The 72,089-nt window shown below is 38.1% G+C and overlaps 1 protein-coding gene across 1 annotated transcript; it reads left to right on the forward strand.

Annotated features, from left to right (window-relative positions):
- The first annotated feature begins 5,297 nt into the window (after nucleotides 1-5,297).
- Slc5a7 (solute carrier family 5 member 7) lies at nucleotides 5,298-31,763 on the forward strand. Its single transcript, XM_047523031.1, has 8 exons — nucleotides 5,298-5,488; nucleotides 8,429-8,542; nucleotides 9,311-9,466; nucleotides 15,804-15,952; nucleotides 20,684-20,827; nucleotides 23,904-24,057; nucleotides 26,459-26,676; nucleotides 28,145-31,763. Exons 1-8 carry the CDS (start codon nucleotides 5,311-5,313, stop codon nucleotides 28,772-28,774), a joined length of 1,743 nt encoding a protein of 580 aa, XP_047378987.1. The 5' UTR covers nucleotides 5,298-5,310; the 3' UTR covers nucleotides 28,775-31,763.
- Nucleotides 31,764-72,089: the final 40,326 nt, after the last annotated feature.

The following is a 72,089-nucleotide window of genomic DNA, read 5'->3' on the forward strand; positions in this document are numbered from 1 at the left end:
AGACCACAGCAACAATTGCTTACCATGTACTATTGAACACCACTAGGAAAACACCCATTGCACTTGGTGTTTTAAAATAGTGCACTTCTTGACTTATAATGGGGTTACATCCTATGAAATCCATTGTAAGTTGAAAATGACATATCAAAATTTTCAAAATCGCATGTAGTACACTCAGCATGCTAAACATCATAGCTTAGCTTAACCTAATTTAAATGTCTCAAAACACTTATAGTAGCTAACACTTGGGCAAAATCACCTAACATGAAGCCTATTTTATGATGAAGTGTTGAATGTCTCATGTAATTTATTGAATATTGTACAGAACACTATAGAACATAGGCTGTTTAACCTCATGGTCGGGTGAACTGATCTGAAAGCTGTGTCTCCCTGGCATTGTCCATATCTAGAGAGTGTACTGCATCAAATTTCACTAGCCTAGAGAAAGATCCAAAGAAAAGTAGAGTTTCAAAGTGGATGTCTATCACTTTCATACCCTTGTAAACTTTACAAATCACAGATCAAACCATTGTCAATCTGGGACCACCTATATACAACTTTAATTAATCCATACATTACCATGAGATCAACAATAAACTTGTACATTTTTTATTTCCACTTTACAGATAAGGAAATTATAGCTTAAAGAAGACAGAATAGTTTGGTGAAGATTCCATAACTAATCAGTATGAGCTAAAATTGTCTGCTTTGACTTGAAAGTTCTTTCTACTCCAAAATGCAGTAGAGTCTCCCCAAATCAGCTGATCCTCAGGATCATTGGGAAAGTTTTGAAAGACAACCAGATTCCCCAACCTTTGCTTGAGATTAATCAGAATTCTGTAAACTTCTGTAGGGCCTCAAGAACTGCAATTTTTAAAGCATGGTATAATCCCAATGATCTCCTCAATTTGAAAATGACCAACCAATTATAACCGAAGGAGAACATAATTGATTCAAAATTACGAAAGTTGCAAATTAAAATCGTATGGGGAAACTGGGACGCTATGAAGGGTAAATGACTTAAGGAGAAGTGGAGCCTCAAAATTCACTTTGTATTTTGATTTATATTTGAGTTATTTTCAAAATGTTTACACAGTTATGACCTTCTTAAAGTTAGGATTAATGTTTGGGAAGAAAATTGTTGCTGATGCTGCAACAGATCATATGTATGTAGCAAGATCGTAGACTCTAAGCTCATTAAGGACAGGAATTTTTTGTTTCATTATGTGTATATATACCCAATACCTATCATGATTCTTGACGCATAGTCGGTCCTCCCATGTGTTTGTTGAATGAGCAAATGTTTCCCTCTCCAGGAAGAATAACTCAGTTTAACTAAGACCTTTTGTCTCTGCTTCCCCTAAAATCTGTGTATACACATACACAAAGCATTTATAATAGTATATTAAAGTAAAGGTTTTGCTTATTCTTTCTTTTCAAGGATGATAAGTTGCTAAGGGCAAGGGTGATATATCACTTTCTACATGCATTCTCAGTACTTAGATCAGTGCTTGGAACATAAAAGGCACCTAGGAAATGAGTGTTAAATAAATGATTTGTAAATACAAAACCTGCTTTTTATCCTCTAAAGCTAGAATTGATTTCCCACTGACTTGTATTTCCCTAACTAAAATCATGATGACACATCCTCAGGAGAGTAGCAGAGGAAGAGGTGCACATAGAAGACAAGAGAGACCTGTGTCTGGGAGGGAACACAAGAATGCACATGCAGGATCATCTGTAGATCAGACACAGGAGCTCACAGGACTGGCCAGATGAGGAAATGTCTCCCCAGAACTAGACTCAATACATCAGAAGTTGTCATTTTCAACTGGCGCTTTTCATCATGAAGGACAACGGCTCTGCCAGGCCAGATTTTTTTTGGCCATGTTCAAGGTCGTTGTCCCTCCTCAGATCTGGCACTGAGTCTAGAGTCTGGCATGCCCCACTTTTCAAAGTGGATTAGGTCCCCCGTTCCCTCCCTTCCCTAGAGCGTGAGCTCTGGCTGCACTCCGGATTCTCATACCTAAATGCCTGGTGATGTTCTCTGAGGACAGGCACCTCTTCAGTCCCTCTTTGCACCTGAGTCATACTCCCTGACCTTAGCTCTCTGCTCTATTTCAAGATGTGCAATTGCACAAGCGTATCCTGCTACAACCGTAAGCTTTGTGTCATCACCATCTTTCAGTACATTCTGGAAGGAACAATGTAAATGAACATGTGGCTAAAGTCCAGAATCAGAAATTGATTATAACTGCTAAAAACAAAACAGTGAATAAATGACTCTCTTTTAAAATACATGAGTAATTATATGATATTCCATCTCTGTCTTCCCTTGGTCAGTTCTTTAAAATTGTTCACTTTTTTTGACCTTCCTGTATACAAATGGGGTTGGTTCCCTTGAAAGGCTAAGTCTTCCAGAAAAGCATTTAGCTAATTACAAAAGCCAGTTGACATAACTGTCCATGCTGGCCTTCTGCCTTGTCTTAAATTCTCTTAACTCAAAGAAGGCTGCTAGATACAGCGATCATTTATATGGAAAACAAAGAAAAGAGATAATTACATAAATTTGAAAAATACTTTCTGAATCCAGCATAAAACAATGGGAGATAGTCTGAAATTTAGCCTAGAGGGAGGTGACAGTAGCTAAGATTCTATCAGTTATTTAATGTGAACATTTCACTGTTTAATAAACTGTCATAGTGGAATATGGAAAGAAGTGAGAAATTGAGCCCAGGGCTTGTACCTTTGTGGCTTGTGGCTCTTTTATACTATTCTCTCTTTCATACCCTTTTTCCTTAAAACCCACATGCATATATACATATACATATACATAAATATGTATATGTAAATATATTTACACACATACCTAGACATAAAAAGATATCTATAGATATGTATTTATATTCATGAATATGTAAATAATCTGGGTAAAAAATACACATATGTAGGTATATAGATAGATATATTGTAAAGTAATACAGCAAATTTTTTGCAAACTATAACAGGATGTCTAAGCAGACAAGCAACTTAGCGGGCTCAGTAAGGAGAGATATCCTGTCTTGCTTGTGTGTTAATTTCCTATTTCTGGATAACTCCTAGAGTCTTTCATTGTAACCTTATTTTCAAGAGAAGGGGTATGAATGCTTTTAAAAAAGGATAGCTTCCCAAATCTTCCTGAAGTGTCTCCTTAGGGATTCCATCTGAAAGGATGCTGAGATCAGCCTCCACAGAGGCCCACCAGAGACAGGGTTGTGTGTGGGGGTGGGGACGTGGGGGGATTGGTCCTCATAGAGAAGATTCAGGAAACTGGCTACTGGGAGTCTGGGAAGCCAAGAATGTGAGCCTCCTCTCTGGTCCTCTCTCTGGTCCTCTCTCAGGGTCTCAGTGCTTTGCCTCCTATCACTTGTAGGGAAGTTAGATTAGGATTGAGTTTAGGGAATTACACTCTTCTTTCTTGGGGAATGGCAGTGACTTGCCGGGAAGTGGGGAGACCAGCCAGCCCTGGTGGCCGGGAGTCCAGGCTCGGTCCCCGCCCCTGGGACCCTAGTCCCCTTCGCACCCACAACCTGCGCGAGGGCACAGTCCCCAGCACACGCCCCAGCACCACTTCCCTCTGACGTCCGCCTCTGAGATCTGAGATCGCCCCCGCCTGCCGCTCTTATAAAGGGAACTTTTCCCAATACTTGAATTGATCACCACCTCGCCCCGCAGCACGCCCTCCACCGGCGCCCGCACCTGTCAACTCTGTGCGCTTCCAGGATCCTGGCGACGCGGGGTGAGGAGCAGCCTCCACCCGCTGACCCGGGTCGCCTGGCCCTGCCCCCTGACCGGTCCCCACCGGTCCTCACTGCACCGCGCACAGTGCTGGGGCGGCGGCTGGAGAGCAGCGGCGGCGGCGGAGCGCTCCCAGGCGCCACGACCATTCCAGGTAGGAACACAGGCGGCATCCCTCCCCGGAGCCGCTGGGCTGCTCCCTCCGGGACGCTGTGAGCGCGGGCACCCGCTGTTTTAGAGGGAAGGGAGGTGGCTCTTTGGACTCTCGGTGGGGATGCTAGGGCGGCTCAGCTCGCAGGCACTTGTGGCTCTCCAGGTGCGAGCGGCTAATGAGTCTGGGTGCAAGATAACGGCAGAGGGGCCCAGAAAACACCCCAGGGGCCGGGGGAACCCTCGGACCCGGAGCAGGAGAAAAGAACTTGCCCACCGGGTTGCTCACCGTGGCGCAGCCCACCCAGACTGCCGCGCTTCTCTTGCCTCCTGTGCATTCCTGGGGGGTTAGTAGTTTTGCCCAGTGTCTCATCACCCACCTGCCACTTGTGTGCACAAATATCTGAGTTTCCACCGGAAACTTCTCTGTGTGAATCGGGGTGCATGTTATAGCCCTGGCCATGAGGCTAATAAAATAAAAGAGAACAAGAATTACAGAGCGCTAAGACTTTAGACCTTGACATCTGTCTTTTAAGAGTTTTGCGTTTTAATACCTTTGACCCTCTGCTATGTTTTCAGGCAACACCTTTTCAAAATCATTTTCTTATAGATACCACTAATGGGAGTGTGTGAAATGAAGGAAGAACAATGGAAGAACGAGAGGCAGAACCCTTTAAACCACAAGAATATATTTAGTTGTCGCAATAACTTGAACCATACAGGAACTTGTTGAAAATGTGGAGTTGATGCATTTTTAAATAGATTCTCCCACAGTTTGCTTTCTCCCTCCAGATACTTTCAGGTTAGATACTTTTTGGAGCCATTTCCTGAAATCCTGTAAAAGAATGAAAGAATGAACACATTTTTAAAAATTCTTGGTATATTTCTTGATGATACACCAATGATACTGAATAATTCTAGAGTAGTAACAGTTTTAAAAGGCAAATACAATCACACACTTTGGAAATAATTTCTTGACAGAATTACTGAGTTAAGATTCAAGACAAGGTTAATGTGAAATTGAAAAAGAAAATTAGGAAACACCAAGCGTTCATGGTCCTATTTGTTAAGCAGCTCCCTCTGCCTTTTTTTTTTTTTTTTTTTTTTTTTTTTCTGTTTCTTGAAAAGTCAGGACATTATTAAACTGTTAAATAGGGGTAGGAGAATATAGTGGACACTTGTTGGCCATGACCAAATTCACATGTGACTTCAGTGCACTCTTTTCTTTAAGTGGCACCGGATCTCTCAGGAGCCAGCTGGCTTATCCTGGCTGCCTGTGTAGGCACAGTGCAAGGCCTGCTATTTTATAATAGCTTGCTGTCTTTTCTCCAGAAGTCTTAATGAAGTAGCCAGCTGCGGAGGAATCTGGACCCTTAGTTAAAAATGGCTTTCCACGTGGAAGGACTGATAGCTATCATCGTATTTTACCTTCTCATATTGCTGGTTGGAATTTGGGCTGCATGGAGAACCAAAAACAGTGGCAGCGCAGAAGAACGCAGTGAAGCCATAATAGTTGGTGGACGAGACATTGGCTTGTTAGTTGGTGGATTTACCATGACAGGTAGGTGCTGGTGCTGCCTGCTTGGTGCAATACCTGCTTGCTTGGCTTCTCTGAATATTCAGCATGTGGTTTCAGAGTGTCATCACAAACATTACTCTTTGTCCTTAGGGATTCTTTAGGCTAGCTGGTTATATATTTTTTAAAATAATGAATATTTGTTTGAAAACAAAATGGTTTCAACTCAGTTGTACTTGAACAAAACGATTTTGTAACAAATCACTGGGCCAAATACCAATGGAAAATAGTCTGGGCTCTCTGTTCTATTTAGTGGGTGGAAACAGTAAAGACAAAGAGGTGGAGGAATGAAAACATGCCCTAGTCTTACAAGTCATGCATTTGTTAATTAATATGATAGTGTTTCAGTGTGTCCAGTAATACATGCATGAAGTTGTGACTTCAAGTTATCTTAATGACAAATGTCATTGAATACTAACTAGCGATGGGTTTTAGCCTGAATAACTCAATTCTGGGGCAATAGAATTGCAAACTGATTGATGCTTTGCTGGGAAACCTAATTTTCCCATTTAGTAACTAATTTCCTTACAGGAAGACAATTACATATTATGACTCTACAACAATGAAAAAGATATTTCCAGGAAACTTGCTATAAAAGGGAAATGCCAGGGTGTGTTCTCTCTGGAATCCCCTGGCCACCATCTGCAGCTCTCTCCCTTTCAAACCTCCTTTGTTTTAGGAGGGGCTGGTGTTCTGTCTTACTTTGCCTTTGCCCAGAGGTGGTTTTGTATGTGGGACGATTTCTTTCCTTTTTATATTCATCTTAGTCATTGAAAATAATTTTGAAAAACAACTTAAGATTATACTTTCACTGATAGGACCTCTTATGAGTCTTAGTGAGCATTTAAACATTAGCAGTATAATCCAGACTAACAGGAACTCTGGGTTCTCATTAGAAAAATATCCTATTGAAAATTTACAGAAGTACTCTGAAGACAGCATCCCTGTTCTGAAAGTCTGGACTTTGTCTATCTGTAACCTACAATGTTCTATACACACAAAGATTTTACCTTCCAGGCATTTACAGTCTCTGTGTTTAATTCTTTGCCAACTATAGATGGTTCATTTGTTCTTTGTAATAGCACTGTGAGAGGGCTCTGGGGTTAAGTGAAGATCCTGGTTACACGGTTAACCAGGATAAAACCCAGGTCTTCTGGTGGCCACACCCCTGGCCCTTAGGTACTGTACCACATGAGCCCACTAACTGGCCTCACTCTATTTCTTTACAAAGCTGTTTAGTTTGCAAATGGGTTTTAGGAATAAACGAACTGCTGTATATCAAAGTATTTCATTTATTACATACTGTTATTTGCAATAATAATAATATTGTCCTATTACTCTAGTTTAATATTCTATTTAAAATGGTCATAAAAACATTTCAGAATTTGTTCCTTTACCATCTAGAATGATTTTTTTCAACCTAATTATTAAACTATATAGGAAGTATTCGAATGACAGTATTTCTTATAAAGTGTCATGGTCTAGCTTGGTTTGTGAAGTTTCTCTCTCCTCTCTCTCTCTCTCTCTCTCTCTCTCTCTCTTTGTGTCAGAAGATCCTTGATTAATATTATTATTCATTTAAAATCTGAACCATGTGATTTAAGCCTTGTCAGATTCATTCACTTACATGTATTTCAGAAAAAAAATTGTTTGAAAATGTTGATTCTTTAAAAATACATACAGTTTTTAAATGTTCAAGTCCTCACTCATGAATTAAGCATAAAATAGACAAACATGGACCACAAATTCTGGCATAGAAAGAACTAGATTTATAAAAGAAAAATGAAGGGAATTAGTTTAATCATAGTGAGTAATGGAGTCTTTACTTCTATAGTATAAAAGGCACAATTGTTCAAGTGCCAAGTTTTTTTTTTTTTTTAACAAAGGACAAGAGAGCTACATAGTGAAAAATGATCATTAATAAGCTCTGTGCTTGTAAGCCCATGCGACCTTTAACTTTATGCAGCAAAATAGTGCTGGTGTGTTAGCAGCTCCAGGTACCTAGCTGGAAGACCAAGTCTCAGGTTCTGTGTCTTCTTCTGTCCTTTTTCCTTACCCAGTGGGTGTGTGTATCAGGTGCGGGACACTTTCTACAGCTTCAGTAGGATTTCGATTGAGAAAAACAAATGATGGTGTTTGTTACTTATTAACACCAGATTTAAAAGCCACTCTGAAGATGGGAGTGTTTGCTAAATACGAATCTTGTCCATATCAAGATTTTGTGTATAGATTTTCCTTCAAATGTACTTAAAATTACTATGCAGGAAAGTCTTTTCATATTAACCTTTTAAAAAGTAATATTAACTCCAAGACACAATCGCTTCTTTGCTTTGTGTTAGATCAAAAGCTAGATAAATTCTGGTGTGTAAGCAACAGAAGCATTTATCTATCAATTACTTACATATTAAATGCGTGTGATTATTTTACTTATACTCTAAGAGAATTTAGAGAATTTCTTAGAGTCAAATTTTACTTTTTATAGGATGATTCAGCCTAAAATTTAGTGTCATATCTGATAAGTTTTTTATAAACCTTTAATGCTCAGAATCTTATGTACATTGTACATGAATAGCATTTTGATTATATTCTTGAAGAATATAAGCTGCAGAGATGTAAAGTCCTCTAACCTCAGTTTTTCATCAAGGATAAAATACTTTATTATCTTTTTAAAGAAAGCAATACTTTGTAGATCATGCTTGGCCCAAAAACTTGCTCTCTTCAGTTCCTTGACCTCCCTCTTTCAGCTATTATTCTACAGAAATTTCATATATCTGAAGAAGACATACGTCACAGAACGTCCCAGTTTGGAGTAGCCACATTGAATGACCACATGGGACCCGTGGCCTGGTATTGGACAGTCAGACCTAGAGTATGACATGTAAGACAACGTCATGTGTCCTGACCTCTCTTTTCATTCTATTTCAGCCACGTGGGTTGGAGGAGGGTATATCAATGGGACAGCTGAAGCAGTCTATGTACCAGATTATGGCCTAGCGTGGGCTCAGGCACCAATTGGATATTCACTTAGTCTGGTGTTAGGTAAGTGGAAGGTTAAATCTCATTGACTCATTCGGTAAAGCATAAAGAATAAAAGTCTAAATAATAAGTGGGATAGCAAGTCAAACAATGTGAATAATTATTGTGGAAATATGTCACCAGAAATTTCTAAGTAGGTGTTACAAGAAATTGGTATGCAGCAGAACACTAAGGCTTAGGTAATATGATCTTTTGATTATAGAATATGTAGAAAAAAACCTTTTGATCTTATAACTATTAAAACAGTGAATTTCGTAGCATAATCATTTTATTTCTTTCAAAGATACTATGGACATATCATTAAAAATGAATCCACTTTATTGCACCTGACATTTTTTCGTAAATTAAACTTACAAAAGGCCAAGAATATTATGTAAAAGAGTTCCTCTTTTGTTTTCTTTCTTTACACTCACATTGCTTCTGTTGGATCTTGGGCTTATTCAAATGTCTAAACATACTGAGTGATACAAATGCATCAAGCCATCTCAGTGAACACTGTCCTCTACTCCATATTCTTAAATTTCATATGCCTCAGTCATACCATCTTGTTATCCATTGGACACATTCATTAAATGCACTAAGGAATTTATATTAGGCTGCTAAATTCTTCTTGGTAGTGCACTTGCAGTAGATTTCAGATGCGTTCCTCAATATATAGTATTTTAAAAAATTCATTTCCCTTGAGAAATTATAGCATAGTAAAAAACTGGCAAAAACTATTATATTATGAATTTTTAATGTTCTCATAAACACTCCTGTAATTTTTTTTAGGTGGTCTGTTCTTTGCAAAACCTATGCGTTCCAAGGGATATGTGACCATGCTAGACCCATTTCAGCAGATCTATGGAAAACGCATGGGCGGGCTCCTCTTCATCCCTGCGCTAATGGGAGAAATGTTCTGGGCTGCAGCAATTTTCTCTGCACTAGGTAAGCACCCATGAAACATTGTTCTAGCTTCATTTCCAGTTTCCTGAACATCAGACCAACAACCTTACTTTCTTCAGTCTTGCCCTCTTAGAAATTATTAAAACCATATCCTAAGTCTTATTCATATTTACAAACACTTAATTGAAATTCTACATAAACTTGCAATATTGTTGTAAGGATTAAGTCCAATCTCAAGTGCATTTGTTTTTAACTTGAGTCACGTAATTAGAGCAATAATCATGAGTCATTTTATAGGGTTCCAGGGCTGCTTTTATCAGATGTGTATGATTTTGAACAAAGCATCATTAATTAAGCATAACTAAAGGGTGCAATTTAGGGCTGAGGGTGAAGACCAGTTGGGAAGTGCTTGCATCGCCTGTGTGAGACTCTGAGTTCGAATCCTAGCACCACCAAAAACAAAAGTGCAGTTTATTTAAAAGAATTTTTGCTGGGCTCAGTGTTGCATGCCTATTCTCCCAGGGACTTGGGAGGCTGAGACAGGTGGATCACAAGTTCAAAGCCAACCTCAGCGATTTATCAAGGCCCTAATTAATTTAGTGAGATCCTGTCTCCAAATTTAAATATATATATATATATATATATATATATATATATATATATATACACACATACATATATATATGACTGGGAATATGTCTCAGTGATTAAATGCTCCTGATACTAAAAAAAAATAATAAAAATAAAAATAAATAAACTATTGTCCATGAGCCAGTTAGGGAGAATACTCGTGATGAATAAATTTAAATCAGTGAGTCCACTTTCATTTCTTCTAGTAGAAGTCTTCTTTATATGAACTGTGAACTTTTTTATCTTTCCTGTTTTTTCTTCTAATAACTGCCTTGTTAATTGATAGGCATAGGCAAGACTATCTAAATTCATCATTTTTAAAGCATTAATATTTCTAGAGATGTTGACTGTTTACATAAAATACATCTAATCAAAAGTAAATATAAAACCAGTGTGAGTCCCAACTGTACATAACACTCCCAAAGAAATATCACCCACCTTCTCCTGATGCAATAGGCAAATAATGTAAGCACAATCATCTAATGTGTGATATTTCAATAAAATGGCATTTCTAAAAAGCACAATGCTATGGTTTATTAGTAGAAAAATGTAAGCATAGGAGGATGTAACTTGGATTTCCCTGCCAAGTTAAATGTCTTCTTGATGATTAACAAAAAACTTCCCCGCCCCTGAGCTCCTGCTTCACCTCCAATCTGATCTTAGAGACAGAGACTTAGAGGTGAACCTGCTGTGGTCAGATGATTATGACTGAGCAGACTGAGGCTGCTGAAGCAGCTGGGAGACGTGGCACCCCTTGTTCAGGTGCACAGCTTCCCCTGCTGCAGACCTACCTTCATCCTTCAGGGTGCTCACCTCAGCTCTAAGACCCATCCTTAACGGCTCCACTCCTACCTGGCTCCTCCATCAACCACGCTCCACCCCACCCGCACCTCCATCCACCTCTGCCTCTTCCCTGCCACAAACCAGGCCACGCCCAGCCTCCCTCACCTTATTAATTTGACCATCTCCCTGTTTGCGGGTCTGCCCTCCTACTGTGAGCTCCACAAGGCAGCCAGACTCATCCTTCCATATTCTAATCACATCATGTCCCTCTGCTTAAAACCAAACTTTTATTTATTTATTATTTTTAATACCTTCAACTTTTTGTTTATTTTTATGTGGTGCTGAGGATCGAACCCAGTGCCTCACATATGCAAGGTAAGCCACAACCCCAGCCTCAAAGCCAAAACCCCTAAGTATGACCTGGGTCTTCTCTCCTCTGATCATCCCCTGCACCCCACCTGCCCCCTTCCTTCTTTCTGAGCCATGGTCCTCTCTTGCTTCTTCCTGACACTTTCAAGCACAGGTGTCCCTGATCTGGAATCATTTCTTCTCTTTTTTTCCTCTCTCACCATTTGTCTCCCTACTCACCAAGTACCCCTTTAGGTCTTCTCAGAAGTGGCCCTTACAAAGAGCAGTGCTCCAAACTTCCTAGGAGCCTTCCCTGGGGGCTTTCTCAGGGACCTGCAATTTTTTCTTCATTGGGCTTATCATCTCCCTTTGTATGACAATTTGTTTATTTCATGCCCAAGTTTTTTACTGTACACAATGGATGATGAGTTTCTTGAGGACAGGAATTGTGTCCTGTAAATAACTATAATCCTATCACAAAGGAATGAATAAATTATTTTTAGTTATACTTTTTTGACAAAAGAAAATGAATGTTGCTTTTTTTTGTTTGTTTTCTCCCCAGTGTAATCCCATTACATCTCGAAGTAGTTGTATACACATTTAGGGAGCTAGATCCTAACCTTAGACTCAGTAGAGGCTTATGATCCAAGATCGATTTTTTGCTAAGAACTTGTACTTGGCCTTTGGATTTTCAGTTTATTTGCAAGATTTAGAAAACAAGAAATTTCAGTGGAATCATGGGAGATCTTCAGGCTCTTGATCAGGAGCAAATGTATACCATCCCACAGAGTGTTGAGGTCTTTCTTGAAAATCAGCAGAGTTGGAAGGTCTTCAGCTTTCCTCAATGAGCTGTGTCCATGTTTGCCTTCTGGATATTCATCTAGATGTAATTTTCCATCTTTTCTTACAAATGGAAATACAACCAGACTTTAAGGGGTCAGAACGAAAGGAAGAGAAGACGAATTTCCTGCTATGTTGTGTGCTCTAGAAAATAAATCCATCTTCTGGTTTTATTATTACCCTCTCAGATGGCCTTTTTCTCTCTGTTTCTCCAAAACTCCCATAACATTGTTTTCTTGGTGTCTGACCATAGAAACAAGGTGACTTGATGTGGAAAAGAAGAGAATTTGATGGTTACAATATACAGTAATAATTCATTGGAAAAAGTCATACTGAGATGGTACAAGATAATAACACTCTCCAATCATTGCTGAACTTATACCCTAATGAAATTATGTGTAAAAATATACCTCTCTTCCCACCTTGCTCTCATTAGCTGAGAAGCAAGGGGAGTTTATTTGTCATTGATTTCAATACCAGAAAATTTTGGTTTTAAGAACAAACTACCTGCTGGGTATCAAAAAAGGAGTGGGTTAAATATCTAACAGAATACAAAACGTTCACTCTAACTGAATAAAAATCGATTTATATAACAGAGTCCTGAAAGAAGAAAATAATTAATGAGCTAATGTTTCCAAAGTATTTTAGAAATAAAAAGCAAAACTTTATTACAATTAGTTTCATTTGTATGTATGTATTTCAGTATGTATATAAAACATGTCTCTTTTTCACATTAATACATGTATATCAAATAACATATAAAATCATTACTGCTCTTGCTTGAAATCTGTGCTCTGAAAGAGTGCATATTTTTAAATTATTACCCATGTTTTCTTCAAATATAATAGCTGGGATAAGTCAGAGTCACTGTTTATAAGAAATAACTTGGGATATTAAGAATAGACAAGTGAAGATTTATTACCACCTCACTGTGCATATGCATGGTTCACTGCTGAAATATAGGAGAATTTTTTAATGATTACTGCGAACATTTATTTAAAGTTATACCTCTGCAGACCAGATACTTTTTAAATTGTATGTTTCAAGTATAACCAATTACATCAAAATACTTTGAGGACAACTGTATTCACAGATGTCAACTGTGTGGTAATATCTTTGCCTTTTCTTCCCTGTCTCTGTTTTTCTTTTTCGCCCTGAGTAGCCTCTTTTGGATTTGGTTCAAGGTAGAATTTATCCTCCTCGTATTTTGTCCCTTGCTCTTGAGGCAAGGTCCAAGGTCTCATAGTCAAGTCCACTGCTCTCTTAACATGAAACACCCTGTCATCACAAAGGTTCTCAAAGCCTTCATGTGGCTTCTTTTACATCTTCATCCTGGTAAACCTTCTCATATTGATAAATCCTGCGGTTTATTGAATTGGTTTCTTGAATCCTGCAGAATTCTAGTGCCATTTGGTGGGGGTTACCATAGATTGAACTCAGGGTCACTCAGTCACTGAGCCACGTCCCCTGTCCTATTTTGTATTTTATTTAGAGACAGGGTCTCACTGAGTTGCTTAGTGTTTCAATTTTGCTGAGGCTGGCTTTGAACTCTTGATCCACCTGCTTCAGCCTCCTGAACCACTGGGAATGTAGGTGTGCGCCACCATGCCCAGTTCCTGGCCTAAGGTTGATAGGAGAGCATTCTTGCCATCTTGTCCTGAGAGCGAAGTACAGGAGAATCTTAAACTATCTGTTTGGTATAAACTATCTGTTTGGTATACACCTTTTAAATGTATACTTCTACTAATAGCTCATATTAAGAGATTTTTTTCATAACTTTACATTATATTTATTTTTGTAACTATATAAGTAGAGTATATTTCTCAGTAGAACTGGAAGTATACCTTTGTTTTACTCACTACCATTGATATAATTCTTCAGAAAATATGTTAGATAAAAAATTCAACCCAATCTTATCAGTGATAAACAGGAAGGTGACTTCTTTAAGATCACTGAGTTATAACCATATGATGGCATCTACAGGGACTACAAATCTCAGCCCAGTGATCTTTCTTCTGTAATTGAACTTCTCATATTCACAGGGTGATAACTTACACATGTTATTAAAGTGGAGCATGACACCCAAAGAAGATTGGCAAAGAGTTGCAACTAAAGTTCCACTATCAAGAATAGGATTTCAGGGGCAAAAAATAACATCTTAAATATCTATAAAGTGATAACTCAGACAGTTACTTAAAGTCACTTATAATTGACCTCTCTCCTTTGTCTTTCATCCTGTGACTCCTTAGTAGATGTTTCTTTTAATTGGTTTTTTATTCAGGAGAATAATGTTATATTATTACCATGGCCAAAACACACAAAAAATTTTATATTGGAATCTTGAGTCAAAATATTTTAATTGCTCCTTGGGATAATGGAATTTCATCCCTGGTAGGTTGTAAATACTGTTATGCCAATTAAGGGAGAGGAGAAGGAGGAGGAAGAGGAGGAGGAGATTGTGAGACAGCTGGCTACAATTGATGATATAAAAAAACCACAGATTTGTTTCATGTATGCTAGCATATCTATTATTACTACTTTGAAAAAGATGGAATATAGTTTTGAGAAAAATGGAAAAGGAACTAATGAGTTAAGAAGCAACAAGTGAGTTGTGAACTCATCAGTCCAAGAATTGCTCCAAATTTTCCATACCATTAAATTTTCAGTGGAAACATAGGTACCAACAAATACAATAAAGAAGTTATAAAGTAAAAGAAACATAAATTTGAATTCTAAGAAAGAATTTAAAATTTAATGATGAAAATTACCTAAAAATAGGATATTCAACATTAGCATTCTTCAGTATATTGGTATTTTAGGAGTGGAACTTGTATGTTCCACAAGCAAAATAAAATAAAATGATCTTTCATGACTTTGAGGGAGAAAAAGTTGATAGATAAGTTTTGACAATTATATGATTTTCTCCTACAAATTCGTTTTAATTTCGGACACCTTAGAGGATTTGTCAGCTATAACAGGCAAGCATAGGGCAAAATAGGTACCAAATAGTCAATGAATAATCATTGTAAAATTGTGGAAATGGGCGATGAGCTTCACAGAAAGGCTTCTTTTCCTTAGGGATGTGAGTAGATATATTGCATAGGACTAAGTCAGAATTTCAGATGGTGAAATGAATTCATAGAATGGAATTGAATGTCTCAGTAGTTCAGAGTGTTCAGTGACATTGAGTTTCAGGTGTCTCTCATATATCTGAATATACACAGAGAGAGATACACTGTTTGATGAGATACAAAGGTCTCAGTGTAAAAATTCACTTTACTTTTTTTTCCTGCAAGCTAAGTTCTAAAATTGTTTTCTTATATTTTCTTTGTATGACTTTTTAAATAGAAGGCTCCCCAAACAGTTTAGCTTCAACTGTTCATGATGATCTTTGAACTGGAAGTCCCAGCTTAACTAGTAACAAAATTCCTTTCAGAATTTGTGATAGAATTTATGAGTTTTCCCTTTTTATCTGATGTAGTGTCTTACATCAAATAATGTCCTAATAGTGAGACTATTTAAACTACTAGTATAAATCCTATTTGATCACAATTTATCACCTTTTAGTATATTGATAGGTTGTCTTTGCAAATGTTTTATAAATAAATGGTTCCTATACTGAAAAAAAAATCCACGTTAGCCAAGATCATCCAATATATTGTATATGACCAGGGAAACGTACCTGCTGCAACAGAACTCTCAGTACAGACTTGCCAGAAAGCAGAAGGCACCCCAGCACCACGATCAGGGTCTCACTTCTTTTTTTTCCTCCGGGTAGGAGCCACCATCAGCGTGATCATTGATGTTGACGTGCATGCCTCCGTCATCGTGTCTGCGCTCATTGCCACTCTGTACACCCTGGTGGGTGGTCTCTACTCTGTGGCCTACACAGATGTTGTTCAGCTCTTTTGCATTTTTGTAGGACTGGTAAGTGGAGCCTCCTTCAGATTTGCCTCTTGGTCCGCCTCCTCCTCTTCTTTCTCTCTCTCTCTCTCTTTTTTAACAAAAGATAATGTGGTATTCTATCTATACCACCTCAACAAAGAAAGTAGTATTTTCCATAATGAGTAATACATAGCAAGTTGCACACTATTTGAAATTTTGTATTTTTCTATGATTAGATAAAAACCCTAGTTATTTTGTTAGATGTTAAAAGACAAGTGTGTGCTATGACTAATTCTTTTTTTTTTAATTTTATTTTTTTTTATTGTAAACAAATGGGATACATGTTGTTTCTCTGTTTGTACATGGCATAAAGGCATACCATTTCTGTAATCATAAATTTACATAGGGTAATGTTGGTTGATTCATTCTGTTATTTTTTCCCTTCCCTCCCACCCCTCCCACCCCTCTTTTCCCTCTATACAGTCCTTCCTTCCTCCATTCTTGCCCTCCTCCCTAACCCTAACTCTAACCCTAACACTAACCCCTCCCACTCCCCATTATGTGTCATCATCCACTTATCAGCGATATCATTCGTCCTTTGGTTTTTTGAGATCGGCTTTTCTCACTTAGCATGATAATCTCCAATTTCATCCATTTGCCTGCAAATGCCATAATTTTATCATTCTTTATGGCTGAGTAATATTCCATTGTATATATATACCACATTTTCTTTATCCATTCATCAATTGAAGGACATCTAGGTTGGTTCCACAATCTGGCTATTGTGAACTGAGCAGCTATGAACATTGATGTGGCTGTATCTCTGTAATATGCTGATTTTAGGTACTTTGGGTATAGGCCAAGGAGTGGGATAGCTGGGTCAAATGGTGGTTCCATTCCAAGTTTTCTAAGGAGTCTCCACACTGCTTTCCAGAGTGGTTGCACTAATTTGCAGCCTCAACAGCAATGTATGAGTGTACCTTTTTCCCCACATCCTCGCCAACACCTGTTGTTGCTTGTATTCTTGATAATCGCCATTCTAATTGGGGTGAGATGGAATCTTAGGGTGGTTTTGATTTGCATTTCTCTTATTCCTAGAGATGTTGAACATTTTTCCAAATGTTTGTTGATTGCTTGTAGATCTTCTTCTGTGAAGTGTCTATTCATTTCCTTAGCCCATTTGTCGATTGGATTATTTGCATTCTTGGTGTAGAGTTTTTTGAGTTCTTTATAGATTCTGGAGATTAGTGCTCTATCTGAAGTATGATTGGCAAAGATTTTCTCCCACTCTGTAGGCTCTTTCTTCGCATTGCTGATAGTTTCCTTTGCTGAGAGAAAGCTTTTTAGTTTGAATCTATCCCAGTTATTGATTCTTGCTTGTATTTCTTGTGCTATGGGAGTCCTGTTGAGGAAGGCACCTCTGCCCACATGACTAATTCTTAAAAAGATCTAAGTCTTCATTTTCTTCATGCCTGTTTTGATGGGAACTTTTGTGTGATCCCTTTTGAGAATTGATTACATCACACTTTCTTCACAGTTAAGAAAACTAAAGCTTTGGTAGTAACCCACACAAGTTTATTGTCCCATCCTTGTGTTAGTTTAGCTATTAGACTGTTCATAGGACATGGAAATACTATTGGAAGCATATTTTATTAGAAAATATCCTATTGGAAAAACAGTAGATTTCAAATATTAATGGTTACTATCGAGGTCAAAGAAAGGGCTTAATTATATAAGGAATTATATAATCTATTCTTAAGTCATGGATTAAATTAGGTAATATAGGTTTGTTATATTAAGAAAGCGCACTGTGTAATTATGAAATTTAAATACTATTCATCTTACATTAAAAGCATCTCTTAGACACATTCTAGTCAATGTTGATTCTTTGCACTCACATCTTAAAACAGGGAGATTTTAATTATGTGTATAATAATAACCATCTCTAAGACACATCAAAAGAAGCATAAAGGAAATGGAATGTCCACTCTTCTAGAGGCCATTGCGGGTTCACATACAAGATATCGTCAACACATACATTATGTCAGGTGTAGACTCTGCAGGGACAGAGCCCTGGTCAAAGGTTACAGACAGAGCCAACCATCACTAAAGATGACTCATTTTCTGAAAGAGAGTCAAAGTACTCTTCATTCTCCTCGTTTTTCTGTATTCTTATAATAAAAAGCTTTTGACTCTGTTTTAGTTTTTACGCTAGACACTTAGAGATGAAGAATAAATCCCATACACAGTTTTTTCAATTTTCTAGCATTTGTAATAATATCCTAGAGGAAACTTTAAAAGAATTAACTAAAATTAGATTTACAGTTTAACCCTAAATTTATATACACTAGCAAATATTATATTTCCTCTTTTTCTCCTGGACATTTTATTTGCATTTCATGGAATGTAATTCAGTCATATTTTAATTGAATTTGAGAATATTTAATCTGCTTAAGGACTTCCACTATTTTATTTTTAAATTGCCAAAATCAAGTAGATGGTGCAGAAATTCTGATTTTTACTAAGTGTCATCATAAACTTCATAAAACAGAGAACACAGAAGTAAATCTTCTTTCACAAGGAAAGAAGAGAGGTTAGTTTGGCAATGGCAGCTCTCATAATGGATGCACTTGTTATTCCAAGAAACACAGCCCCAGGGGATGAATCTATTCATGGATGATATATGTGATTTCTCATTGCATTGCATGAGACCAGCACTTAAAATACACAGGTACATAAATCAAGTACGCAGGTATAAAACTGGTAGGTCAAATATATGTAGAAATATACATTAGAATGTTTTTCCATTACAAAATGTAATTAAATCGACAAGAAATGAAGATAAGAATTGACAAGAAATCATTATTGAATTATCTGAACGAGACTAAATATGCTTTATTTTCCAAACTTTAATTGCTGTACATGCCTATGCAATTAATTCATCAGTTTATAGTTTAAACCACCTTTTCTTCTCAATGTCTCTGATTTTTTGGGTTTTATGATGACCTTGGAGCTCCAAAGCTATAAATTTCAGATTTCATTTGCAGATTCCTCTGACCTCTCTGTTGACCTGCCCCTGACCTTCCTCTGTTGACTCTCTTCATTATCCTATTCAATGCCAGTATCTTTCCATTCCCAATGTCACTGCTGGACTTCAGACCTTTATCCAGGGGCCACTGAAACCACGTGTGGCCCTCCCATACTACTACCTTCTCTAAATTTATTTTTAATATGTAGAGTATTAAAATTCAGAGGAAATTTCACTGACTTTTTTTTTTTTTAACTCCAAAGAAATTCTAGCCATGAATTGTAGCATTTGCCTGTAGTCCCAGTGACCAGGGAGAGTGAGGCAGGGTAGTCGCACTCGAGGCCAGCCTCAGAAACTTGGTGAGACTCTGTTTCAAAATGAAATAAGAAAAACAAACAAACAAAACAGGGCTGGAGATGTAGCTCAGAAGTAGAGCACCTCTGGATTAATTTTTTGGGGGGAAGTGGGTACCAGGGATTGAACCTAGGGATACTCAACTACCAAGCCACATCCCCAGCCCTTTTTTTAGATATTTGATCTAGAGACAGGGTCTCACTGAGTTGCTTAGTGTCTTGCTAAATTACTGAGTCTGGCTTTGAACTCGAAATCTTCTTGCCTCAGCCTTCTGAGCTGCTGATATTACAGGTGTGTGCCACCGTGCCCAGCCCCCTGGGTTAAATTCTTGGTACCACATAAAGCACACTCCAACGTGAGCTTCCACTTGAATAAAAAACAAAATACAAATCTTTTAACTTGGAGTTCAAGGTCCTCTCCACGTATCTGTCTTTATTGCTCCCATTTCCCTAAGTCACTCCCATGCCAGCAAACTTTGTCACCCAACAGATGTGGGCATATGCACACATACATAAAACATACACTGTTAGTCTTCAACTTTCAATGACTCAACTTGGGAACTTGGGAACATTTTTGGTTTTTTTTTTTATTTTTTGTTTTTGCTTTGTTTTGTTTACTTGATTATGGTGCATAAATGAAATATGTTCAGTAGAAACCATAATTTTAATTTTGATTTTGGATCTTTTCCCTGGCTACCTATACACAATGCAATGCTCTCTCTGGTGTTGGGCAGTGGCAGTAAGTCACAGCTCCTGTCAATCACATAGTTATATGGGGAAACATGTAACTAGAGTGTACCATATTGCTAAGCTACGGTGCTTGGTAGGTTAGTTGGATTCAATGCAGCTTTGTAACATGTTCAACTTATGATGAGTTTGTTGTTATGACCCCATTGTAAGTCCAGGAGCCTACGTTCTCTTTTACTCTTTACCTGGTTTCCTCCAGACCATCTCCCCCTTTGATTCCTTTTTCTTCTCCCTATTAGTACTGGGCCCATTCTTCAACACTTGTTTCACCCACAAATTTCTCATTTGAATCTTTCTTTGTCACCTTAATGGATGGATATCTTTCCCCAATTCACAGAAAACATAAAAGTGTGTGTGTGTCTCCGTGTGTCTCCAATGTAGTATTTTCTTCTCAAAGATTTCAGGTGACTGCTTCTATAGTTTATAGGACATGGCATAATCAGGCAGAAGTAGATAATAAATTATTTCAGTTTTTCTAAATCTGTTTCATGATGTCCCACGGAGAACATTGTTTTAGGTTCTTCCCTGAATAAGGGGAACTACTGAGCCATGACACCTACATAAAAAATAAAGTAGGTTTATCAATCTTGCAATGTATTAATCAAGAATCATAGACTAATTCTCCAATGTTGCTCTTTTTTCCAGTGGATCAGTGTCCCCTTTGCCTTGTCACATCCTGCAGTCTCCGACATTGGGTTTACTGCTGTGCATGCCAAATACCAGGAGCCCTGGCTGGGGACCATTGAATCCTATGAAATCTACACATGGCTTGATAGTTTCCTGTTGTTGGTAAGTGATGCTCTGACCTGAGGAATGTAGTCTAATTGTAAATCAAAGACATTTTCAAGATTTTCATATTTATCCTTAACAATCTACCTGCTGGCTCTTGGCCTTTTCTGTATAAGCACCACACACTGATTCTGTCGCTGGAGCCCATCATGGTCATTTCTGAATTGACCACTCTCTGTTGGAAAACTGGTGCTAGGTCCTGACTGTGCAGCTGCTGGTGGCAGCATGGAGAGCAAATCCAGTCTTCAGATAACAGCATGCATGCTGTCAATGTATGGTATGTCCACATTTCTGTTGTGGTGGAATCACATAAGTTAAGGAATCCCTGACCCTCCATCAGAGACCTTCTCCAATCTGAGAGCTAAACTGTCTGAAAGTTTTAACTTGTATTTTGGATTAAGCCACTAAAGGCCTGTTTATTCCAAAATAAATCGTTCATCCCATCTTGAATGATGGAGTAAGTAAATTAGTGGCACCATAGGCCCCAAGTGCATGACCTAAATTGGGATGGGAGGTGTCTTTCAGAAAAGATACCAAAGATGCCTTTGGGAGTTGGAGCAACCTGAAAACAGGCAGAACCTTGAGGCAAAGTTATTGACAGTGAGAAGAAGCATGGAGGACACGTGGCAGATTACAGACTGAGAAAAAAGGAAAAATTTAAAAAAAAAAAAAAACAGATTTTATGATTTTACTCATTAGGTTATGTATGAAAATAGTACATTTTATTTGATTTCAACTTAAGGAGTAGGTTAGTTTTTATTTTAAAATGAAGGGAAAAGTGGTTATTTGTGTCTCTTTCTTAGGGGAGTAACGGTATCTTAAGACGTTTGGTTGATGGCACTTTTCCAAATTCTAGCATTGCCTCAACAAGGAAAAAGTGAGTGTGTCTTTCCCAGTAAAGCATTTTCTAGGAAAGAGGTAGGAAAAATTGGGGGAAACTCTAATTTCAATAGTGAATTAGATCGCTTCTCTCCCTTGGGATTGTTAAGAAATGCCTTGATCTTCATTTTTTTCTGGGATAATTAATAACTTGAATGGAAAAAAGTAAGGGATAGTGTATTATGTGTGCAATTATACCTGAATGGCAGGTATGTTTATGGCTACAGGGAGATGATGAATCTTAGAAAGGTAGGCATCCAGTACACCACTGTCTGAAGTAGGGACTAAACAAGCACTTGAAGGCCTGAGTACTTTCCCCCACACCACAGTTTTAACATTCTCAGACCACTCATTAACATAAAAGATTTTATCCAGTGACTGCTAAGTTTCTTCCAGCTCTAAGCCATATTCATGATTCCAAATGTAAGATAAATTGAAAGAAAATACTAAATGTTGAATGAAGAAATGAACAAATTATACAAGTAAGCCTTGAAATGTCTCATCAATGGTCTCTGATAGTCTAGTTGTCTTTCATAAATCCCTACATGAAAATAACTGGTTAAATCTTACTAAGATACTGGCAATCTCTCCCAGTCCCCCTGTTCCTACATAGGCATGGCATTAGACCTATAACCTCCCTCACTTGGTCTATGGTTCTAGTCTTTCTTGGTCTCCCTGCCAGCAGTCCTCCCCCTTGTCTGTCCTCCTGTCTCATTTTCTAAAATACCATCCATCTTAAGGCTTCTATGACAAATTTATTTTCACAGTTTTGGACGTCTGGGTTCAGGTTGCTAGCATCGTTGGGTTCTTGCAAGGGCCCTCTTCCAAGTTGTAGGCTGCTGACTTCTCATTGGGCTCACACATGGTGGAAAGAGGGAAAGGGAGCTTCATGGCCCTTTCTTAAAAGGGCACTAATCCAATTCATAAGGGCTCCACCCTCAAACTTTAATTATCACTCAAGAAGCTCTCTCTGAATACCATCACAGTAGGATCTTAATGCTTAGGGACTAATTCAGATGCCATTCCTGTAGGTTTTCCTGATTACTTTGCAGCTGTCCCTCCTTACCAAGCTTTCACCTCCAAATAATTCTCATTTTGGTTTCCATACAGACTTCTTAATAAGCTATGCAACCAACTGCACTACAGTTCAACGTGTCCTTTTATTTTATGTATCTGAACATTTTTTTATTATATATCCTCAATAAGAATAATAAACTCACCTCTAAAGTGCATTCATCAGTTGCTTACACATGCTGTAAGCAAGTATGTTATGTAATTTAATTAAAGCACCATATCAAACTTAGCTGTAAGGTAAAAATGAGTCTAAATGAAATTTAGATATTCTCTCTGACACCCCACTATATTCTCTATGTTCTTGAGCACTTTGCAAAACACCATAATGCATTGACTCTTCCAGAAGAAAGAAAATTCCAGAGCAAGAACCATGCCCTTTTCAACTTTGTGCTATAACAACCAGTACATATCTGGTATAGGATTAGAGTATATAAATATTTATTGGATTGTATTAATTCTGATTTCAATTCACATTTTCAGATTCTTAATCATTTTTTTGATAAAATTTATTGTGGTTCAAATTCCAGATGAGAACCAACTGAAGTCTTCTGGATAGTTTTAAGGCAACTTAAATCAGTACATTTAGGAAAAACAAGGATGGTCTTGTGTAATTTGAAAGGAAAACAAATTTAGGAAACTCTCCACAATCAAAAATATGACAATAATGTTGTCTTAGTCCCCTTGGACTGCTGTAATAAATTACCATAAAGCAGATGGCTAAGAAACAACAGAAATATATTTTTCACAGTTCTGGAGGCTGGTAATTGCAAGATCTAAGTACTGGCAGATTTGGTGTCTGGTGAAGACCAAACTCTCATAGAAAAGAACTTCTTGTTTTGTTCTCACATGGTAGAAGGGATTCATAAGGACTTTACCCTATGACCTAATTGATTCCCAGAGGTCCCTGTCTAATACCTAATTTCTTCACCTTGGAGATTAGAATTTCGGTAGACACATGGAGGATGACAAACTTCATATGACTGCAAACATAATCATAGCAGCTGAGATTTCTGGCCCTACTTCTGACTATTCTAAATGCAATTGTTATAAACCTCTTATTTAAAAATAATAATGAATGTCAATTTCCTTCAATTCACTCTGAATCCCTGGGGTTCTCATGCAGATTCTGGGTGGAATCCCATGGCAGGCGTACTTCCAGAGGGTCCTCTCTTCATCCTCAGCCACCTATGCTCAAGTGTTGTCTTTCCTGGCAGCATTTGGGTGCCTGGTGATGGCTCTGCCAGCCATACTCATTGGGGCCATTGGAGCATCAACAGGTAAATCTCTTGCAGCTTCACCATCATTGCCAGTTAATTTGCCAGTTTCCTCACTCATTGCCTTCCCTGTTTTGCTTCCCTCTTACCCTCACATAGTAAATGCTTCTTCATTTATGGTTCCATACATGCCTTTGCATAGTGTTCAACAAATTGTGTTGTAGTTCATTGATCTTCATGTTTTTTGATTGCTTACTCCATTGACAAACATGCCCAATTTTGTTATATTATCAATTGCATCTACTTATGTCCACAGCCGTTCTCAACCATGGTACACGCTGACCTTACCTTGGGAATGGAGAGGGACTTTTTACAAAACATCCACTTCTGGCCTACTCCCAGGGTATTTATTTTAATAATCAAAGATAGAGCCAGACTCCAGTGTTTTGTTGTAGCCCTCTTGGTGAACCAAAGCTAAGCCAAAGTTGAGAGCCACCAGCTTAGGAGAAATTTACATGTTCTCATCATGACTACCCACAGACCACTCTGAACTTGAGAGTCTGGCTTTATAATTTCAATAGTTTGTTCAATTATTTCTTTTTTTCTTGGAGAAATAAGTCAGTTTGTGTATGTATTAAGATAAACTGAGAAACTAAATGGTAAAAGAAAAAAGAGAGAGAAAGAGAGAGAGGAAATGTTTATTTCCCTGTTAGCCTTTATGTGAAACACTTCTAAACTCTCACCTTTAATTTGATTGAACTTAATCACTCCTGACCCTTATGTTCCTTATATGGTAGAAGAGGGAAATAAGCTCCTTTGAGCCTCTTTTATAAGCATATTGATCATATCACACAGGAGAGGAGAGCTCTACCTTCACAAACTACTCATCGCTCAAGGTCCTAATCTCAACTCTTTGAGGTTAGAATTGAAATAAACTAGGGGGACATAAACTTCAGACCATAACTAACATAATGATAGCGATGGAGATGTTCACATGTTCAACGTTTTCCATATTTTAGATTCATACTTCTGACTATTCTAAAAGTGATTATAATACAACTCTTAAGAGCATTTAATTAAAACACATCACATTAATCCAATTTAAAGGAGTTACCTAAGTAGAGATAACTAAAACAGTTTAGAAAACAGTTTGCTTTTTATCCCATTGTGTTTTTTAAAGATAACCCAGGGTGATGCTCACACAGTGACTATGACTTTCAATTCAAGAGCTATTTATTGGATTATTTAATTTTTGAAAGAGCAGTCATGGTTCATAGCATACTGTTTTCATTCTAGTTGTTGATTCATGACATAAATGAACATTCAAAAAGATAGAAAAGATCACTGATGAAAGAACTATGCAGTGTCTGCCTTCTGAAAAAAAAAAGATTTATTTCATAGGCAGAAGACAGATCTGGACATTATTTGGAGGGTGCTAGGAAAACAGACTGACCAAAACAGCATAAAGGCATTTTTTTTTTCTGCATTGGGTTTACCATGGCAGTTATTTCTGATATCATGCCATCTCTGTTAAGGCTTTAGAATTGGCATGATGTAAGTACGGCCTTTAATGCTAATCATAATGGAAAATGGGGGGAAGAAAAGGTGGCACCTTATTATCATGAAATTAAGGAAGATCAGCAAAGAAAAAAGAAACTACATCAATATGTGTTTACAGGTTCCTTGTATTCTTCAACACATCCTATAACTAAGCAGTAAAGAAGCTATATATTCTAAGACAAATGTATGCTTCAACCTTCAAAATCCTCCTGAAAAATCTCAGTTTTATGAATACAATTCTTTAATATATTTTTAGTTTTTGATGGACTTTTATTTTATTTACTGATTGCTTGATTTATGTGTGGTACTGAGAATCGAACCCAGTGCCTCACCCATGCTAGATAAGTGCCCTATCACTGAGCCACAACCCCAACTATGAATATCATTTTTATTTAAATAAAAATGGCTTTTAATCTAGCATGTCTACTGCTTCTTGTAAGTAAAATTCTACACAAGATGGAATGAAATTAGAAATATAATGCCAAGATAGCTCCTAAATCAAGCTTACATACAGGAAAACGATGGGTAACAATGGCCACGCTGCTATCTCTTGTACAGGGATAATTAGGCTCTACAAAAAAGATCAAGAGAAAATTCTGTGGTTCAGTTGAAGAGCATGTGTTTTCTTTGATTCCATATGATAAAATATCACATCGTAGAAAAGGGATATGTATCTCATTATTGTATAGTAGGCAGATTTTATGAATGAGACTGACTATATAACCAATACCTTTTAGCCAGAACATTTAGTGAGACACTTTCACAGGGCCATCACAAGGACTTTCCACCTAAGCAGGCTTTGTGATTCTAAATTGGTTTCAAAACTACCTAGTAAACATCATGACCCAGATGGATAGAGAAAATTTGCCTCTTGGTTGTTAAGCTTGTCGTTTCTACTCTACAGACTGGAACCAGACTGCATATGGGTTTCCAGATCCCAAGACGAATGAAGAAGCAGACATGATTTTACCGATTGTTCTGCAGTATCTCTGCCCCGTGTACATTTCTTTCTTTGGCCTTGGTGCTGTTTCTGCTGCTGTTATGTCTTCAGCTGATTCTTCTATCTTGTCAGCAAGTTCAATGTTTGCTCGGAACATCTACCAACTTTCCTTCAGGCAAAATGTAAGAACAGGTTTTTTTTTTTTTTTCTTTTAATTTGTAATTTATTATTGTTGTTGCTATTACCGCTGTCACTATACTTAATGTGTATGTAGAATATGTATGTTTATAGATTCCTTGAATTCAACCTGTGTAGTAAAGAAGCTATATATTCTAAGACAAACCTGTGTTTCAAGTTATCTTACCCCTCCAAGTTCAGATTGAGCATCCTTAAATCAAAATGTGAAATTTGAAATGCTCCAGAATCCAAAACTTTTTGATAACTGACATGTTGTTACAAGGGAGAAATTTCATACTGTAAAACTTTGTTTTATCCACAAAATTATCAAAAATATTGCATTTCAGCCTCTGTATAGGAGGCGTATATGAAACTTAATTTCTTTTTTAAACTTGAGTCCCATCCCAAAGATATCTCATTATGTAAGTGGATAAACATTATGGAATGTTTAATTTGTATTTGATATTAATATTAGTATTCCATATTCTTTATTAATACATAGTATTCTATGTTAATTATATCTTCCGTAATTCTATATTCCATAAAATTTGATTAAGCATACTAGTTTAGATAACATTGAGCTTATATGTGCTAAAATGCATATTACTGATACATTTTATCATTCATGTTAATACTGGAAGGAACAAGTCAATATAACTATTTCCCAAGAGATTTCATCATGTTGCCATAATTAAATTTCTTATCTTCTGACAAAAGATTACTGCATCCCAAAATATCTTAGTAAACCATCTAGTCTGATTAAGCACAGCAGGAGACGGAAAAACACTGGTGGGGAGAAGGACTCTAAGTTATTTCATGCATCTTTGTGTAAACTCTGAACCGCTCTCCATTTGAACTCCCAGGTCTAACTTGGTCATAAAATATCCTCTCAATGTAATTTTCTTTACTGAATCAAGTGGTTGCAGAATAGCATTCTTTTGTAGTCCCTGAGGAACCCAGCACACCTCTGGAGACTCTTTCTTCCCTAATGAGCTTGGCCTCTGTTTTCTAGGTCAGAGTTAACAAAACAGTCCCACTGATTTTTACCAAGGAAATGTCATGGAAAAGTCCTTTTCTATGGCACCAGAAGATGGTTAGCCTTACGGATGGTAGTGCTCCTACAAAGAGAGGAAGTAAAGATAGGCCCAGCTCTCTCAATGCCACACCAAGACTATTCCCTAATGTATACAAGCAAAATGCCCCCTTGCCTCATTGCTCCTGGGTGATAGCACGTGAGCTCATCTTACTTCTTCACTGTGCATTCAGTCACAGGACGTGGTGGTCTAGCTTCATGTATGTGATACACAGAGACCCCACCCACAAACACCTGGGAAGTCACCAAGATCATGGGCTTCAGGTATTGTAGGTTAGGTTGGGTTTGTCCTAGGAGCTTCTTTAGACAAGTTGTAAATGGTAAAAATGTGTCTCCATCTTCACCAAAGTGAGTAAACAGATTGGTGCAATTTCTTACAGGCATCAGACAAAGAAATTGTCTGGGTCATGCGAATCACGGTGTTTGTGTTCGGAGCCTCTGCAACGGCCATGGCCTTGCTGACGAAGACGGTGTACGGGCTGTGGTACCTCAGCTCAGACCTCGTCTACATCATCATCTTCCCTCAGCTGCTCTGCGTGCTCTTCGTCAAGGGAACCAACACTTACGGGGCTGTGGCAGGTTACATCTCTGGGCTTTTCCTGAGAATAACTGGAGGGGAACCATACCTGTACCTTCAGCCCTTGATCTTCTACCCCGGTTATTACTCTGATAAGAATGGTATATATAATCAGAGATTCCCTTTTAAAACACTGTCCATGGTTACCTCATTCCTAGCTAATATTGGTGTCTCTTATCTAACCAAATATCTATTTGAAAGTGGAACCTTGCCACCAAAATTAGATGTATTTGATGCTGTTGTTGCAAGGCACAGTGAAGAAAACATGGATAAGACAATTTTGGTCAAAAATGAAAATATTAAATTAGATGAACTTGCGCCTGTGAAGCCTCGGCAGAGCATAACTCTCAGCTCAACCTTCACCAATAAAGAGGCCCTTCTTGACATCGATTCCAGTCCAGAAGGGTCTGGGACTGAAGATAATTTACAGTGATCCCATCTAAATAAAATACTGCTTTTGCAAACAGGATAGTACTGGAAAGATTGTTCATGGCACATAGAATACATATTAAAAATACAAACAATGTTCAGGAGAACAAAAGCCTTGCAAAAAATATGAATATGTATTAAAGAAGGGATTCAGAGAAAGTAACGTGCAATAGGACAAATACAGACCAAACTAGAAGGAAGCAGCTATGAATTTTATTTCATTGTTATTTTATTTCTTATCCATAGTAGTTTCAATTTTAATAGTAGGTAGTTTTGTTAGGTATATAGAAATGAAAAAAACCCCAAAGAAAAGATGGCCAGAATATTTATTATTTTTATGATAAAGGAGCATGCAAATGAAAGAGCTTTAAAAAAAGGAAATTGGATGATTTTGATCCAAACTTTGTTAGCTAATGCACTGGTGAGTCAGATTAATTGTCAAGCTGAGTCTGAGAATAACTCACAGTTACTCTGATGAATGGTGTAATAAGTAAATCAGTTGATTTTTTCTCGACATGATGATTAACTCCTTCTTTCATGGTCTAAACATTTGCTGAACATGCAATCTCCACCCCGACTCCAGTGCAGGGGATCTGACCCAATGTCTAGGCAAGTTCTCTGATGCTGAGCTACATCCTCAACCCTGTAACCTGTCATTCTTTTAGTAATGGCATATATTATTCTGAGCACAGGCAAAGCAAAAACACAAAAATTATTGCATAGTGGCATTTTTTATGTGCACAATGATAGAAAAGAGAGATGATTTTGGAAAAAGAACCCTGGAATCCTTTGAGTACATCCATAACTAAGATATGCATAGATAAGATTACCTGGAGCATAGCAAAATCATTAGGCAAACTTACAGCAATAAATCAAGAAGGACATTAAATGGAAAGTGATATGAAGATTACATTTTTATCTTCAGCTCAAGTATACACAGTTTTGCTGCATGATAAAAGAAATAGTATTTTGGTTGACTATTCAAAACAGGTTTGGAAGTGAAAATGGACCATATGTAAGGAGCAGTAGCTACACAGCACCATAATGGTGGATGAGAGACACACTATTAAATTAACATGTATTTCACTGAATATTTATTACCAGAAGTTGTCAAAGCATCTCCTCACAGTAAACTGGAAAAACACATCTCACTTATTGTTTTATATTCATTAATGGGGTAACCTAGTGTTAAGGGATCTGCTCTGTGGCACTTTTTCGCACATGCCAGGTTTAGGTGCCGGATAGAAAGTTTATATTGAATTTTAAAATGTGACCAAAAGTGGAAAATAAAAATAAGTTCTAAAGGGAAGAAGCCATCAATTTTAACACTTGATGTGTACATAGTTTTCATGAGGTCAGTCATTATTATTTTACTCCTTTTCTGGAGTTAGAATACATATATATACATATATATATATAAAATGGTTTTTATCCATTATAGAATTTAAAATTCTTTACCACCAGTCACACATTATTGAAATAACTAGAGCTGTATTGACGAAATCAAAGTGCATTTATGAGCTGAATAATTTTCTGGGAATTTTATCCAATTAAAAAAAAGCCAATCTGAATTTTGAAATGGAAGCACTTTTTCTAAAAAACATACCTTTTTGTGATTCATAAACAAAATGCTAGTAATTCCATGTCTAGCATTAAGTCTATACACTGTGTTCCTGACCCTAGAATTCCTTTTTGTAGGCTTTAATTGGAATTATCTCAAAACAAATTTCTTCTTCATTATAAAACATGAATTAAGTTTCCAAGGTAATTTGTTAAATGTGAAATGAAATCATTTTACATGTTGTAATGTCCTGTATTTTCAGTGCTTTATCAAAAACTGCTGGTAAATATGACAATACGTTCAAAATCTTTTTTGAACATCATACATACCTAAATGAAGATAACTTTTTGTTCATCGGTTTCCTCAGAATTTACTCAGTACTGTGAAGTACTTGCAAGGGGCATAGTTTTGGAAACTGTGAGGACAGGAATCCAAGATAGTTAGACATGAATTGAGAGGAGAGCCAGGGAAAGGAAATTGATCAGAGGAAAAAAACAGATTAAAACATATGACATGTAAAAATATTAACTGATGGGGACTACAGTTCCTGCAAGAGTGGAATTCCACACGTACCATGTTCTCCAGCACACCGTCCAAACAGTGGCTCTGTCCACTCCACCACGGTAACATTCCCTCAGCCCACCGAGGCTCTGCGTCCACCCTCAGCCTCACGAAGCACATCATCCATCCACACTGTAGCCTACAACAGGGGAGCATATTCTCCACAGACATTGCTGTTTACAGTTTTCTTGAGCAACAGTTGCCCAAACAGGGAAATAAAAGGTTTAACCTGTCCAACTATTAAAACCAGTTAGATAATTTAATAAATAATGTACTTTCATTGAACCCATTATTTCCCATCTAGTCTCAAACTAGATGTGTGAAAAAAGCTTATCTATTTTTAAATTCATGAACAAATGTGCTAAATATTAGCAAGTGATTTTTAAAGTGCAAAAAGTCAAAGGGAATGAAACAATCTCAAGATCTTTTATCTGCACATTCAGGCGTAAGCTCCCCCTCAGTTTCCAAGGAAGATGTAGGAGCCCTGCTCTGTTTTGTCATGATGGGTAATGTAGATGGTGTTGAATTTTTCTAGCCTCATTTAATGTACCTTCAAACTCCATCCTCAATGAAAATAAAATAACCAGAACATTTCAGGCACTGACTACACTAACATTTGGAGGCAATACCTGAGGCTAAAACATTAGAGTAAAACACATTTTATTTTCATACTTCTGCAATGATTGTAACATGTTTCTTGGGTAATTTTAATGCTTTCCCCCCACCCATATTCAAAATATCAAGCTTGTTGTCAAAAAACAAGTTTTCAAATACTCAGTGTCAAAAATTCAACTTCATTGCTACACTTAAAAGTAATGAATTTTATGTGAATATCAAATGAACGTAAACTTGAAATAATTAAATTTGATGTAATGGCTATTGGCTTTTTTATTTGAGAGTAATGAATTAGCAGTATATTTTAAACATGAATTATGACTTTTTCCTTTTTAGCTTTCAAAAGAATTTACTCTGGTATAATATATAATTTATTATCAGTTTGCTATAATGTATAATTTATTATAAGTTTGCTACTAAACAGATACATATAATGGTTCTAAAACATATATTTTTGTCTGTTAAAATATTATATAAAGTTATGCTTAAAATAAGATTTGCAATTATAGATGTAAATGTTTTAAATGTAAACATATTGTATTAAATTGTGCTGGTGCAATTCAGGATATCAGGTTTGGCTTTTTGGGGCCCTCTCTTAAAATAAATATAAACGGTGCTTGAAGACAGTCATGCAATGGAATTGAAATAAGCCATTTCATTCCTGAGGATAAGCAAATGCTAAATGGAAAAACTGCACCTTGCATAAATCTTGGGCCAGTATACAATATCATATCTCCTAACAAGATGTCAATTTTCTTTCTTTGAAAAGTTGTTCTACCACTGTGTACAAGATTGCTTTGACTCAAAGAAATCAGCAGACATAATAGCCATTGTATTAACAAAAAGATGTGAATCTTACAAACCAAGGAGCTGTCTGATAGTTGTTGATATAGGGCATACAGCCAATCATTAAGTGATGAACTGATCCTAAGTATGCTATAAATATGTGTTGCATACCTCTTACCTATCGCTTTAAGGGGTCTTTAAAAACAAAATCATATATACTCTCAGGAGAACTTTGAAGTCTTATGCCTTTATCAAAAGCATTAGTATCTTGGGATGGAAGGACCCAAATGAGCTTAAGGAGGAACTAAGGAAAGAGTAAGTAATTACGGGAGGGAAACATCACACCAACTGTCATTGTAGACATTCTTCCATGTGTTCATAGTGAGCTTGCATTTTTGCCTTATCACAAATCTATGCTATAGGGGAATTATTAGGATCCAGGAAAGGGAAAGTATCAACATCAATATTGGAGAGAGTATATATTAAAATAAGATTTAAACATCATGGGAGAGAGTTTAAATTTGATCATTAACATTCTCCTAAGATAGACACTCTGGAGAGAGACCCAGTGGGCCTCAGAAAAATGATGATGATAGTTTATAGCATTTAAAATACAACCATCTGAAGCAACACTACAAAACAGTGAGAACAGTCATGCTGGATTATTTAAATTCTCTAAAATCAAGGAGTATAAGGTGATTCTGTTTCGAATTTTTGTTAGAAAACTACAGCTACCTATTTAGAAGAGGCACTGCATGATGTAATCTAAGAAGCAAATAGTGTTGACTTATCAATTTGTGATTTAGAAGCAGTTAAACACATAAACCAGTAGGATTTAGACCTAATGGTAGAGCAGTGGGTGTTCTCGAAAGGGATCATGGTGAACAGACCCCAACTGTGCTGTGAAGGCATTGGGAGCAAAAGCCAAAAGATGACCAAGGAATCACATTTGCTGGCTCTGAGCCTTAATGTGGAGGTTTCTGTGAGAATAATTGAAACACTCAGGATATCTGTTTTATCTTTAAGGCTTCTGATTTAGGCTGTCAAGGTCTCTCATATCTCTAGATTTTGATTATATTCTTATTTGGAAGCCATTCAGGGAATTGCAGCATAACTTGATAATAGTAGTCGAGAGTAGGGTTAAAAAAAAAGACACATATGACCTCCACAGTTGCATGGTCTTAACCAAGTCATATAACCTCTGTGGGCCTTAATTTCCCAGATGGGATGGCAAGTACTTGTCATTAGTAAGTTATATGAGGCACACAAGGTAATGTAATAGAAAACCCTTAGACAGTGTAGAGATGTGGAACAGTAAATACAGTTCTCCACCTGGGAAAATTGTGGAAAAACCATATGTAGCTATTAGGGAAATCACTTTGACTTTGAACCTTGTCTTTTATCCAACTACTTACCAGCCTAGATTTACATATGAGGAGGAAAATGGAGTCACTTTTTAAAGTACATTGACAGATAGATCATATTTGTTTTACTTGTTTTTTTGAGTACATAATTTAATAGAATTCTCATGCTATGTGTGCACCCAATTTGTGTTCCTTAGTGGCTTCAGCAAAGTTTACCACCTTATTTACATTGGATTTGGGAGCAATACCACCTTGCAAGAGTACTTTGGGACAAGAAGGAGAAATAGAGGAAATCCATTGGAGATTTATAAGTTTAGAAAAGTCAGTGAAAAATGTCTTTACTTTAGTTACCGTGTATATTTCTGATCATGTCCTTAAAAAAAAAAAAACGTAAAATGGTTCAAAAATTATTTAAAAACATGTAAAAATAATAGGAGATTGAAAAAGTAAGTTTCTAAATTTGAGAACTAGACAAAGTGGTCCTTTAAAGTTCATACATCTGTGTGTTCTGGGTCAGGGTAGAAAATCAGTGCTAATACCAATCAGGATTTATATGAAATTTGAAAACATGAAGGTCAAGAGACTATTGCAAACCATATTAGTCTATCTAGGTTAAAATGTTCCAGGCACTGATGGCCATCGGCATAGAATGCAAGTTATGACTTAAGTGCAGGGAACAATGTGGGCTGAACCCATGAAAAGTCATTCCAGTGCCGAACACGTTTGTTTGTGTTCACAGAGCTGGAACACACACAATGGACGTTGCATGATCTACTTTCTGAGAGTCAACATCAAGTGCAAATTTAGCCCTTAGAAAAAAATTTAACCTACATAGGCTTCTATTTTAAAACAACTTCCTTTACATTTTATTTTAGTTTAGACAGTAAAATTTCCATTAAATAAAAATGTATTTAGCAAATACTTTCCATATTTCAATTCTTTTCAGAGAAAGCCACAAAGACCTAGAAAGTAAGTTTTTAGAGGTATAAAAAACATAACTTAAAATAAAAGCACCTGATTAGGACCTGGCATATATAGGGTTCCGCCTCCTAATTTTTTATACCTCTTATGAACAGTAATGTTCTGATGGCAATTTCTTAGAAATGTGGCTAAAAAAATAGAAAAACAACACTGAAAACAATTTTAGTTCACTCTACCTTCTAACTGAAGATTAAAACAAAATTAAAAACTGTTTACAAAATGAAATCTTAAGTGAAAGCCAGTTTTCAGCATTCACACTGATGTGCCTTTACAGTACACTGTGGAGTTCTCAGGATTATTTTCATTAGGTTTAGGGAGATGCTGCCTTCAGTCCTTGTTTATCTCCTGTTTGATCTTGAGTGAGTTAATGGATGTTTGTTGGTCTCAGATCATTCTCTGTGAATTATATAAACTTTGGTAAATGATCTTTAAAGCATCTTTCTGGCTTGAAATTTAACACCTGCATTGGCTAGCATCTGCCCTCCAGTCAGCCCAGATACTTTTCAGTACTCATACTAGAACAAATTGAATTATCCCAAGGTCTCAAACTTAGTGTTCATTGCTACTTGAAGTATTCCCACCCTCATCCCATTGCCATTCCCAGGTGGTTACTCATGCCACCTCCCTTAGGTAAACATCCACTTTCTCCTAGGAAATAAAGGGGGATGTATTTTTATAATTAGACAAATAACAGTCATCCACCCATCCACATCCCACTTTCTTATTATCTGAGATGGACTATTTATGTCTATTTGTGTGTTCAGACTATCTCATGATGATAAAAACGTACAGGTAAGTCTAGCTAGAAATAAACCTTTCACATTATCTCACTACTTTGCAAAAACGCAAGGCATGGAACAACTCCAAAATACACAACAGGTGCCCCCTTGAAATTGCTGGTCTGTCCCAGGCCACTATGGAATATCTGCCTCTCAGCCTAAGTTGAGTTGTATAAAATCCATAAACCCTGGAAATATTGTGTTATATTCTATATGTGTTTCCTCCATTTGTTTATTACTCAAAAATTTTTTATTGGACTCCTGCCATATGCTGTTCTAGAAATTGAAGATACACATATAAGTAAAAAGGTCAAGGTCCTGGTTTTTTCAAGATGGCGGACTAGAGGGCGGCTGCATTTCACGTTGCTCCAGGACGCAAGATTCAAAAGAGGAGATAGTGAGAGACTTGGGACCAACTCAAAGCCACTGGGTGAGTCTCTCCCGTTGGGGAGGCGTCCTGGATGGGGCGGTAGCCCCAGAACGCAGGGAACTTTGTGAAGTAGAGTTGCTCGGCGAGATGCCCCTCCCCCCGCCGGAGCGGTAAACACGGACAACTGGGATCATCGTAGAGGAGGCTGCTCAGCACAGCGCTTGGACTCGGAGCAACCACTGGGGCTCCGGGCGGCTGCCTGAGGAGGAGCTGCGTGGTGAGCTGTTTGGACTCAGAACGACCACTTCTGAACACCGGGAGGTTGCCCGGAGGAAGAGGAGAAGCGCGGCGGGTCGCTTGGCCTAGGAGTGACTGCATCAGAGCCACAGGCGGTTGCCAGAGGAGGAGCTGCGTGGCGAGCTGTTTGAACTCAGAATGACTGCTCCTGAACACCGGTGGCCCGCCTGGAGGAGGAGCCTGGTGGGTCGCTTGGTCTAGGAGTGACTGCATCAGAGCTACAAGCAGTTGCCAGAGGAGGAGCTGCGTGGTGAGTTGTTTGAACTCAGAACGACCGCTCCTGAACACCTGGGGGGTTGCCCAGAGGAAGAGGAGAAGTGCGGCAGGTCGCTTGGTCTAGGAGTGACTGCATCAGAGCCACAGGTGGTTGCCAGAGGAGGAGGTGAGTGGTGAGTTGATTGGACTAAAAGCGACCACTTCTGAACACCGGTGGCCTGCCTGGAGGAGGAGCGCAGTGGGTCACTTGGTCTCAGAGCCACCGCTCCTGAACACCCGGGGGGGCTACCCCGAGGAGGAGGAGGAGGAACAGGGCGGGTCACTTGGACTTGGAGTGACTGCCTAGGGCTACGGGCGGTTGGGGTGAGGAGGACATGCAAAGTGAGTTTCTTGGACTCCTAGTGACTGCGTCGGAAACCGGGCGGCTGTCCAGTGGAGGAGGTGTGTGGCGGGTCTCTGGGTATTGGAGCTATTGTACGGGGCTCCAGGTGATGGCTCAGAGGAGGAGCCGCATAGCCAGGCGATTAGGTGCAGAGCCGGGTCCCAGGATCTAGGCGGCTTCTTGCTGGAAGAGCCACACAGAGACACGGCTAGGGGCGGAGAGAAGTTTCCAGGATGCGGGCAGATTCTCTGAGGAGAGGCAGCCTAAGGAGACTCGTCTGCGAAGAGTGAGGCTCCCAGGCCCAGGAGGTAGGTCCGGGCCCCTGGGAATGTTGAAGAGGAAGACAGCCCAGCCCAGGCGGTAGTTGTAGATTGAGGGGAACCTCTAGGAGGGGAACTGACCAGCGAGACCTCCCCACCAGGTGAGACTTCCCTGCCAGGTGAGGTTTTCCCACAAGGATGGTAAAACCAGAACACAGGCCCAAACAGGCCTTGCCTCAGCCCGCAGCCTAGTTCCCCGTTGGATGACCATTGGTCAACAAGTGGAGGCACCTCTGCCTACTAGCAGGGAATATACGCCACCTGAGGGTCGCCACCCCTAGAGAGGCATTCATGGAGCTCCGCATTATCAACTTCCTCCAAGACTTCAGGCTACTGAAGGATAAGAGGGGATATACTAGCAATCTTCAGGGACATTATAAGACGATAGAGGAAATCTGCAATATCTTAATGACCCACTGATTCCTGAACAATATGAGAAAACAAGGGAAGAAAATGCCCCAAACAAATCTAGATGTTACATCAATAAAATCCAATGACAGCATGGCAGAAGAAATGACAGAAAGGGAGTTCAGAATGTACATAATTAAAATGATTAGGGAAGCAAACGATGAGATGAAACAGCAAATGCAGGCATTGAATGATCGCACCAATCGACAGTTAACAGAGCAAATTCAGGAAGCAAAAGATCATTTCAATAAAGAGTTAGAGATATTGGAAAAAAACCAAACAGAAATCCTTGAAATGAAGGAAACAATAAACCAAATTAAGAACTCCATAGAAAGCATAACCAATAGGATAGAACAGCTGGAAGACAGAACTTCAGATATTGAAGACAAAATATTTAACCTTGAAAACAAAGTTGAACAGAGAAGATGGTAAGAAATCATGAACAGAATCTGCAAGAACTATGGGATATCATGAAAAGGCCAAATTTGAGAATTATTGGGATTGAGGAAGGCTTAGAGAAACAAACCAAAGGAATGAACAATCTATTCAATGAAATAATATCAGATAATTTCCCAAATCTGAAGAATGAAATGGAAAATCAAGTTCAAGAGGCTTATAGGACTCCAAATACACAAAATTACAACAGACCCACACCAAGGCACATTATAATGAAAATACCTAACATACAAAATAAAGACAGAATTTTAAAGGCTGTGAGAGAAAAGAACCAAATTACATTCAGGGGGAAACCAATACGGATATCAGCAGATTTTTCAATCCAGACCCTAAAAGCTACAAGGGCCTGGAACAACATTTTTCAAGCTCTGAAAGAAAATGGATGCCAACCAAGAATCTTATACCCAGCAAAACTTACCTTCAAATTTGACGATGAAATAAAATCATTCCATGATCAACAAAAGCTAAAAGAATTTACAAAAAGAAAGCCAGCATTACAGAACATTCTCAGCAAAATATTTCATGAGGAAGAGATAAAAAACAAAGAAGCAAATCAGCAAAGGGAGGAATTATCCTAAAGGAACTGTCAAATAAAGGAGGAACCAAGATGTGTTAAATAAATAAATAAATAAATAAATAAATAAAATTTTAAATATGAACCAAATGACCGGGAATACAAATCATATCTCAATAATAACCCTGAATGTTAATGACCTGAATTCATCAATCAAAAGACATAGACTGGCAGATTGGATTAAAAAGAAAAATCCAACAATATGTTGCCTGCTAGAGACTCACCTCATAGAAAGAGATACCCATAGACTAAAGGTGAAAGGATGGGGAAAAACATACCATGCACATGGACTCAGCAAAAAAGCTGGAGTATCCATCCTCATTTCAGATAATGTGGACTTCAAGCCAATGTTAGTCAGAAGGGATAAAGAAGGACATTTCATACTGCTTAAGGGAAGCATAAATCAGCAAGATATAACAATCATAAACATCTAAACATCTATGCCCCAAACAGTGGCTCATCCATGTATGTTAAACAAAGCCTTCTCAATTTTAGAAACCAAATAGACCATAACACAATAATAATACATGATTTTAACACGCCTCTCTCACCACTGGACAGATCTTCCAAACAAAAATCGAACAAAGAAACCATAGATCTCAATAATACAATCAATAATTTAGACTTAACAGACATTTATAGAATATACCATCCAACCAAGAGTGAATACACTTTCTTCTCAGCAGCACATGGATCCTTCTCTAAAATAGACCTTATATTATGCCACAAAGCTAATGTCAGCAAACACAAGAAGATAGAGACACTACCTTGTATTCTATCAGATCATAATGGATTGAAGTTAGAAATAAATGAAAGAGTAAAAAACAGAAACTACTCCAACACCTGGAGATTAAACAATATGCTATTATATGATGAATGGATAACAGAAGATATTAGGAAGGAAATTTAAAAATTCTTAGAGATAAATGAGAACAAAGAAACATCATATCAAAATCTCTGGGACACTATGAAAGCAGTACTTAGAGGAAAATTTATTTCATGAAGCACATTTAATAAAAGAAGTAAAACTCAACAAATAAACGACCTAACACTACAGCTCAAAGCCCTAGAAAAAGAAGAACAGACCAACACCAAAAGTAGTAGAAGAGAGGAAATAGTTAAACTCAGAGCTGAAATCAACGAAATTGAAACAAAAGAAACAATACAAAAAATTGACAAAATAAATAGTTGGTTCTTCGAAAAAAAAAACAAAATTGATAAACCTTTAGCCACACTGACAAAGAGAATACGAGAGAAAACCCAAATCACCAAAATTCAGAATGAACAAGGAAATATCACAACAGACACGACTGAAATACAAAACATAATTAGAAGCTATTTTGAAAATCTATACTCCAACAAAATAGAAAATTTCGAAGACATCAACAGGTTTTAGAGACATATGAATTGCCTAAACTGAACGAGGAGGACATACACAATTTAAATAGACCAATTTCAAGTAATGAAATAGAAGAATTCATCAAAAGCCTACCAACAAAGAAAAGTCCAGGACCAGATGGGTTCTCAGCCGAGTTCTACAAAACCTTTAAAGAAGAGCTCATTCCAATACTTCTCAAAGTATTCCATAAAATAGAAGAGGAGGGAACCCTCCCAAACTCATTCTATGAAGCCAATATTACCCTGATACCTAAACCAGACAGACACATCGAGGAAAGAAAATTCAGACCAATATCCTTAATGAACATCGACGCAAAAATTCTCAGCAAAATTTTAGCAAATCGCATACAAAAACATATTAAAAAGATAGTGCACCATGATCAAGTGGGTTTCATCCCAGGGATGCAAAATTGGTTCAACAACAGGAAATCAATAAATGTAATTCACCATATCAATAGACTTAAAGTCAAGAATCACATGATTATTTCGATAGATGCAGAGAAAGCATTTGATAAAATACAGCACCCCTTCATGCTCAAAACACTAGAAAAAATAGGGATAGTGAGAACATTCCTTAACATTGTAAAGGCCATCTATGCTAATGGCTAATATCATTCTAAATGGTGAAAAACTGAAAGCATTCCCCCTAAAAACTGGAACAAGGCAGGAATGCCCTCTTTCACCCCTTCTTTTCAATATCGTCCTTGAAACTCTAGCCAGAGCAATTACAGACCAAAGAAATTAAAGGGATACGAATAGGAAAAGAAGAACTCAAACTATCCCTATTTGCTGATGATATGATTGTATACTTAGAGGAACCAGGAAATTCCACCAGAAAACTTTTAGATCTCATAAGTGAATTCAGTAAAGTAGCTGGATATAAGATCAATGCACATAAATCTAAGGCATTTTTATACATAAGTGATGAATCTTCAGAAAAAGAAATCAGGAAAACTACCCCATTCACAATAGCTTCGAAAAAAATAAAATACTTAGGAATCAATCTCACAAAAGAGGTGAAAGACCTCTACAATGAGAACTACAGAACACTAAAGAAAGAAATTAAAGAAAACCTTAGAAGATGGAAAGATCTCCCATGTTCTTGGATAGGAAGAATTAATATTGTCAAAATGGCCATACTACCAAAAGTTCTATACAGATTCAATGCAATTCCAATTAAAATCCCAATGATGTACTTTACAGAAATAGAGCAAGCAATTATGAAATTCATCTGGAAGAATGAAAAACCCAGAATAGCTAAAGCAATCCTCAGTAGAAAGAGTGAAGCAGGGGGTATCGCAATACCAGATCTTCAACTCTACTACAAAGCAATAGTAACAAAAACGGCATGGTATTGGTACCAAAATAGAAAGGTGGATCAATGGTACAGAATAGAAGACACGGACACAAACCCAAATAAATACAATTTTCTCATACTAGACAAAGGGGCCAAAAATATGCAATGGAGAAAAGATATCCTCTTCAACAAATGGTGCTGGGAGAATTGGAAATCCATATGCAACAGAATGAAACTAAACCCATATCTCTCACCATGCACTAAACTAAACTCAAAATGGATTAAGGATCTCAGAATCAGACCAGAGAACTTGCATCTTATAGAAGAAAAAGTAGGTCCAGAGCTTCAACATGTCGACTTAGGACCAGACTTCCTCAACAGGACTCCCATAGCACAAGAAATGCAAGCAAGAATCAACAACTGGGATAGATTCAAACTAAAAAGCTTTCTCTCAGCAAAGGAAACTATCAGCAATGCGAAGAAAGAGCCTACAGAGTGGGAGAAAATCTTTGCCAATCATACTTCAGATAGAGCACTAATCTCCAGAATCTATAAAGAACTCAAAAAACTCTACACCAAGAATGCAAATAATCCAATCGACAAATGGGCTAAGGAAATGAATAGACACTTCACAGAAGAAGATCTACAAGCAATCAACAAACATATGGAAAAATGTTCAACATCTCTAGTAATAAGAGAAATGTAAATCAAAACCACCCTAAGATTCCATCTCACCCCAATTAGAATGGCGATTATCAAGAATACAAGCAACAACAGGTGTTGGCGAGGATGTGGGGAAAAAGGAACACTCATACATTGCTGTTGGGGCTGCAAATTAGTGCAGCCACTCTGGAAAGCAGTGTGGAGACTCCATAGAAAACTTGGAATGGAACCACCATTTGACCCAGCTATCCCACTCCCTGGCCTATACCCAAAGGACTTAAAATCAGCATATTACAGAGATACAGCCACATCAATGTTCATAGCTGCTCAGTACACAATAGCCAGATTGTGGAACCAACCTAGATGTCCTTCAATTGATGAATGGATAAAGAAAATGTGGTATATATATACAATGGAATATTTCTCAGCCATAAAGAATGATAAAATTATGGCATTTGCAGGCAAATGGATGAAACTAGAGAATATCATGCTAAGTGAGAAAAGCCAATCTCAAAAAACCAAAGGACGAATGATATCGCTAATAAGTGGATGATGACACATAATGGGGGGTGGGAGGGGTTAGTGTTAGGGTTAGAGTTAGGGTTAGGGAGGGGGGCAAGAATGGAGGAAGGAAGGACTGTATAGAGGGAAAAGAGGGGTGGGGGGGGGAAGGGAAAAAATAACAGAATGAATCAAACAACATTACCTTATGTAAATTTATGATTACACAAATGGTATGCCTTTATGCCATGTACAAACAGAAAAACAACATGCATCCCATTTTTTTACAATAATAAAAAAAAAAAAGGTCAAGGTCCTTACTTTTTGGAGTTTGCAGGATAGAAGCAGGAATGAGTGCTAAGGGGAGAAAGAGGAATAAGGTAACTAATGAAGAGAACAAATAAGATTTAACGGCTGGAGAGACGGAGGAGGAAGGGCACTTTACGTTGGGCAAGCATGGCAGAACTCCAAGAAGAACTTGCTTGAAATGGAATCTGAATGACCAGAGACAGTCTGTAGGTGCAGAGGAGGATGGATCTGGTGGGGAAATGGGAAAAGCACCATCACTCAGAAAGAAAACAGAAAGTCATTTCACCCTAGTTTTCTTTTTTACCAGTGTGCTGCCATCTTGGGGGCTGATCCCTGGTTTCGGAATACAAGAATACTCTGACAAGCTTCTTGCTACAGTGTGAGTCACCATACCTTATCCCAGTCTTTATAGATTGAATCTCTGATTATGATCAATATACAGCATCCTCCCAAGATTTCCTTCGTCTTCCCTTTTCTTCCACCATAATGAGATCTTACTCTTTGCTACTTCAAATGCTCAGTGGAGGGACTGGGTTGTAGCTCAGTGGTGGAGTGCTTGCCTAGCATGCATCAAACACTAGGCTGGAGTCTCAGCACCACATATAAATAAATAAAAGGTCCATGGACAACTAAAAAAATATTTTTAAAAAATTCCAGGTAAAGAAATTTGAGAAAATACATGAAATTGCATGTATGAAGATACAGTAAAGGGGAAGAAAATGAAGGCAGGATATTATTGGAAAACAACTATAAAAGGGACTGAAAGAACAAGAACTGGGGCGGTGGCTATCAACATGTACAGAACAGAACAAATTGGTGAGAGAAGAAGCAGATTCTCTAGAAGCTTCAGCAGGCAAACTTCAAAGATTTAAACCTATTAGGGTATGAGAACACTAATACACATGACAAAACCAGGAGGAGCAGGTATGGGAGAGTGATTAATTACTTTCCTATATACAGTGTTGCCTCAGTATCCATGGGGGATACTCCCCCTTTACCCCATGCATACCTAGACTCATGATGCCCCAGTCCTTTATATGTAATGGCATGTTATTTACATATAGCATACTATACATACACACATCCTCCCTTATAATTTAAATCATTCCCTGCTTAGTTGCAATGTAATTGCTGTGAAGACAGTTGTTATCCTGTGTTGTTTATGGAATAATGACAAGAACAATTCTGTACATGTTTAGCACAGACACAATTTTTTCTCCATAGTTGGTTGAATCCATGGTCATGGAATTGGCAGATAGGAGGGCTAACTGTAGTCAATTTAAGCTGTTTATATAAATTAAACATGATGGAATCTAGAAATCATTAGAAAATGTGGTTCAAGTGCTCAAATCTCTCTAGATTCCAGACTCATGGAAAGAACCTTTTACCTAGAACACTGGTTCTTAATCTTGGATGTACATTACAGACAGGTAGGAATATTTTACAATATATTTGGCCAATTGATTCAGAATCTCTGGAAGCATTGACTAGCATCAGTATTTTTCAAAATTTTCTTCACATCATTCTAATATGTAACCAAGGAGGAGCTGGGAATTGCTGGGCTATAAAGAAGAAGTGGCTATCAAAGGACTGGAAATTAAAATGTAGCTGATTTTTTTTTCAAGGAATAACAAAGCTACTTTTAATACTTTGGGTGTGCCCATAGGGGGAAAAAAAAAAAAAAACACTGGGAAGAGGTAACTCCCTCGCCCCCAAGAGTGGCCCAGGGAGAGAGAGGCCACCTGAGGGTAAAGAAGCACAAACAGGACTCAGGGAAAGGAGACTCGGGCACAGGGAATCCATTGGTGCTGGGACCTGTGAGCACCTGTGTGCTTATCTGCTCCTGCTGCATGATCTCTGAGTCCCTCTGCTTTGGGGGTGACACCCAAAATCCTGTCATCTTGGCCCTTTCCCTTAACCGAGAGGGTCTGTGTTTCCACATTCTTCTGGTGGGTGGGCGAGCGTATCTGGTCACCTCAGGCCATGGAGACAGCAGCTGTAGCTGACTCTTTCTATCCTTGTCCTACAGATGACCTTCGGAATTACAGATTCCATCTATAATTTCATCTAGCAAGAATAATAGCTATTTAATAAATGGTCTTAAGGGTGAGAAATGCTAGAAAAAGGAGAATAGGGGCATGTGGAAATGAATAAAAAGGCAAACAAATCCAGTTTGTGGAGTCAGGAAAGGGTAGTTAGCCTTTATTGCTTAAAACACATTCAATTGACAAAGTTCCACGCAAATAATGTGTTAGTTAACTCTGTGTTCAGATTACCCAGTAATTACCAAGTCCAACTAAAGTCAATCAGGACTCCTTAGGGGAAATGACTGTTTCCACTCTGTGACAAGAGTGGTCAAAAGGAGCCCAGGACTTTTCATACTAAATGTCAAACTATGAGTCTACTGAGATTTGGTCAACAGACAGCGGAGTCATAAGTGAGATGTGCCCCATGGAGTGTCTCCCACCCTCCACCTAGGAAGCACCAGGGAGCCAGTTAAGATGCCCTCTGTCCTGCAGGCAGCAATCACAGAGCAGCCAGGGGAAGAGCTCGCTGCCCGCTCCAGTCCGGCATCTCCTCTCTTGCAGGAGTGAGCTGTACCAGCGGTGGAAGTGCACACTCTGGGCACATGTGGTACTGATAGAGATCAGGTAGCCAGAACAGTGCTGCAGCAATTAAACACTAAATTGTCATTGGAATCACAGCCAATGAGGTAGGGCATGACCTAAACTCTAAACCCAGACAAGGTCTCTACCTGCTAAAATAGATCAAAATAGGACACAGAGACTGAAAAAGCACAATATTGAAACTGTCCTGGACACCTTGAAAACCCATTCGTCATACCAAGAACCAGGAGAATAACAACTGGAATGAGAAGATACACCAACACTCTGATGAATGAGATGTTGGAATTACCTGACAAGGATTTAACGCAGCCATCCTGAAAGAGCTTCCATGTGCAAACACAAATATTCTTGGAGAAAATTTTTTTAAAAATTAGAAAATGTGTCCAAAGACATAGAACATATTTTTTAAATGGGCATTATAGAACTAAAATTATAACAGAAATGAAAAGACTAGATGGACCAAATAGCAGAATGAATAATACAGAGAAAAGATCAGTGAACTTGAAGATAGAACATTAGAAATAGATGAAACTATACAACAGAAAAATGGGTAGAAAAATAAGTAAAGAGTATAAGAGACCTGTGGAATAACACTCATACCAGCAGAGCCTAGAAAGGGAGGAGAGAATATGATTGGAAAAAATATTCAAAGAAATAGCAATTAAAATTTCCTAAATATGGCATAAGATGAACAGATTAAAGAAACTAAGCAAATAAACTCAAAGAAGCCGATGCTAAGACACATCATTTTGAAACTTCTGAAAACAGAAAACACCAAACAGGTCTTAAGCTTGGCCAGGGAGAAATGATATATTGCTATAAGAGAACTTGAGTTCAAATATGAGTAGATTTATCATCTAAAGGCATGAAGGCAAGAAGAAGTGACATGAACACAAGCACAGAAGGGAAAACACTGTCAACCACGAATTCTATTACCTGGTGAAAATAGTCTTCAGAAATGAAGGGGAAATAAAATCATTCTCAGATAAAGGAACCCTTCATTTGATTATTGAAGCAATGATTACAGCATTTGGTGTAGTGCCCATTGTGTGTAAGGGAAATACATTGAATAATTACATCTTGTAAATGGAGACCATGAAGCGACCCAAACAGAAGTAAACTGTCTACAGCTCATTCACTCTAAAGCACAGACACAAGCACGCTAAGATACCAGTATATATACACATATTGCGAGACCTACAGCATCACTTAGAACATACAGAAAGTAGTATACTCAAAGGTACTATAAGTAAATAAAAAAAGACTTCTTAAAAAGTGTTCAAGCAATCCACAGGAGGGCAGAGACTCTAAGCTAGCTAAAACAATCTAGATGAGGAAGCACCGACTGGTGTGCCTTTACTAGTGGCAAAGAGAAACTTGTGGTGATAGGTCAGATCTGTTCTGTACTTTAATTGTGGTGAAGGTTATGCAAATAAACACACTTGATATGACTGCACAGAACTACCAAGAAATGAAGTTGCCCTGGAGAAAGTGCCCTGGAGAGGGCTCACTTTCTGCCACTACATGCTATAACGAACTCTGTGGCCATTTATTTTTTCAGTTGTTTGATTTGATCCAGAAGTATCTTAAAACTTCTCTTATGTCCCTAAGAATGCCAAATGACTACAGTCAGTACTAGGACTCTCATTATGTCCAAGGGTGTCAGTGGCATAAGAGAACATCCTTATTTTTTACGTTTCCAGAGTATTGAAGCCTTAGACTCAAAGACATCTCTAGGTCCTGAAAACCAAGGCACAAAGGGCTATCTGAATTTTGGATTTTATTTAAATACCAAAAGGATTAAAATTAATACCCACACTCATTACCATTTCAAGGAGACTTAAATGATGCCAAACATAGCTGACTCCTTCCCCACTATAAAAAAGAAAAATCATTCTTGCTCACCCATGGCGCATCAAATGCCCAGGAAAACTGTCTGCACGGCATCCCCATACCTTTGTGTAAGCCAAGTTCCACTGATTGCCATTTGATCTTATGGCATATTACAATAATATTGTCTCTCATCATCTGATAGTTGAGCATCTCCAGGGACACTATTGTTTTGGGGTCTAATCATCTTAATTGATTGTTAGTCCCTTCCAGTTACTGCCTTGCCTATGGGGAAAGCATTGCTGAGTTTTTGAGTGTTTCTGCAGACCCTCTTACTAGCACATTCCTTACACTTCTGGTCAAGAGTAGATTCTCTGGACCTTCTCATGAAATACTATTATGATGATGCTTTTCTGGGGATTTCGGGCTTTTCCAGGAATATCTTAGCATATCCACTCCAGAAAGCCTATTCCCCCAATTTTTTAACTTCCTCCCTCACTACCAACATGGCAATTCTGAAATTTTAAACTCCATTGAGCTAAGTCAAAACATTTCTAGGTTTACAGGCATCATTCTAATAGTGAGTTCATACCATTAAATCCCGTATCTCAGGATAGTGCCTCAAGGAGACACAAAGACCAATAAACAAGATGTCCATCAGCTCCTGCCATCAGCCACTCCAGTGCTGACGTGGTAGCAAGTGATTGAAGTGTCCACTTTGTAGAGATGGAGGCTATCAACAGGACAATAACACAACAGGCTTCCTCTTAGAAAGGCTAATGTGCACATCACTGCTCAAGCTTCTGATCAACCGCTAACAGAGAATAAGCCTGAGTCCTGATATGGCATCATTCCTGGAAAAAATCAACAAGGCACCTGGTGGTGAGTCAATTTCATGGGCTCCTTTCACACTGGAAGAGCAAGCAATTCATTCTAACAAGAATAGACACATACTCTGGTTATGTTTTGGCTTTCTTGATAGCATCACTATGTCAGGGATTAAAGAACATTGCTATGCCAATACAAGATCCCTTATAAGTTTATATCATACTACCAGGGCACTCACTTTATAGTAAAAAAAGGTATAGGAGTGGGTCTATGACCGTAGGATTCTTAGGTCTACAGTGTTTCTTCCAGACACTGCCTGTTGTACTGGAAATTGACTTCTAGAGGACTAACTAAAGCTTCTGAGGTAACATCTCACAATTACAGTGTGCCATCCTCCAGAACACAGGTATACAGCTTAGTCAAATAATTCTATATGGTACTGTGCTTCCAATGGAAAAATAAGTGGAGCCTGGGATCCAGGGAGATGGCCCTTCTGACCTTCTCTCCTACTGACTCAGTGGCAATTTGTGTTCCTCATTCCCGTAGCTCTGAGTTCTGCAGAGTTGGGGGATTTTAATTCTCCAAGAAAGAAAACTTCTGTCAATGCACACAGTGAGATTTCTATTGAATGAAAAACCAAGCTGCATTTTATTAAGAAATCCCAGAATTTCCTCTCAAAATTTCCGAACAGCTTGCCCATTATTCCTCATGTAGAAAGGAATTCAGTCACCTCTGTTTTCCTCAATCCCATATCTTTACCCTGTACGTGGGGTATGCAAAGCAAAGGTGACAAACTTACAAAAAGCCATTTTAACGTTTATGAAAGGGAGAAGCTAAATATGCTTCAATTATTGTCTAAGTGTACTTTCCCAATACCATATTTAGGTGAGGGTGCAGAATACAAACGTTAACAAAAAGTGAAAATGCTGTTAATTTTCCAGGCAACAGGTGTCACTCATCAAAGACAAATCATTGACATCATCTACATGGCCAAAAGACTCGGTATCTCTGCATTAATCCTTCCCTCTCACTGAGGGAGCAGCCTCCATGAATGACCAAGTGAGCTCATCCAAGGCTCATGTGGACATTCCGGGTTTGGTCTCTTGCCTGTAGAAAATGCTGTTGGTTTCACATTTTACAAAAGACTTAAAATAATTCAGGAGAAGTGTCATAATTTATGAATCTTGTAAATATGTCAGAAGTTGAGCAGAACAGAAAGATGCATGCAAACACAGGATTCCCTGCCTTTGCCTTTTTAATTGCTTACTAGAGATATTTCTGGTAATCTGTGGTAAGTAGCAGCAGGACTAAACGTGTCTGCCATTCTGACTCTCAGTGATAACATATGTACAGAAGCCAACTTATACAACTTAAGAACGTTTTTTGCTTATGTTAATTTAGTTGTGAGAAAACTTTAAAATGCCTAGAGACTCATGGACCTCAGATTTCTTTCCTTAATGGGATATTATTAAGTTTATGGGATGGAATCATAGTTCCACATATCATCCAACCAGTACATGCCATGTGTAGTTGGCCAAGAGAGAAGACCACTGAGGCTAGTAACTGTGCTTCTGGATCAGCAAGAGAATAATTCATTTGATTTTACGAGTTTGGACATGTTTATTGAGTAGTGGTAAAAATGAAAGATCAAGCAATAGTAACAGTTCCAAATAAATTTATTGTGAGGTGGAGAGTTTCATTTAGAAAAACACATTATAAAAATTTTAAAATGTAATTATACTAATTATTCAGTTTACTCACTGTATTGCTTCAAGGGTTTTGCATGAATTTGATTATGATTTTAGAATCAATTTATTTCTTCATAGGTGATTTTTCATATATACATTTATGGTTGCTTAAACAAAATTCATTCACTAACAATGATAAGTACAATCTCAGCAACATATTAATTTGCATCATTGAAAGAAAGAAAAACTATTTAATGGAAAAATTATCTTTCAAATCATGTCTTAAAATAAGATAGCATATTAGTTTTCTTTCTTTAAATATTTTTGTGAGGCATAGAAAAGTTAAAATTGGTAAGTTATGGGAACTTCTACACTTCCCAACCTATTGGTAGGCAAGGGGATTATACACAATTATTTTACCTACAAATGTAGCATGTAATACCATTTAAGGAGATAAGGATTAGAAGGTTTGTAAGTGTCCTTTCTTGAAAATATTTTGTCAATCTGTTATTTATTAAGAGAACTCAAGGTTACCATTTTGAAATTATTTTCCTTGCTATAATGATTCTAGTGATTTCCTTCACCCATTTTAAGTGTATAATTCAATAGCTTTTTAGTATAGTTACAGAATTGTTCATTGTCCATTGCAACATAATTTGAGAACATTTCTATCAACCTAAAAATCACATTTACCCAGCTGCAAGTAGCCTTCACTGCAACCTCCAGCACCAGAAAACCATTAATTTACTTTCTGGGGTAGCTTTGTATATCTACACATTTCATAAGAATGGAATTATACAGTGCTTTATTTCTTATGTGAGTGGTAAATTATTATTATTTGTGGTTGGTGGATATTGCACTTTTATATGTGAAATAATTTATAGTAAATAAATAAAATTTTAAATCAAAATATCAATACAAACAAAATAAAAATACTCATGTTCTCTAATGAGTTGAAACTTGGAAAATCTTTAATAAATTTTTGGTGAATTAAAAAATCTTTCCAAGTTTTCCTTAATCATACCTGTTTGTACTGAAATGCACTGTGTATGAAACAATTGACAGCTTGTTTTGCTTTCTATGAAATGTGATATTGTAAAGATCAATTAAAATATCATAATTAGGGGGTTTTGTAAACTATAAATAATCACATAGGAGAAAGTTCTTTTATTATTTCTCCATTGTTTTTTTTTTTTTTTTTTTTTCTTCAAGAAAAATGTGTTTCAAACTGGGAAGTTGTAATGACCTGGTTAACAGCAAAGGAAAAAAACAGGAACTGATAGTAGAAGAGTATCTTTTTGTTTTACAAGCACTATAACTCAGGGGACTAAAAAGACCCATGAGAGGTTTGCCCTACAAAGCACTATTACCTAACTTTTGAATGATGAGACATAGGAAGCATTTTATTTAATTGAATTCTGAATTTGATAACATTATGTGCTAGATTAATATCTTTTCTTTTTACTCATGAATCTCATGAACACACATTTGAAAGCACAAGAAAGAAAATACAAAAAGAAAAAGAAAATGGAGGGAGATCTCATGGACCAGAGAGGCACATCTTTGGGGGAAAAATGACGGCAGGCCCCCTTGAGAGTCTGGCTTTTATATGGCCTTAGCACAGCCAGGTCATGGGAGGAGCTCGTGACTTTTCGTGGGCAGGGACAGATATTGGAAGGAGTTCAGGGTGGGAGGAGACAGGGAGGTAACCATATCCCTCAATAGTATTCATGCACTTACTGTGTAAAAATATTCTAGTCTTGTTCCTGGGGTCTAAGAATGTGAATATTTAATAATTATTTTTGGTGATTCTGGTTATTAGGATAGTTTGAAAGATGATACCCAGTCCTATTTATAAGGTGATTATACTGCCTGGAAAAATCCCATTCTAATTGCAATATTAAATGCACTATCATTTATAAAAAGAAAAAATATATATGTGTATACCTTTACATATATTTAATGTATGTGTTCTATTTATATGTACAAATATATAAATGTATAGTGTGTGTGTGTGTGTGTGTGTGTGTGTGTGTGTGTATAGCACACATATATATCTTGTCTCATGTCTGGGATGCTAGTTTTATAGAGGAATATTCTCCTCATTTAATCTGAAATGTTTCATACAATGGTTCTTACCTGGTTTGCACATTGAAATTTCCCAATAAGATTTGTAAAAACTCAGAGACCCAGTTCAGTCTGCAGACTTCTGAATGAGAACCTCCTACTATAGTCCCGGCATCAGGATTCCTTGGTCTCAAATATTTTCACTAACATAGACAACTATCTTTGTGAACCTTGTAGAATAAATAAATTATCATTTCCCTCTCAATAGGCCCACTTAGTCTTCAAGAATTTGAAAAGACTTTTTTATTTCAGAGAAACAGTCATCAGTGAAGTACAGATATATTATCTTTACTTAAATCCGAGTGTAGATTTTCTTTTTTACTTCAAGCTATATGAGTGACAGAGAGTGACTCAGGGTGAATTTTGAGTGACAGATTTGCTCTTAGAATATACAAACTTCAGTGGAATATTCTGCAAGTCCCTCGTGCTGAGTAGAGTGAAGTGTGAACAAGAGTGAAACACAGCACAAGGCCGTCAGTCTCCAAACTGAAGACGAGGTCACTGGAGCTGACACATCACACTCAAGGAAGTGACACATTACAAACTAAACTCTCTCTAAGAACAATCTCCTGTTTGTCATGTGGTATGGAAATAAAAGAAAAGTTACCATGAATGCAGCATTGAAAGAGTTTTTCAAAATACACTTGGGAGGCCATCAGGAGGCAGGCCTTATTTAGGATTCCAGCTGTTAGGTAGGTTAGTTAGCAGTGAACAAATGTTGGGGTGGGGGACAATGAAGGAGGACAATGAAGGAAAGAGATTAGGCCTATGCGTGAAGACAAATTTAAAAGTCATTAATCTGCAACAAGTAAACATTTGGGGAAGGAGACCTGGAATACCCAAACTTCCTCAAGCTGTAGACAATCCCTTGAGAGAATTATTACTTAAAATCATGGGGAGTCCTAATTGAAGCAGACAAGCATTAGAAAAGTGGAGTCTGTTATGTCAAAGCCTCCCCTGCTGTAATTAATTCTAACCCCTCAAGGGAAACTGCTGTTTCCAGACCATGTGTCATTATTTCTAATAATTAAATTGTCAGGACTCTCCTATACACCCCAAACTCTGTCACATCCAGATGCTCTGGCAACCACAGCAACAAGACCCCCACAAAGAAAGTTTATTGAAGGATATTGAATAAGGGAGCAGGAAAATTGAGGGAGACTCAGTTTTCTTAAAAACTCAAATTCAGAGCACACCTGTAATTCCAAGGGCTTGGGAGGCTGAGAGAGGAGGATCACAAGTTCAAGGCCAGTCTCAGCAATTTCGTGAGCCCCCAAGCAACTTAATGAGACTCTGTCTCAAAATATAAAATAAAAAGGGCTGGGAATGTAGCTCAGTGGTGAAGTGTCCATGGGTTTGATCCCCAGTTAAAAATAAATTAATTAAAAATAAACAACCAAAAAACCCTCGAACTTGATGAGCACTGGTTCATTCATGCAGTTTCTATGCTGTATGTCACCTTCACTTCTCATTCTGTTAAACTTCTGCTTGGTACGCTGTGTTTCCCTTGAATTCTTGCTAGTGAAATCACAAAAACGGGCACCCAAGGACCACAGCAGCTGCCCAGATTCCCGGCCCCCTGGGCCTTGCTCTGTGATATGGCTGCTACCTAAGAATATGAACTTGGGTCACCTTTATCCTTCAAATGCAGACCTTTGCATTGTGCCCAGAGACTCAAGATTCTTTTCGAGAGGATATTGGACTGTTTCACAGACATTTTCACTAACCATGTACGTTCTTTCCTTTATCTTCCATTGGTCACATAGCCCCTGCACCTATTCTTAATTTTAACAGTTTCCCCACAAAAGAATTTTCAATGACTTTGCATTTCATTCAGTATAAGTTCCTGCCTTCTTCAGAACACTGATTCAGAGCTCTCTGAATTTTTGTTAGTCCTTCCTACTTTTGCAGTTTCTGAGTTTGGATTGACCCAGATGGATATCAAGGATCTTAAGCATAGTAACTGAAAGCTTGGTCCTTGTCCCTGATGCCAACTGAACGAAGAGGACATGGTTTTAAGAAAAAGGAAAAAGAAGTTGTATTGCCTTGCTTGCAAAGGAGAAACAAAGGATTCCTGTCCCAGAGGCTGTGATTCTGCCTATCAGGGGGAACAGGGGGATTTTAAAGGAACTAGTCAAAGGCTACATTCCAGGGGTGCCCCGACAGGGTGTTCCAGGGCCCTAGGATGGCCTGTTAGGATTCACTTGTTAATTTGGGAAATATTCACTGCCTAGATCCTCTGGCAGATATCTTCTTCCTGTGGAGCACAGATAACTCAAGGTAATCTTGCGCCCACGCACAGGTTAGGGAGGGGGAAAGGGAGAAGAGGAAAAGGAAAACATGTCCCTTTAAAAAATAAACCTCAGGGCTATATTCAAAAGGTGAAGTGAACCACTGTTACAGTACCTTGGTTTAGAAACCACAGTTATTAGGGTATGCTATGAGTACTTTACATTTTCTCCTTTACTTTTCATTGCTTTTTGCTTTACTTCTGATTATAATTTTTAAGTTGGATAAAAATAAAAATAATGAACTTTTGTAAACTTTGTTAAATAGTGGATCTTGGAAAATTACCTATAATAGACTCAGACATCTAATTTAAAGCTTAATTTCTATGTTTTGAATTTTAAAAGCAGTTTTTTTTTTTGTTTGTTTCCTTCTTTGTGCACAGAGTGGAAGGTCGGGGGCAGGGATGCTGGAGTGGACTACTTCTCAAATCCTGACGCGAGAACTTGCTCAGGGTTACTAAGTCACTTCACTTCTTTGAGCTTCATTTCCACCTTTATCGAATGAGCATTGAGAAGTCCTTAGATTACGGCCCAGCCCATTGCAGGCTCTTCCTGTTCTATAATTTTCATTACGTCTTTACATGTATGCAAACAAATGTCCTTGGAGTGGGAAAGCAAAGTAAAGCAAATGTCGCTTACTACTTTTCTGTGAGGATGGTGTCCTCGACCCCTAGCTGCTTGACAGAGGTGAATTCTATTGGTAGGGAATAGACATGAATGGTGGGGACACGAGGTTAAGGGAATAATTATATAAACTGGGCCAACTGTACTGGCTTCCGCATGCTTTCTTTTCTAAGAATTAAATTATCTGCAGTCCTGCTAGTTTAAGTCAACAGGATATGTTACATTCCTCAGCAAATTCCCTGTCATCTGCAGGAGAAAAGCAGGCTCAAAATGCCAATACGAAGAACACAAGTTGTCCTGAACGGGGGCACTTTTGTGACCCTTACACAGACCAGATCCCAGAATTCAGGATTAAAGTATAATTCCCCCTAACCACAAAACCCGTAAGAATGGATTTCAATTAGAAACAGTTGGCATGATCTACTGTGACTTAGAGATGCCATGCACAACGGGGACTTGAAAGTCTGCGGTCACCCTGCTGTCAGTCAAAAGGCAAGAGCCAGACTGGAAACTTCCCTGGGACCCCTCCCTGGAGCTCGGGAGGGGCACTCCATCCCTCTCCCTCTCTTAGAGGACCTACTCTCTACCTTCTAATTAACTCATGCCTATTACTCTGAGTGACATGTTTAAAATCTTTCTGGAATGATTACAAGAATTGAGATTTGAAGTAGGACCTTACCACTGCCTCAATTTTGTGGAAGGCTGGTGACCTGTAACTCTGTTCACTTTGATTGTCATCCTAGTCCCTAGTTCGTGGTTATGAGGAACAGTTGGTAAGACACAGTGAGATCTGCATTAATTTCATTATTAAGGAGATGCTTCTGGTATACCTGTGTGTTATAGCTTGGATGTGAGGTGTCCCCCAAAAGCTCACATGTGAGACAGCACAAGAAAGTTCAGAGGAGAAATGATTGGGTTGTAAAGGTCTTAACCCAATCAGTGATTTAATCCTCTGATAGCGATTAACTGAGTGATGACTGAAGTGGTGGGTGTGGCTGGAGGAGGTGGGAATTAGGGCGTGGCTTTGGAGTACACATTTGTATCCAGTGAGTGCAATCTCTCTCTCTGCTTCCTGATCATCCTGTGAACTGGTTCTCTTTGCCATACTCTTCCACCATGATGTCCTGCCTCACCTTCAGTCTCAAGGAATGGAGCCTGTTTTCTATGAATATCTCTGAAACTATGAGCCCCTAAATAAACTTTTCTTCCTCTGTGGTTGTTCTGTTCAGGTCTTTTAGTTACAGCAGTGAAAAAGTTAACTAAAACACTGTGGTTGGATTGTAAGTATAGTGAAAACATCACCAGAGAAGATAACTACATTAGTTTGGGACAGACTTAGTGGTTCTCTTTTTTTTTTTTTTTTTTTTTTTCTTTCTTTTTTTTTTTTTTTTTGGTACTGGAGATTGAACTTTGAGTTCAGAATTTTCCTTTTGTACAGTGACACATGCCTGTAATCTCAGTGATTCAGAGGCTGAGACAAGGAGGATTGCAAGGTTGAGGCAGTCTCAGCAACTTAGTGAGATCTTGTCTCAAAACCAAAAGTAAAATAAATGATGTGGATTTGGATCAGTGGTAGAGTGGGTTCAATTCCCAATACTGGGAAAAAAGGAGAGGAGGAGGAAGAGGAGGACGAGGAGAAGAAGACAAAGAAAGAAAAAAGACAAAAGAGGAAAGAAGAAAGAAAGGAGGAGGAGGAGGAGAGCAGCAGAAATGTAAGCTTGTTGCTTCTGCATTGTCAAATGCTGTTTATAAAACTAGTATTAAAAAATTTAATTGATACATAATTATGCATCCTGATGGGGTACAATGAGATATTTCAATATCTGTATACAAGGTGTAGTGATCAGATCAGGGTAGCTGCATGTTCTCACTTATAGGTGGAAGCTAAAATTGATCTCATAGAAGTAGAGAACATAAGAGCCCTTACTGGAGGCTGGGAAGGGAGTGGGGGAGGGGAAGCAAGAGAGGATGCTAATGGGCATGTGGGTGCAATTGGATAGAAGGTATAACTTCTAGTGTTCTCTAGCTCAGTCAGATAATTAGGGCTGAAAGCCCTAATAGTATATTTCAAAGTAGCTAGTAGATATGACTTTAAATTTTCCCAGTACAAAGAAATGATAGGTGCTCAGGATTATTCTGCTGTATTTGAGACATCTCCAATCCTGCCCTTCAAGCTAGGTCTGAGGCTGCCTTCCCTGGAGTCCAGATCAGCTCCATTAGCAAGTCAGTGACTACGCAGTGAGCTCCAGGATTCTTGCAGAGGATTACCATGGTTTTGCAGTGGTGCTGGGGACAGTTCACAGCTGTTGCCACCCTTTCTAAGTGTGGTCCAGCAGGGCAGTGCTTTGAAAGTGCCTGCCCTTTTTAGCATCAATCTCTCAACTTCACTATTAAAAGTGAATAGGGCTTGAAATTATGTAGAGGGAAATGAGACGGGGGAGGGAGTGGGGAAATGAAAGATGGTGTAATGAAAGACAGTGGAATGAGACAGACATCATTACCCTGTGCACATGTATGATTACACATATGGTGTGAATCTACATCGTGCACAACCATAGAAATGGAAAGTTGTACCCCGTTTGTGTACAACGAATCAAAATGCAGTCTGTAAAAATAATAAATAAATAAATAAAAAGAAAAAAAGAAAAAGAAAGCATTAAGTCACTTTCCAAAAAAAAGTGAAAAGGGTCTGGAGTTGTAGCTCAGTGGTAGAAAGCTCGCCTAGCACCTGTGAGGCACTGGGTTCAATCCTCAGCACCACATATAAATAAAATAGAGTTACATAAAAAAGAGTATATGAATCGATTAAAAAACAACAAATAAATAGAATGAAGATCAGTAGAGTAGAGGAAGGGGAACAGGGTGAGGAGGGTGGGAGGAAGAGAGGAAGCACTGGGAACTGAAGTACAGTGAATTAAATTCCTATTTGTATGATTATGTCAAAACGAACCCCACCCTTATGAGTAACTGTAATGCACTACAAAAAAGCATTCTTAAAAACTAAATAGACTTAATTTGAAACTATTGAGATAAACCTTACTTTAAAAATAAATATAGGTTAAGTTTCCCTTATTTAAATGCTTGGGAACAAAAGAATTTCAGATATTAGATTTTTTTCATTATGCATATACATAATGAAATCTCTTGGGAACAGTACCCAAGTGTAAACACTTTTAAAATTCATTTATGCTTCATATACACCTTAAAACTAAAGAAGGTAATTTTACACAATATTTTTAGTGCACCTGCATTTAGATCAACCTTTCACATGAAGCTGGGTATGGAATGTTGTACTTGTCTCTCATGTCAACAGAAAGTTTTGAATTCTGGAACATTTTATATTTGGGATATTCAACATCTGTATATAACAATTTGGTTAATAACTATATGATATATGTATGTACATAATTGTAAATAATTAATTAATAAGAATTAATAATTCTTTCATTCCCTTCCCCAAACTTCACTCATCTTTTTCCGACTCCAGCAGCTTATCCATGTCCCCAAACAAGCCTGTCAGTACTTGGTAACCTACACTCAATGCTAGAGGGTCCTGCAACACATACTTTGGTTAAAAAAATAAATAAAAGCTTGACTCTTTAGGTAAATCTTCAGAAAATATTATAACTTTCTGCTGGCCAACTCTTTAAATTGAATCACATGCAATTTTGAAATAGAATCCTAACAGACACCAGCACTCTGGTCTTACAAAAACCCTTAACTTAGATATCTGTTCCTTCTCAGAACATGTTTGTTTCATTTACAGAGGAGTGGATAAAGTTGCATGACTAATTGCTGTTTGAAAAACACAGGTTGTGAGTTTTTTTGTAAATCTATCAACCTTTCCAGATGTAGATAATCTTAATTTTTAGCCCTCTATCAGTTTTCTACTATATTAAAATCTCACTCTTTTGACAGGTAATATTTGATATAAAAATTGCACACAAAAGCTCTTTCTGATAGAATTGCAACAAGAAACAATAGAAACAATTTTTATGAATTTAAGTATATTAATATTTCAATATATATGTATATGAAGTTGTTACATTTTCTTATTTTCTCAGTAATGTGAAAAGATAAAGCTACAGATATATAACTATAACTATGTACATATACAAATATATGTGAACATATACATTTAGACTCTCATTGACTAAATTAAAATGAAGGTTCTGACAACATTTCCTTTCACAAAGGCAATTTACTAAAAAATTGAAACATTAGTCTAAAGGAGGAATATATTAGGGATCTAGCTGCCTCTGTGGCCCATTGTGCCATTATGTTAATATTGTATGTATTTTTTTGACACTTAGCACATTTCAGAAAAATCGAAGTGAATTTTCTGCTGAAACTCCTATTGTATGGTTTTCTGGGGCGCTAATACAAATGCTACAGCTCCTGGAAACCTGTATTATACAGTCCTGACACTTGGAGGAGGCAGGTGGTATTAACCCCAAATTAAATTCCAATAATAGCTTCAAACCCTTATTTGAGACAGTTGAGTAAATGTCTTCCACCTCCAAGTATTTCCAAACTATACTGCTTTGTGGTTTCTTGAATTTGAAGTCCAAGGAAGAAGGAAGAGTAACTAAGGATCTGTATGAATTGTTCACACAGGGCTCATAGCCTGCATCTCTGCATCCACTTATTAAAGGACACATTCACCAAACTCAGTGTGAAGACTACAAAACATGGACTCAGCTCAACAAAACTAGGAGGTTGGCTAAATAGGGGCTGCCTAATTTACATACTTAGCACAGAATGGCAAAAACAGAAAAATGTTCCCTGGGGGACTTTGGAAGAGCAGATCCTTAATAAGCTCGTCATAGACAGAGAGTGAACACGGGCCTAGGGAGAGACAAATGACAGAGACGTGTATAGGTAGAGCTATTATGGACACAGCCCTCTTCCTGAGTAACTTCCCAGGATGGGGGTCCAAAATCCTTTTGTGACTGCTCTCCAGGAGGTAGTATAGCAAGGGAGAGTGCAGGATGGAATGATGCTCAGGCTGCCTTCCCCATAGCAGCATCTTATATTAAGGAAACCTAAGATTGAGAAAGCAATTTGGTCAAGGGAAGAAGTCAGTCTTCTTTATTGGAATACATTCCTCCAGGTCAGTAGAAAGAATGGATCTTTTCAAAATGTAATTTCTTCTGCAGGATGTATTTTTTATGACAGTCTACACACACACACACACACACACACACACACACATACTTCAGAAGAAATCTTTGGATAGGCATGAAGATCTGTGCCTATGTAAATATGCTCCAGGTTGCTTTCACAATTTGCTGGTGCCGAGCGTCACCTTTCAGGAGGCATGTTAATTATATTTGGTATTTGCTTATCCCAAATGTAATGGACAGAATGAGAAGAAACAGATTTGTTGTTGTTGCTGCTGTTGTTTTATTTTCTGCTCCACAGACCATAAAATCAGTATACAAAATAGAAAGCAAAATTATGATACACAAATGCTAGCAGTAGGCCTGAAGGAATGGTTTTCTGTAGCTACAAACTGTAAATGTAAGACTGTTTTGTTTATGAAAAAAATATTAGTTACACCTTCAAATATAATGTAGAAACTGATTATATTTTATAGATGTTACCCTGGTTCATGAGAGCTTGCACAATGTTTGCAATCTCCAAGTAGAATAAGAGTTCGAGACAGATGGCAAGAAAAGGGGACGTTTAGAAAAACAGATTGGTCATGTGCTGTTTCAGTAAAGGCCTAGGTTAAAAAGATACTCCAAAGTTCTGGGCCATTATAAATCTGGTAGGTAGCCATGGAAACAGGAATTTAGAATTTTAAAAAGTTAGCTAAAACAAAGGCCTCTACTGGCCTTTGTTAGGTTAGAAGTTTGGGGGGCTGGGGAGATAGCTCAGTCGGTAGAGTGCTTGCCTTGTAAGCACAAGGCCCTGGGTTCGATCCCCAGCACCCAAAAAAAAAAAACCAAACTCAGAGGTTAGAAGTTTGGGAGGCCATTAATAAAGTCATTAATGAATGAAGAAGAGTTATAGAAAGTTTTGTCAATTATACTAACAAGAAAAGGGGTTAATAAGAGGAAGATTTTTGATCTTCAAAGAAAGAATATGTTGGAAGAAGAATGTTGGAGGTGATGCATCTGCGAATTTTCCTGATTTGATCACTATCAGTGTTACATGCATTCCATAAATTTGCACAATTATTTGGTCAATTTAAAAATAAAACCAAAAAATCAATAATATTTAAAAGTGGCAATGAACAGTAAGAAAATTCTAATTTGTTCTCTATTCTCCAGAACATGAGATGTGAGGTAAATAAGGAGGTTCCAACCTAGGAAACTGAAAGAGTGTATGATCTTTTAAAAATAACCAGGATTCACTTTCCAAAAATGTAAAAGATTACGAAGTCTTCTTAGGGGAAAAAAGTAACTTTAAAAGACATAAAGTAGGGGGAAAAACACATGATGATGGAAATACAAAGTACCAGGGAATGAGATTTAAGATATGAGGAGTCTACAGAGTCTTCCCTGACTCAAGTTAAATTTATGACGGTGTCTGGGAGGCTTTGCTTCCCTGGAAGAGAGACATGGATGTATTCCGTATCTGTAAGGAAAGAAGTCTCCAAACTCTCCCCAGGAAAGAGGTATGTGCTCCCCAAAATCTGGAAAATGCAGTATTTTGTAGTTATGATACTAGGGTAGGATTTTCTTAAGTAGAGATTATCAAATATATTGGCAACTTGCAAAATATGTGGAGCAGCCACAGGTGACCAGTGCTCACAGTCTTCATTACCCACTTCATCACTACTGAATTCAATATTAATAAGCATAATAACTCCAATGAGAAGTTCACCTGATGACAACATCTGCCACCCAGGCCACCTGAGCTGTCACCCACACAGCTGTGCATCAGACCTGGGTAGACCAAGGCCAAAGTGAATCTGGACACCATAAACCCAGATTAAAAAGAGTCTGTATTTTTGTAAGAATAAATTGAATCTGAACCTGTATTTGTCAATGAAGAATATGCATTATAATCACTATTTACTGTAATTATGTAAAGAAAGCAAATCACTGTTGCCGCCTGCAGCAACAAGACCAAAGGAAAGAATCGGAGGCACACTGGGAATGAACAACTTCTTTATGCTTCCTTGCTTGCCTCTCTCCCCAAGTAGATGCCTTGGGGCCAACACCTCTCCTCCCAGGGTGCTGGCCTGGAAGACCAGGCAGTCGCCATGGCCACGCGCCTCCAGCAGCATGCTGTTCTCGCCAGTGGCCTCCAGGTGCGCCAGCAGCCACAGCCCTTTGCTCAGGGCCTTGGGCGCTGCGAGCAGGAGCCCGGCCAGTCTGGCCTGAGGGCGCACAGTCCTAAGGTCCTCACACTCCTGCAACTTCCAGGAGTTTCACTTTTCGCTGACACTCTCTCATGCTCCATCCTCTGACGTCTCATGCAGGAGGTCGCTGGGGCTGCTGCGCAAGCGCACTTGGGGCCGGGTGAGTGCGTAAGGGGGTTGGGGGGAGGCATCCCGTGCCAGCAGGTGGGCGCGGCCTCCTCCCCAAACAGCAGCAAGCATGTCTCTACAAATCACCTTCTGTGAGGAGATGACAAGGTGGTTGTGTTTGTTCAATAATGATTATATAATTCCTTGACTTGGGGATTATGCTGCAGCACAGTTATTTTGGGGTCCATGGTGAAATTGCAGCATTTCAGGTCACGTAAGAGGCCACTTACGAAAAGAAATGGCTCAGAATGGAAGCAGATGGGAGAGTCTAATAGAGGTACCTAAGGGGAACTTTTGAGAGACTCATGTAAGGCCTCAGGAGGCACACCAGAAATGGAAAACCTTAGCACAAAGGCGCCTCTCAATTTTCCTGAGAGTTCTCTTAAAATGGTGATAGCTATCAGTTCTGGAAAGAAAATTATACTTTTAAGAGTTTTTCAACTCTTGATCTTTTTATTTCCTTTTGGTTATCACTTTGGTAAAATTTTTATGGTTTTCCTGTGTCTGCTAAGAGGAATCAGGGAACTTTTGTATCAACTCTTGCCTCAGGGGTCAAAGGTTCAAGCAATATTCCTAGTCTACTCCTGCCAGGGACCAAGGTTATGGAGAAGATGAGTTTAGGGGAAGAAATTTCTTTGGGGGCAGAATTACAACTGCTGTGAATCTGTCCCTGATTTCAGGGTGTCTCCTTCCAGTGGTAAGCTTGGAAGAACAGGCCTTTAGTCTATGAAGTAAGTTAATAATGCACTGTCTATAAGTAGCTAGTATTTATTCTTTGTTTAAAATAGTGAAATAAACAACTAGAATTTATTAAGAAATCAGCTGGTGCTACAGGGCTACATACAACCCTCACGCACCTTTGGTTTATTCTTTATTCCTAGTACTCTAATATTCCTAATGTGTTGGGCAAGAATATGAGGTCAGAGGAGTTAAAGCAATGCCTCAAGACCCCACAGCTGGGAAATGAGATGCAGGCTCAGCTCTCGACACCAAAATGCAGACACCAAATGCTGGGTGCGTGTTCTGGGAAGATGGGCAGTGGGCAGCAGCATATACCATTCTTGATAGTTTCCAAACCTGTGAACTTTGGAGACCCTGCAATCTCAGAGAGTGTATCCCACAACCTTCCTGTGACCCCAAGGAATCTCCCAGGTGCTGAGATTGGCCTAATCTACCTCAGCTCTTTCGTGACTCTTGGATAAGCTCCCTTAGATGTCCTATTCAGACTGCTTAGAGCTGCACTTGACCAGGCTTTAGACTTCTGGTCCCAATTCTGTTTAGCACACAGGTTAGAACCACCTCTTACTCTTCCGGCCCATGACTTCTCACTATGAGAACATCTATAGCCACACTGCAGAGTTCTTAGAGGCATTAGTTAGTGACCTCTTAGTAATTCTAAGGGCCTACATGTATCTTTACTAACAGACAGACCCTGGCACTGCCTACAGAAATCCCTTTGTGGGCTAAAATCTCATTACCCTGATAAAGTTTAATGTGACTAAAAACTTTCCCAGTCAATACACAGGTATTCGGTATCAATAAAATCAGTCCCCCTTGCTCTCAGTTAGCACTTGATAACATGAATCAGGTTACTGTGGATTTTACCCTTCCTCCCTGGGGTTACTAAGCAGAAACAGAGGCAGCCCTCTGGAATCCCAGTTCTCAACACTACTTGTGCCTTTTGTTATGTGACCAAAGGGTCCCAGTGACATGGATGTTACTGGGATTAGAATTGTATGACTCAAGAGTCCTTGCCTGTGAACTCCAGGAGCACAGGAGGGTGAGGACCACATAATGAGACAAGCTTCTCTTGTCCTGAGTCCCTCAATTCAGGGATAGACTTCCCACACAAAGTGAAGAAAATTAACCATGAACAGCTACTACTACAGATTTTTTTTTTTAAGACAGGTGCACAGATAGAGATGGAACAGAGTCAGAATTTGGGAGGGGTGGGATACAGTTAGATTTGCTAAACATGAACCTCCCCTGGTCACAGAGTTCAATTCTGACCTTTGTCCTAGCGGAATGAAGGCTCATCTTTGGCTATGTTCCAAAACTGGAGAAAATTCTATAATGACCTTTCATGGCTATGGTACTTAATAATAAAAAGACAGGGCATTGTGAGGAAACTGAACTGATTTTCTATCGTACCAATCACAGAAGAGCCCTCTCCTGTGTTCCCATGGGTTTTTCAAGAATAAATTTGTTTTCCAAGTAGGGCTTTTTTAGAAAGCCCTGAGAGCTCAGCTGAAGACCACCAAATAAGAATGGCATATGTAAGGGCAGGACATGACTTTGACTTGAGGCCTTTTCAGGAGAAGCAGGGTCCCATGACCAATCAGACCCACATGTTGAGGAAGTATCAGGGAAAAATCTTTTTAAGGCAGATGAAACACCATGCCTGAATATAAATAAGGTCGAAGATATTGCATGATTGCCTGGTAAGCCCTCGTTCTTCAAAATGCAGCTCTTAAACCCCAGCAGCACTGTGAAATTCTGGGAGATGGCTAGAAGCAGAGAACCTTGGGCCCCATCCCAGACCTGCTGAAACACAATCTGTGCTTTATGCAGATCCCCAGGTGATCATTATGAACATAAAAGTTTGAGCAACAGCACTCTCACCCAGTGGCTCTCAAACTTGGCTGCACATTAAAATCACTGAAGTAGATATTTTTAAAAAATTTTAATCTGGAACTCCATCTCCAGAGATGGAGTTAACTAATTGTTCCAGGACACTGAGTGAGCACTGTGATCTTTCAGAACTCCCCTGTTGGTTCTAATGTGCAGCCAATTTGGGATCTATGCCACAGAAAGATGACCCTTTCTACACATGAGACAGTGAGAAAAAGCAGGTGGTAGGGGTTGTAATATCTGCAGATTCAAGTAAACAGGCAGGTGGATGGTGGTGTGTTGGTCAACATTATGTTTCTGTGACTAAAATTCCCCATAAGACCAACTTAAAGGATAAAATGTTTATTTCCGCACATGATTTCAGAGGTTTAGTCCGTGATGGACTGACTCCAGTGCTATGGGTCCAAGATGAGACAGAACACCATGGTGAAAAGACATGGTTGACATGTGCTACTCTATTCATGGTGGCCAGGAAGTAGGGGAAAAGAAGAAAGATGAACCTTCTCAGGGCACACCCCTAGTGAGCTCTTCCCTTCAGCCATGCCCCACCTGCCTATGGTGAATATCAGTCCATTCAAACTAGAATTGGATTGATTGGTTACAGCTCTCATAATTCAATCATTTTACTCCAATATTCCTGCATTAACAATGGAATTCTGGGGAAATATCTCATATCAAAATCATAACAGATGGGATTCCCAGATTCTAGAAGTAAGTTTAAGGGGTCCAGGCTCAGGCACACACAAAATTCAACTACTGGTAGATGATCAAGGAGCCAAGTAATACATACAGTACATAAAAAAATGTATAAGGTGGACAGGCAAAGAACAAGGCAGAATCTTAGTAAACAAGATAGTAGTATAGGTTAGAGAAGAAGTATATTGAGTTTTTCCATGTCTCAAGTTCAGAAAACACAAATCTGTTCCAATGGGATGGATGTATTAGGGAGCAACTTGTGCATAATGCAGATTTTCTGCTGCTTACACATGATTTTGTTTACTAGAAACACTAGAAAAATACTGAAAATGGTACCAAGATGAATGGAGATACATTTTAATGGATACAATGCATATAGGCACACACCTCAAATGCCCACCAGCTATCTCTGTTCTCTGTGGGTTCATGTCTCAGGTCAACTTTTTGTTAGTTTCTGGTTACACTATTTTGTAAATTTCATAATAATGTATAAACTATACCCCTGTGATGTCTATTTCCAACCAGGAATGGGGCTTTATCAATATTTAGTGCCATATATATTGTGTTCTTGTACTTTTTTGACTATTGGAAATGTACAAAATGGTTCTACCATTTTTATTAGAGTTTTACTTTTTCATGCAGCAAATGAATATTTGGAATGTGTCTCCCGCCCCCAGTTTTCCATAAGTCCTGTGGTATTTATTGTGCAATTTTACATAGCACAGTCAATTTTTGAAATGCCTATATTTCATTATGGCAGAACTGACGGTAAAACTAAGTGACTTTGAGAGAGATTCATTTAACTTCCAAACTAATGCTCAGAAAATTTCCACTAGAGAAAGGATTCAATAAAGACTGTGAAATAGGCCAATCTCAGTTCTGGAATGAGAAAGAAGGACAAGGAGTCAGAAAGCTCTTAGAACATTCAGTTGGGTATAGCAAGAGGCAGGTTTGGAGGAAAGTGATTGTCAGCTGGTCAGCAGATGGAAGGAGAACTCTCTAATGACCTCAAGTTCACGGAGAGAAAATCTACAAGAAGCTTACAGAAGTAGAGTAGAGCTAAGGCCATTAAAAATGCGAAAAATTTGCCCTACTGCTATAGTTTCAATGTGGTTGATCCCCAGAGCTTCATGTTCCTCAGTCTTGGTTCCCAGTATAGCAGTTTTGGGAGATTATGGAACCTTAAAGAGAAGGAGCCTAGTAGAAAGTAATTGGGTTATTAAGGGAGCACCCTTGAAGGGATTAGTGTAAGCCTTGTGGGACTGCATTAGCTCCTGAGAGAATGGGTTGTGACTAGGGAGCCTGGTTCATCTCTGACTCCCTCTTTTGTATATGCTACTCACCACTTTGACACATGCTCCCACAATGGTGCTGTCCACCATATTGCAATATAACAAGAAGGCCCTCACCAGAACTAAGAGAAATCCATCAAAAGCTCCAAATTGGAGAATGAACCCCCAAGACCTTTTCAAATCCCACAGAGTGCATTGCGCCATGCCCTTCCTCAGCACTTACCTTCTCAGACTTCATCAGGTAGGAATTCTAAAGTGTTAGTGGATCCCCAAGCACAGCCTGCTATGCTATACCTCTGGGCCTTTGAGCAACTGTTATCTTTCCCAGAGTTGACTTGTATTCTCTTTTTTTGCAAACTTATTTATAGTTTAGGCTTTGCTATAACATCACCATGGATAGAATAAATGGCTTGTTTATATTCATGATTTGTTTTTAATATAATTTTCTTTTTGCATGAATCATAGCTTACCTGTCTACGTCCTAGACTGACCTGTGAGTTTCACATGAACAAAGTCAATGTCTGTGCAACTTTTAGGGCTCTTTCCCTTAACTGCTGCACCATCTTGCCTGCTCAGCTCTATATTATAGGGGGCAGGGGCTATGTTTCCCAGGTCTCCTGCCAGCTAACTTCCAATTCTGCTCATTCTGTGGGAAACACTGGAAGGAGATTCATAGGTGGGAGGAGTAACCTACCCCACAGTTTTCTGCCTTTAGCAACTTCTCCAATAGCACCTGTTTCATGCTCCTCTGTGGCTCTCATTTTCCTGGGCAGGCCGTTCCATGCATGACTCCCATCAAAGTGATTTAACAATATTACCTCCCATCTTTGCACTTTCACTAGTCTGTACACTACAATGACTCCAGGCTTTTGCATTGTTTTCTCCTTGAATTTTCATCTCTACTAACATCTCTTTAATCAACTCCCTGCAGGAAAGTTCCTTCACTTTAAATTCTCATAGTGACTCCATTTTCCTTTTTCACTGCTGACTTACATAAATATCTTACTCAACTTTGTAACAACACTTAACCAAGTGCCAAGTACATTGTGGGAGCTGAGATAATATTTATGGACTTAGGTAATGTATAGGAAGATGAATTCAATCAACACAAATTCTCAGGCAGAATTGAGGAAGGGACTAAGTGAGAATGGGAGGAAGAGGAGGCTGAATGCCGAAATGGGCAGCATTGTACCTGGAAAGGCTTGTGACGCTGTCAGTCTGCAGGAAGACAAGGTGACTAGGAAAAAGCATGCATCCCTGAATAAGTTTTATTTGCATTGATAAATATTTCAATGATCTATTGTCTCACTGTACATTTATCTTCTATATTTTATAATTTAAATTTCTTAAAAATTCTCTATTAGACAGAAAAATATTTTGGGCTCCCATATAAAAAAGTGGATTTGTTTCTGAACTCTACTAGAAACCCTGTCTTGCTTTCTTTTCGTAATTGAGATATAATTTATACATAGTATCACTTCAATTATTTAAAAGTTGTTTAAATCAACTGTGCAGCTTTAACCACTATCTAAATCTAGAATATTTTCAACCCAAAAGGAAGCTCATACTCAAGAACACCCTACCCTCTTTCCAACCCTTGACAAACACACATCTATTTTCTGTCTTAATGGAACTCCCCATTTTAGATATTTTATACAAATGTAATCACTCGATACGTGGTGTTTTATATTTGTTTGTTTCTAGCTTCTCTCATTTTGGTTGTTTTAGTAGTAATTTAACTTCAATGATTAATTTAAAAATTTCATAAAGAATACAAACAGAAAACTCAATACGGACTTGGAGAATTATGGAATATAATACCAGGTGATGAGGCTTAATACTAATAAAACTTACCAACAACAAAAACAAAAACACATGCCGAGTTTCTCAGAGTTGTGGATAAAGTCTGGCACTGACAAGATTTCTTTCAGCTGATTAATTGGAATAATTATCTTTATAATTTTTATTTCTCTCTCTGCTCAGAAAAAATACATACAAAGGATTTTAAAATCATACTAATAAATATATTCATATCTACACATAGCCCTCATAAAAACTTTAATTTTTCTCTTTCCTCCATATTTCAACATATTTTTCGTCAAGTGTAACAGCTAGTCCTCCTCTTAGGATATCTCCAAGTTTTCATTCCACAGAGCTGCAATTCATGCTTTTCTTGAGCTCTCAGTAGCCACTCTCTGGATTCCTAGTGACTGAAGGTGACCACAGGGATAAAGAAAAGCAGTATTCTTATTAGTATCATATTTATTTTCCTGTAAGTAACAGGAATCCTAAATCCTGTCATAAGTGTGAAGTTTTGTTTTGTTTTTCTTTTGCAGTGCTGGGGATTGAACCCAGGGCCTTGTACTTGCAAGGCAAGCACTCTACCAACTGAGCTATATCCCCAACGCCAAAGTATTGTTTTTTTCTAAGTCATGCTTGTAAGCACAACTGGGCTCATGTCAATGTCCCTCAAACATTTATGTTCTAGCCCAGGGCACTGCCCAGAGACAGTATTTCTTTCATCTGAGCATCAGAAATCCAGTTCTCTGAAATTAAGATACAGTCTACAAAAGCAACAACAATGAAAACCTGTACAATATTAATATATGCATCTAGGAATGTGTTTAAGAAGTTATTTGACATATATCAAGATAATTCAAGCAAGCTATCAAGTACAAATCACATAGCTATTATATGCAAAGCAGAGTACTAGGTTTTCAGGGCTACAGAGCTGAATTAGAGTCTAGAGCTGCACTCAAGAACTTCAAATGCTACTGAATACAAAAGTAAGCCATGTGAAGCTTCCAATTCTAGTTAAGACAAAGTGAGTTGCTTAATCCTATCTCTTTGTGACTGTAGATAAAGAAACTGAGGACTCTGAAAATGTAAATGAGAGAAATAACAACATTTGAATTGGAGAAGGAAATAAAATCTCATGAAAGGTCAATATGGCAATGTTTTAAATTTCCTCTCATATTTCCAGGCATAAATTCAGGACAGCCTGAACCCCAGAACTACCCAACAGGTATAAATAAGATAAATTCTCTCTCTGGTTAGAGGATTTGGACGAGTGCCTCAGAATAAGGAAAAAATTGGTAGGAATTCTGAATTTTTTTCTCCCTTGATCCTCCCCTGGAGGCAAGCCCAGTCCAGAAGCACCAGACCACGGCAGAGGGGACATCACAGACAAGCAAGACTCCACACTTCTCCAGAAGCAAAATTAGTCTAAGCAGGTGAGCGCCAAGGCAGGGAGGCTGACATTCCCACACTGTGGTCAGAAGATGAGGATGAGTGGTCTCAGGACCATGGAGAGTGTCACAAGGTTGGGAGAGAGAGGGATGCTCAAGAAAGCAACCCTACAAGTTGTGTTTGAAGTGTTGGGTCACGAGGTGTGCATGTATGAGACTGATCAGAAATGGAATACCAAAGGCTTTGAGAGTCCAACTGAACCCACCAAGGCGCCAGACTGGCCCACAGGGAACATAGGGCAAATGCAAAGAGACTGTAAAGCCTTTGAAAACCAATCTGGCGTCATAACACATCGGAACTTGAGAACTTCTGTAGGAAATTGTAGCATACAAATTTAACAAAGCAAAACAAAACCAACAGCTTCCATAGGATTTAGATAGAACCAAGAATCACATAAAGTCATATTTAAGCATTAAGTTTATAAAATTACTCAGTGTAGAAATAACCAGGAATGTCTCAGCAAGTAACAAGACAAATAGAGACAACAAAAGCTAATCTCCAGTTGACACATATTCTAAAGAATTTAAAAGCACCCTTTTTATAACTTCTCTATGAACTAAAGATGAACAGAATTGAAATGAATAGAGTGATAGAAATTCTCAGCAAAGAAGCAGACATTAGAAAAAAATTAGTAGAAAATTTTAGAAATGAGGATATAATAATAAATAAGCTAATTGGGTGGATTTGATATCTTAATGGAGATAGTAAAGGGAAAAGTCAATACATGAGATGAGTTATTCATAAGAATTATTCAATATATACACATTACAGAGATAAGTGATTAAAAAAAAATAAACAGGGGCCTGTGCAATATTTTTAAAAGCTCTAGCATTCACATCATTGCAGTCCTAGATAGAGAAAAATGAGATTGGAGTTGAAAATATTTCTGTATAACTGAAACTTCAAGTGATATCTGAAATTTTCCAAAATTTGAAAAAAGACATAACTTTACAAATTCAAGAACCTCAGTAAATTCCAAAAGATAAAAAATAAAAAGTAAAAATTCATGTCTCAACACATCAAAATCAAACTAATGAGCAACAAAACCTATATTTAAAAAGAGTTCTAAATGATGAGTAATACATTAAACAGTGGGAACAAATGAAATGAATAAATATAGATTTCTCATACAAAATAAGGGAGGCTGGAAAATAGCAATAAACAAATGTTAGAGCCCTGAAAGACAAGAACTATCAATATGGAATTCTATGTGCAGAGAAAATATTCTTCAGGAATGTGTGAAAAATAAAGATACTCTCAATGAAAAGAAATTCAAAGAATTTGCTGCTGGTAACCTGTAGACTAAAAAAAGTAGAAAAGGAAGTTCTTCAGGCAAGAAAGAAATGATACCAGAGGAATCTGATACTGTATGAATGAGGAAAGACCAAAAGAAGTGGTAAAAATCTGGGTGAACATAATAAAAGGAGATGATTTTTTCCTCTGTTATTTAAAATGCACATGAAGGTTGATAGCAAAAATCATACCTTCCTCTGATAATATTTTCAATGTGTGTGGATGGGTTATATGTGGCAATTACATTAGAAGGTGAGGACAAGGGACTGTAATCACAAGGTTTCTGCATTGTACTTGTAAATATTACTTCTAGGCTGGCTTTGGAAAGTTGTTTATTGTAATCCCCTGATCAATTGCTACAAATATTGTACAAAAGATACAACTAACCAATAGGAAAATTCAAAAGGAATGAAATAATATTCAATTAATGTGAGACATCAAAAAAGGGCAAGTACAGGATAGAGTAATAAAAGGATTAAAACAAAATAGTCTAAACACATCAGTCTAATTAAATACAGACCAACCATATAAACCAACTAACCAACCAGTACATGCTAGTATCCCAGTGAGACACACTTCCTTTGCTGTTGAACACATCTCCTAGACAGAAGCATCATTGTTTGTCAATTAATAAGACATTCTTAAAAGTCCAGGAATAGAGGTTCTAAGAAAAGAGAAATATGGGAGGGAAGTCAAATGTTCCCATCCATGAAGGTTGCTATGGTTTGGCTCTGGAATGTCTCCCATAACTTAGGTGTTAGAAGCCTGGTCTCCAATTCGGCAAGGTTCAGAGGGACACCACTTAGGCAATGGTTAGGGCTCTGA

The sequence above is a fragment of the Sciurus carolinensis genome, chromosome 13, assembly GCF_902686445.1.
Source record: "Sciurus carolinensis chromosome 13, mSciCar1.2, whole genome shotgun sequence".
In the NCBI taxonomy this organism is placed as follows: Eukaryota; Metazoa; Chordata; class Mammalia; order Rodentia; family Sciuridae; genus Sciurus; species Sciurus carolinensis.

Bases quoted from the DNA above. Each gene is read 5' to 3' on its own strand.
- Slc5a7 (XM_047523031.1), top strand. From the start codon at position 5,311: ATGGCTTTCCACGTGGAAGGACTGATAGCTATCATCGTATTTTACCTT. The intron at 9,467-15,803 runs GTAAGCACCCAT...TCCTCCGGGTAG, and splicing joins AGCAATTTTCTCTGCACTAG to GAGCCACCATCAGCGTGATC. The intron at 20,828-23,903 runs GTAAGTGATGCT...GTTCTCATGCAG, and splicing joins TTGATAGTTTCCTGTTGTTG to ATTCTGGGTGGAATCCCATG.